Source organism: Pogona vitticeps, chromosome 2 (assembly GCF_051106095.1).
Source record: "Pogona vitticeps strain Pit_001003342236 chromosome 2, PviZW2.1, whole genome shotgun sequence".
NCBI classification, from domain to species: domain Eukaryota; kingdom Metazoa; phylum Chordata; class Lepidosauria; order Squamata; family Agamidae; genus Pogona; species Pogona vitticeps.
In genome coordinates this window covers 251,294,309-251,366,397 of record NC_135784.1, presented here as the reverse complement: position 1 = coordinate 251,366,397, position 72,089 = coordinate 251,294,309, and the positions used below count along the sequence as shown (strand labels likewise).

The following is a 72,089-nucleotide window of genomic DNA, read 5'->3' as shown; positions in this document are numbered from 1 at the left end:
TTTGAGCTCTGTGATAAATGTATGTTGCACTGTAACTTATCAAAATATGCATATTAAAGCTAGCTGGTGGCTAAACATTTTCATGATTTCTTTTTTGCTTCTCAGCATACCAAAAATTAAAATAAAATGAGGTGCACTCTGTATCCTGTTATTCATGTCCACATGTCAAAAAGGTCAAACCATGACCAGATTCCCAGTGGAGACAGCAAAACACTTTCTTCATATTTTCTCCTTGCCCAGCATGTGGCTGTCATGTGTATTGCTGCACACTGGTGCCCTGTCAATGCTTCCCATTTGGGTTCCGAATATCTACACATTTCAGTTTCCCTACATTTTTCATTTCCCCTGAGATCAAGTATGCTTCAGCAAGCATTCCTTCAGTTTGTAAAATATGTAAAGAAAAAAGAAGAAGAAAAGAAAAAGAAAAGAAAAAAGGTACAAAAATATAACTGCATATATGTGTGCATTTCTCCTAACACAGGCGGACCCCTGTATCTGCAGGGGATTGGTCCTGTGATCTACCATGGATGCCTGAAACTGCCAGTGCAAAGGCACCCTATATTCCAACCTATGAGGAGGCAGGACAAAGGCCACAACGGGTCACCCTTGTATGTTGGGGATAGGGCTATGGCTACCTGTGGATATCATGAAACCATGGATACTGATTCTGTGGATAGGTAGGTCCTACTGTACACATGTTTGTCCGTGGTTTTGAGCTGCAATATGGATCAATAACAATCCGAAAAGTGTGGAAGAATGTTCCAGTTTGATTTTAACGGGTCAGAATTTGGCAAGATCATGAAGAAATCAGCATGTGACTTCTCCCTCATGCTTCCCTTGCTCCCACAAGTTGTTGTTTGGGAAGTCTGACAAAGGTCCTTGTCCCACATGCGCAGACAACCAGTTCATACAACATGACAAAAAACGAAGAGGGGGGATATCCAACTTGCAGGCTCAGAGATATAACCCTGTGTCACACATACTAGCAGCTTTTAAAAAAAGTAACTTGTGCTACTGACTGCAATACTTCAAACCCATTACTCATTAATAGTGTTTAAAAGCTTTCCTTGTGGTTGCTCATTACAGTGCCTTGAAAGTAATTTGTTATAGTATTTACTACAATGCTAATTACTTTTCAATTTTGAAAATTACAATTAACTAGGTAATGGTGTGGAAATGAAAAAAAAATTCCTGTCAGCTAAAATACCTTAAAAAGAAAGTTGAACTCACACTCATACAATGATTTTGTTCCCACTTGCTGCATTGTTTCTGAAATTAATGTTCTTATGCCAGCATTACTTCTGGTTTATTACTTCCAAGCTCTGAGTTACAGCCTTCTTGTGTGAGGCAGATCTTGAAAGATTGCTTATGAGAAAAAAGAATATAATGACACGACATGCTAAGCTGATTCCTTACTGAGCAGCAGCAGGCTGGTGCTCTGTGATCCAGAGAATCATCCTACTACTGCTTGATTATGGATGGCTTCAGCATGTCATTATATTAATCCCTTTTAAGAGAAACTTTCCAATCTCTGTCAGGATGTAAGTACTGCTGGTGGTGAGCTGTCTTGCTCTGAACATCTATTTCTGCCCTGAAAATACATTTTCATTCCGTCAGACTTTTTCTCGCTAAGTGCTCAAGTTTTATTTAAAGTTATGTTCTTTTTCTGTGGCAGCTGCTTTCATGTTTTACTCTATTTTTCTATTTTAGGTATTTCATGTAATGCCTCATTTTATATTGTATTATGGTGTAAACTAACATTTTTAAATGGTGCATGGTCAATAGAAGGGCAAAGTAGAAATCTTTATATAATGTTCAAATATTGAAAACTGGATAATAAATTACTGCATATCCTATCTTCTATTACAGCCATATGGATGGGAGAGAAATTAATGGGATGTAGCTTTTAAAAAACAAAATTACCTCCTCTCTTTGAAATCAAAGAGAGAAAAAAATTTCCTGTACCAGATCTGGTGGAAATGAAAGCCTGGCCATGGATTGATGAGGGAAAAATGCAGCTTAAATAAACTCCCCTAAGCCACTCACATCTTGCCTCATGTTCCTACTGTCTCTCAGCTGCCTTATCCTGTATCTGCTATGGGGGTAGCATAGGGCCTGTCTACACTGTGAAATTTGATGCAATCTGTCTGGTGCTTCATGGCAATCTATGTTAACTCTTGATACCTGTCCATGAAGGTAGAACAGAAAGCTATTTTGCATCTGGACGAATTGTCCCCAAAAGATTGCATGCCCTAGCTCTGTGCCAGAAAGATTTGGGCCAGTTCTTAAAGGGGAAGGATGGATCAGTTTAAGTAGAAACACAAGCGGACAATGTCTATTGGCTTTACATGCTGGAGGGCTGATGTGGCCCACAGTGGATCTGGCACAGAACATTAGCTCCTTGGCTGACACTGTTCCCTTATGCTATTATAGCCCGTTCTCTACTTATATTATAATAATCATGTGCTATCAAGTCAATTCTGACTTATGGCAAACCTTGTCGGGGTAGATAATACACAGAGGTGGTTTACCATTCCCTTCTTCTGGGGGATTCTGGGACTGTACAGGAAACCCAGTGGGGAATCGAACTCTCATCTTCTGGCTCCACAGCCTGATATCTGAACCACAGAGAAATCTAGCCAGCTGTACTTGTCTTAACCCTTCTACTAAAGCTTAGATGGAATCGCATATTTCTTACCAGCTTCATTGCTCAAGGCTGCAGAAACAACTGAGAGTAAGGTTATAGATATTAATGTTAAAATATTATTTACCAAACTGCCAAACCACCATATCAAAGGGAAGGGCATGCATACAAGTGTTTTACAGCTCGTGGTCATGTCTCTTCGGAATAAGGAAATAGGCAATTTCATATAAGCTTTAATACAAGGGCTACTTGGATTAATCCTCCTATTAAAGCTTAGATGAAATTGCCTATTTCCTTATTCTGGAGAGATGCTGACCACTAGCTGTACAGCGCTTGTATGCATGACTTTTCTTTTGACCTAGCAATTTAGTAAATAATATTTTATAAGTTGTGTCTTCAACCTTCAGCAATAAAGCTGGTAAGATGGTGTTTGTCAGCCTGTCAATATTTATGTTTGCTTTTGATTATGCCTCCGGGCACTGCATCACATTATCATGGATTTCTCAGAATCCCCAAAATTCTACTCAGTCACTAAGGAAACATGCAGCGCCTACATGCTAATCCCATCTCCTGCGTCATGTGCTAGATATGGAAATGCAAGTGTCTGAAGAGGAACTGCTGCGCCCATGTACCCTCTCCAGGTGGGATGGGATTTTAGTTCATGTGGAGAGACTACCTGAATAGAACAGGCTCTCCCTCTTCAGTCAATCATAGTTCCATGTTCAGCATGACAAGGAATGGTGGCATGACTAGCACACTCTCCTCAACATGTGTGGGCTCCACGTCCCTCCTTAATAATTGAATAGGGTTCTAGTACTCTTGGGTATCCAGATTCACCTGTAAGTAGAAGGAGACACTAAGATAGGTGGTATAGGACACAGGCTTGCAGAGGGAAACTGGAAAGATCTAAGACCTGTATAAACGAAGCAAGGAAGCCACAACCAGGGGTAGGATCTTTTCTACTTCTGCCTCCCTCCCCATCCGAGAGTGACAGCAATTTTTGTTTTTGCTGCTAACTCCTCCAGAGCAGTTTTCTCTTGGGGAAATAGATCACACCATCTATTCAAAACTGAAAATGAATCCTACTTGGTAGATTTGAACAGAGCCAAATATATAGCCGTCCTCTTTCCCCAACTTTGAGTTTCATGTAGATTTTCCCTCCTTAACCAAGGAGTTTCTTTTAATGACAAGCTTTGATGTCTTCAAAAGATAATTCACCTGACATTTTTAATAATACTTAATGAAATTGTTCCCAGTGTGTCTTCATAAAGAAGAAATCTGCAGTGGCTTGTCATTGCCCCCATAATGTAGTGCTTTCTCTAGAATGTAAGATGTAATATTCTTCTCTGCAAGATTTTTATATCTGACAGTTATACATTTTACACTTGAGTCTGCTACTGCCAGGCTCTAACATGATTAGGAAATGTACAAAGAAGAAAAAGAACTGACAAAATCATATGCTATTTTTCCCTGCCTGCATTGAACATCGCCATTTGAAGCACCTAAACTGTTTTTCCCCCAAAAGCCTTTTTGAAACTGCTCAGCAGTTGTCAAAACAGCTCAAGCCTAAACTATCTGAAACAGTGAGTCTAGCTGGGCCAAGCTTTCCTTTTTCTACACCCATGTCAATGGATGGGTTTCTCATCCAGATGGGAACTACTGTGTACAAGAAGAGACCTGAACCTTTCAACCCTACCTCTACATTTCTATCTCCCCAAACTGGCTCCAACCACACTGAAAGTATAAAAAGCAATTTTTAAAAAATTAATGAATGAATTAAAATTGTTGCTCTACCCATCTAGTGGCAAGGCCACTACTCTAGGCAGATTACAATATAGCAAAAAAAACACACACAAAAAAAAAACCCACAGAGTAAAATTCAATAATCATATTAAAACATTAAAAAAAACCAAACGTATAACTAGAGAGGGGGGTATTTGTATTTATAAATGAATACGAACATCTCCATCCCAGGTGCACCAAATGCAGGTCTGCCTTGGAACCGGCCAGTTCACTCATGCACTGCTGCACTGCATGCCTCCCACTCTTCCCACCCATGGCAGAAGTAGCTCCACTGTCTCCCTGCTCTTCTGGCCACTCAACAGCCATGCGGGGAGACTTCTCCTTCTGTGGCCAGCTGAGACTGGAGATGGCGGTGCAGCGGTGTGTGAGTGGACAGGCCGGTTCCAAAGGCCAGAGTCACATTAGGTGTACCTGGGATGGGGATATTCATATTTATTTAGGAATACAAATATCCCCATCTCTAATAATAATAATCCCATGTAGTGGCCCCAGTTAAAATTATGGGCAGGTGCATTTATCTAGAACTAAAAAAAAAAACCTCTTGAGAGTCCCCTGGACTGCAAGGAGAACAAACTTATCCATTCTGAAGGAAATCAACCCTGAGTGCTCACTGGAAGGACAGATCCTGAAGCTGAGGCTCCACTACTTTGGCCATCTCATGAGAAGAGAAGACTCCCTGGAAAGACACTGATGTTGGGAAATTGTGAAGGCAAGAGGAGAAGAGGACAACAGAGGATTAGATGGTTGGACAGTGTCACCCAAGCTACCAACATGAATTTGACCCAACTTCAGGAGGCAGTGGAAGACAGGCGGGCCTGGCGTGCTCTGGTCCATGGGGTCACAAAGAATCGGACACAACTTAACGACTAAACAACAACAACAAAAAAGAAGGTGACCCTCACTGTAATGTGGAGCTTAATGGTCAATTAAAAATCTAGGAGACCCTAATTCAAATTGCTACATGAAGCTCACTTCAGTACTTTTGGACACATTCTATCAGATAGCCATTGTGAGAATACAAAAGGCACCCCAGCTAGAAAAATTGCAAATTATAAATGTGACAAACGAATGTGGTGAGATCCAGATGGCTTCTGGAGCCTGTGGATCTCAGCACAGAAGTGCCCTGTGCAGTCTGCCACATATCCATTAGTAGAAGCCATTCATATCTTTTTCCCTCACCCCTGCCCAATTTGGTATAATTCACAGACAGACTGTCATCTACAACTTAGATGCAACACAATGTTAGTTATTGCAATGTTGGAACAGGCATTGCTAAGGCAGTGTCAGAGATTGTCTTAATTAATAACAGTAACAGTAAAAATTGTGGGAGTTGTGGTAGCAGCAACTGTAGTAACAGCAGTGACCACATCTTACAATAACTCAAAGTATATTTAAAGTGATAAGCTTTATGAATGCCTAGCCCACAAAAACCACTTGGCTTCCCTTTTTGCAGTTTGGGGCTACGAATGTCTTATGCAAGCCAAGAGAACGTCTATGCAAATAGAAGCAGTATGCTTCTTGCTAGGAATTCTTAGCAGTTTTCCTCCGGCTTATGGCGGGCACTGATATGCCCTAAATTACCAAGTGACAACATTTGTTCCACAGCCATCCAGAGTTTAGCAACTCAGAAAAGGACGGGTGTCGCTGTCACCAGTATGTGGAAGCTTTCAAGCTGTCAAGCAATTAAGTGGACCTGAATAATCCTATGTAATTAAGCTCCTTACCGCATAATTATCTTTATTTTAAATGTGTCTTTTGACAAAACATCTGTTCCCTGCTTGAGATTTGAAAAGAGGGACCAACGTGCATGAGGAAAATGGTGCTTGCAAGACCATCCCACGCGGGGCTGGTGTGCTCAGCTCCTTGGTGACAAACGCTGTAATTTGTTCTGTCTTTTGCGTGCAAAAGGCAGGTGCCGCAGCATCCGTGGCCAGCCCTGCTTGACTGCCATCCTCGCTGCAGCTGTCTTTCACATTGTTACCCGGAGCAATAATTGTGTTTGACAATCAAGCTGAGGATCGTTACATGGTCAAGTGGGGTGGGGGGCAAGCACGATGCCGGCAGCGGAGCCATCAAAGGCAACTGTGTATATTTCTACAAGCAAGCACGGGGGTGGGGTGGGGAAGCAGATGAGGCTTGAAAGAAATATTTCCCAAAGCATTTAAAAGAACACAGTGTTGAATATTTTGAATTAACACTGCACTTTGGGGGTAGAAATAGGGGATATTTGGTTCTTCCATTCCACTATACTGGGCAGTTTAATGATACACTATTTTGTTTTGTTGTATTTTTGTCACGTACAGGTCTTATCCCAGTTTCCATTCTGAGGCATAAACATTTAAATGGACTGGTTCAGAAACACTAACAGCTGCTTGGAGCTTTCTCCGACCACTGTCCTATGACTACCGACCTAAAGATGAGGACAATGATTGGTAAAAGGACCTTTCCTGTAATGGCACCCTGGTTATTGAATACCTACTGCAGAGAGGATCAACAGGTAGCTGTTTTTTGTCATTCCAGTTGCAGGCAAATATCCTGGCACTATCCTTCCTTTCAACATAGTTGATTTTCATTTGGTGCTGTGGTGCTTCCCACTAAAATTTCTAATCCTGTTGGAAATTTTCAGTTGGGGTTTCAGTTAGTACACAGGCAAAACAAGTAAAAGAAAAGAAAAGCTTCATCAAAGAATTGGACTTCTAATTTTTAAAAAAAGGATTTCTAAGATTTCCTGAAGAGAAGCAGTTTCCAAAGAAGTGGCTTTGTAAAGGGAACTTTAAATGTCAACACTTGGTAGCTCCTTCATGGCCAAGAGGGAGAAAGAACGGAGGAACATGCCCATCTTTTCCAAGTTGCGACCCCCCCCCCCTTTTATAACAGCTAAGTAACCTGCAATCCCCCCTGCCATGTTTGCGTAAAAGGCACTTTTAATGAGGTAAAGTCACCCCTTCTCAGAAAGTAGAGGCTTCTTTCCCCCCCCAAAAATGCCTGTTTCTCATACATACACATGCACACTAACATTAACATCCTGCTCTGAAAGGTCAAGGAAGAAATTATTTAAAAAGGGCTACAACACATACAAGTGGTGACCCATGACCCAACCCCAGCCTGCCAGAAAATACTTTGTGACCCCCAGATTGGGAAACACTGTCCTGTCTGGAAGAACTTTTGTATATTTTATTTGTTGTATTATCTAAATACAGTTGTTAATAAGGGAAAACAGAGACTCATTTTATTCTTGGTAACATTTCAAAGAAAAGAAGATGTAATATATTCATGCAGCACGGGAAGCTATTATATGACTCTCATAATCGAGCGCATGTTGAGGAGCATCTTTGACTTCCTTCTTCTATCCCAGCTTTTCTCACTCTAGTAAAAAATCTTCTTGACAATGACAGAAGCCAGAAGCAAAACCTCTGTGTGAACGACCAGTTTAAATTGATAGGACAGGATTCTTCTATAACACACATCCAAACAGATCAGTTGTCTTGAAATAAGTATCTAGCTTTTCTTCCTCAACATGGTTGCTTAAGCTCTTTAAAGTAGCCTGAAGTAAACACCATCGTCTCAAAAATTCTCAGGCATAACAGTATCTGAAGTGGGTTTGCAAGGCTACACTGCGTCTTCCAGCAGTCCTAATTGCTGTTATATATCCTGTTTTCACAGCAAACACTGATCCTCCGTGCTTCACAAATCACTGAAACAAACCATTTGGTTGGCAATGTTGGCAGAATTCCTGGCATTTCATTTGTCATGCCAATGTGAACTAATACCGCTATTATGATTATCTTTATATGCACTCAAGCTTTGCTCTATTTATGTCCAGCTAAGCTCTCCTGTAAATGAGGTCAAAACAAGCCCGGAACATTCCCTTAGATTAAATACATTTCTAGATTTTATTTTATGTTATTTATTTTAAATTATATTCCGTTGCTTTACCCTCCAGGAGGGGCTAACAATTCATAATAAATAATGACACAGTAGTTCAGTGAGAAAATTGACACATAGCGTACTTGCATGGCAAAGCCACAGCTTCTGTCAAGGAGACTGACCTAGGATTAATGTTCAAGATATATTTATCTTTCTTCTATCAGGCACACAGAAAAGATGAGGCCTTTTAAAGGGTTCTTTTTTAAAAAAAAGTACTTAAGACAGAAAGCCTGTACTTGCCTTCTGGGAGGCCAATCCCAAGGATTTCAATGGGAGTAGCACTGCAGCCTAACTATATTTCAGCTAGTCATAAGAAATGTAGGGCAGAAAGGTCCCCCTCTTTGTTAGTCTTTAAAGACAAAATGGCTGCCTTTCCCATGCCAAAAAGAACCGAGGCATACAATTCAGAGGGTCAAACTGTGCCCTACAGAGATGTCACACAGTCAACCGCCAATGTTTCTGATCTCCCACATATTAGGTTCCTTCTGTGATTGGTCACAATCACATTTGCATTATGTTTGCTCAGGTACAAAGTTTGGATGGGGTTGCATCCCTGAAGTACCAGCAAGCTTCCATCTCCTCACGATCTGATAAGTACAGCATCTGATTAGACCCAAAGAAAGCAGCACTGGGGAGGAGGAAAACTTTGACTTACTTCTTATTTATTTATTTATTTGTTTGTTTGTTTGTTTTTACCCCTCCTTTCTCCTTGAATGGACCCAAAGCAGCTTCTTCTTCCCCCACCACCACCATTTGCTGCTTTTTTCCCAGAGGGATGAGCCCATAGGAAATTTGCATTCATTATAGATTATTGATTATGATGATGATGTTACGACTGCAGATCTGGAATAGACCCTATAAATCACTGAGTCCTGCCCCTATCAAGGAGGGACACTGGGGAATCAAACTCCCAACCTCTGGCTCCGTAGCCAGATACTAAAATACTAATGAACAATTTAACCACTGAATAGAAATCTGGAAGATGAGTCATGGCAACTGAACTTCTTATTAGGTTGAAATTTTTTGGTACTCATCAGTCTGATATATCCTCCATGTTGGCTTCACTTCCCCCTGGGGGAAAGTGAGTAGCAAAATGTTTCAGTAAGAAAAATGTCCAGTTGCCATGGCTAATCTTTTGATAAACAAAATGTATATTTAATACTGCATATTTTAACAGCTATGAGGATTATATTTGCACAGTACAGTACTGGAAGAATGAAGAAACCTCCAGATGAAGAAATAATTAAAAAGCTATTGGATTGCACAGAAAAGGACAGACTGACATTAAAAATCAAAGGGAAGGAAGATTCAGAATACTATCAAACTAGGAATCTGTTTTATCAATGGGTAGAAGCATGTTGTATAAATTAAGGGCTTTATATGTACTGTAGTTGTATTAACAAATGAATATCAGGTGACACAACATTAAATAAGCATGGATGGACTTTATAAATAATAATATAAATTAAAAAAAGAAGAAGATTGCCAAAACCCTGAAGATGAGCTGCAGCATGGTGGCCAAGATCATACACCAGTTTAATAGGCCAGCTTCCACTCAGAACAGGCCTTGCCATGGTCGACCAAAGAATTTGAGTGCCCGTGCTCAGCGTCATATCCAGAGGTTGGCTTTGGGAAATAGACATATGGGTGCTGCCAGCATTGCTGCCGAGGTTGATGCACACTGCATCAAATTGGTCTCCAGGACTGTTGTCCCAGATGGAAGCCTCTGCTAAAGATGATGCACAAGAAAGCCCGCATATGGTTTGCTGCAGACAAGCAGACTAAGGACATGGATTTCTGGAACCTGTTGTCCGGTAAGACCAAGATAAACTTACCGTATTTGGTTCAGATGGTGTCAAGCGTGTGTGGCAGCAACCAGGTGAGGAGTACAAAGACAAGTGTGTTGTGCCTACAGTCAAGCATGGTGGTGGGATTGTCATGGTCTGGGGCTTCATGAGTCCTGCTGGCACTGGGGAGCTACAGTTCATTGAGGGAACCAGGAATGCAACATGTACTGTGACATAGTGAAGCAGAACATGATTTCCTCCCTTCGGAGACTGGGCCACAGGACAGTATTCCAACATGATAACCACCTCAAACACACTGCCGAAACAACCACTGCCTTGCTAAAGAAGCTGAGGGTAAAGGGGATGGACTGGCCAAGCATGTCTCCAGGCCTAAACCCTATTGAGCATCTTTGGTGCATCCTGAAATGGAAGGTGGAGGTGTGCAAGGTCTCTAACATCCACCAACTCTGTGATGTCATCATGGAGGAGTGGAAGAGGGCTCCAGTGGCAACCTGTGAAGCTCTGGTGAACTCTATGCCCAAGAGGGTTAAGGCAGTGCTGGAAAATAATGGTGACCACACACAATATTGACACTTCGTGCCCAATTTGGACATTGTCACTTAGGGATGTACTCACTTTTGTTGCCAGCGGTTTAGACATTAATGGCTGTGTGTTGTGTTATTTTGAGGGGACAGCACATTTACACTGTTATACATACAAGCTGTATACTTTCTGCTTTACATTGTAGCCAAGTGTCATTTCTTCAGTGTTGTCACATGACAAGATACACAAAAATATTTATGAAATGTGAGGGGGTGTACTCTCTTCTGTGAGATATACTGTATGTGCCGGTATGTATAAATGTAAAAGTGATAGATAGATAGATAGATAGATAGATAGATAGATAGATAGATAGATAGATAGATAGATAGATAGATAGATAGATAGATAGATAGATAGATAGATAGATAGATAGATAGATAGATAGATAGATAGACAGACAGACAGACAGACAGACAGGCAGGCAGGCAGGCAGGCAGGCAGGCAGGCAGGCAGGCAGGCTGGCTGGCTGGCTGGCTGGCTGGCTGGCTGGCTGGCTGGCTGGCTGGCTGGCTGGCTGGCTGGCTGGCTGGCAGAAAGTTGGATGGACGGACAAATAGTGCTAGTCCCTTTTAGGTCTGGATTCCCAATGAAGAAAGTTGAATGAAACTGAAATCTGAGAAGCAAGCTATAGTATTTTACTTTTCAGTTAAGGACAAGTGCCCTTTAAGGTTTTGAGATAAAAGAAATAAAAATGACAGCAGAATTGTCATGAGTGTGTTAGATCTGTACAAGCTTTTAAATATAATTTCCACTTGTCAACATCTATTCAGACATTTTTATTACTGAAGACAGGATCAATTTTGGTAAAGTATATTTTATGAATGTTAGCTATTCTGTGCCCTCTTCTATAAAATAATTTTTCTGCATGAAGAATGTTGCATTTAAAGGGTTTTGAGTGCTGATAAAAGCATGTTGCTTTAGCAGAAAGAATGCCAATTGTACGGTTATGAAGTGATGTTGAGAGAGAGACAGAGATAGAGAGAGGAAAGAGTGTCAGAGATAGAAAAACTTTGTTCAATTACTATCCATTATCATCACGCTACCAGGCAGAGTGACAGACTAGGACTCAGATGACCTGCATTCAAATGCCCACTTGGCCATCGAAACCTGGGCTGGGGGGCAGGGAGTGGAATTGATAAAACCACTCCTTAAATATCTCATTTACCTTAAAAGCTCTATCAGGATCACTATAAACCAGTCCCAATATGATGGCACATAATGTGCATACACATCAGGAAGCATCAAAGATCCACCTAGCCCCATTTCCCTTGGCCTTGACAGATACTAGTAAATGTTGGTGTTAGATTAAGGGCCAAACAAGACTTTAAGGGGAATGCATGTTCCCCTCAGTTAACTTGCTTTCCCTCCTGCAACAGCATTTCCTTAGACATATGCGCCTCAGCCACCAGGTTTGCACATTAAACCCAGGCTCGTTTTCCAATGACTATCATATAACAAAGCACGCTAAAATAAAATATGCATAGGTGATGGAAGTCACATGCTGTAACAAGCAGGTGTCTTTCACCTCTTTGGTTGAACTCCTTTAAAAACACATAAAATATCACACAGTGTACCATAAGATTTTTGGGAACCTCAGAGTTGACATTTCTTGACAATGCTGATATTCACCTCCATGACTTTTAAATGATCTGTGGGAAGGATTGTTTTTGTGACAACCTCAAGAGAGAAGCAGACATGGGCTCCAAATATGCAGATACGCAATGCTACTCTGTGGTGTAAGAGCTATATTAGTTGATCCTGCCTTTCACATTAGCCTTTTTTTCTCCTGGTGGACATGTTAGGAGTTTCTACATGTGCACACACAGACACACAGACACAGACACAGACACAGACACAGACACAGACACAGACACAGACACACACACACACACACACACACACACACACACACACACACCAACAAATAGTGCTTGGGCTCTGGCTGTAGTATCAGGGCCTTGGGAAAAAGCCTCTCCGGCTGGGAGGAACCTTTATGGACGGGGGTGACTGTCAATCTATCCATCACTAACCAATTATTTCCTCTTGCCTCTAAATTCAAAAAGAGTCATGCCTCTCTGCTCAGTGCTTTCTTCCTTCTCTTTCGTCTTTTGGTAGCATCAGTGAGTCTGCTACCATCTGTTGTTGAAAGAAGTCATGTTTGTCAGTTTGCTGGTTGATCTGTTCAATTGTAAGTAATTAATTTTTTTTATTCTTTCTGCTATTAATGTCTCAGAGTGAGTTATAGAGACTGTAAGTGTCATTTAATGATCAAAAGATAAGGTTTGTGAGAATCATCTATATGTTGATGAACTATCAAATGATTAGCAGTTCATTAATATCTACTGTATATGAAATAAGACATAAGACATAAGAAATTTATTTGTCATTGCGCTCACAAGTGGGTGCAACGAAATGAGGTGCTCTTCCCCAAGGTAAAACTGGACAACACTACAAAAAAAAGTTAAAATATACACAACTTTCACCATCCAAATATAGATACCCCGTTTTCTCTCAGCAATTACCGGTAAAATTCCACCAAAAACCTATGGCCCCGCATTTAAACTCAATACTGCACTTGGGTAAAAACTGTACTTGAATCTGCTTGTCCTTGCTTTCAATACCCTGAATCTCCTTCCTGATGGTAATAATTTAAAAAGCTGATGTCCCGGATGAGAGGAGTCTTTCAGTATGTTAGATATCTTCCTCTTACATCTGTTCTTATACAATTCTTCCAAAGAGGGGAGTGAACAGCCAATGATGTTTTGGGCCGTCTTAATCACCCTTGGAATTGCCTTTTTCTCTGCCACTGTGCAGCTCGTGAACCATACACAGAGACAGTAGGATAATATGCTCTCAATCGAACTCCGATAGAAGGTGATTAACAAACTCTCAGTCAATTGTTGCTTTCTAAGAATCCTTAGAAAATACAACCATTGTTGTGCCTTCCTGATTAACGCAGCGGTGTTTGCACTCCAAGTCAGGTCATTTGTTATGATAGTCCCAAGAAACTTACATTCAACCACCTGTTCCACACAAACTCCATCTATATACAGTGGCTGAATGTCTGCTCTTTTTTTCCTATAGTCCACTATGAATTCCTTGGTTTTTTGGATGTTAAATAAAAGATTGTGTTTTTTGCACCAGCGGGATAGCTGTAATACCTCGTCCCGATATGCAGACTCATCATCCCCAGAGATAAGTCCTACTAGTGTAGTATCGTCTGCAAATTTGATAATCCTATTACTGGGATGGTTATTGGTGCAATCCGATGAATAAATGGAGAACAGTAGTGGACTGAGGACACAGCCTTGTGGAGTGCCAGTGCTGAGTATCTTGTCAGTAGAGATGTAGTCATTCAGTTTAACCCTTTGTGGACGATTTGTTAAAAAATCCAAAATCCACAGACAGATAGAATCTGGAAAATCAAGATCTTTAAGTTTGTCTATTAATCTGTGGGGTATAATGGTGTTAATGTAAAACAATAAAGTTGCGGCCTTAGTTTGCCTACTGCCTGCCCCTTAATTTATTGATACCATTGCAGGATCAGGAGGACCAACCTGGTCCTAGTGCCCTCCAGCATTTTGTGTGGGAGGTGGCCATCTCACTCCAATTAATGGGAAGATGGTTCCTGAAGTGTTCCAAGCAGTATTGATATCATTAGTGTAATATTTCTTGGGGAAATGCCAGATGTATCTGGGCACAGTGGGAAGGGCCTGGGCAAACCAGGTAGAGATCCAGGGAATCAAGAAACATATTGAATGTTTGGGTGGAAAATAGTACTCCTGTTTCCATATTAGGAGAGTAACAGCAACCAGTAAGAGAAAGCCAGGTTGTATACATAAGCATCTGACTTGTATTGTTTGAAACAACAACAATACATTTTTACTTTGTGGTATTGGGGATTCATTCAGTTTTCAGGACTTTAAATTGTGTACTATGGAAGCAAATTTGTTACATTTTTAAAGAATTAGCATTTTCTTTAAAATATTTTGTCTGTGATGTATCGTCATGGCTTATATGATGGTAACTGCTTATATTGAGTGCCAAATGAATCATATATTTTCCTTTGGAGGTTGATAATTTGTCTTATTATTGTTGGCTCATGCCTTGGGTCATAAAAGGAGAAGATCTCGCATGGCTGATAGTTCCCTTTGAAAAAGCCAGCTGTCTTTGTTTATTTAGAGCAATGAATGTAATTTGGCTTTAGACAATGTTTTACATTCACTATATCCCTTAATAGATTAGAGCAATGTGATTCCATATTTACTATAGATACCATATGTAGAACTTTGCAGCTGTTTAATTTCTCCTGATATATATAGTTAGATTATATTGGGCCATGTGTATGCTCATTTCCCCTTTTATGTCTCGTCTTCCCCCTCCTTGTCTGTTGAGTGCTATGAAAGTTGGAAAGCACTGGGTAAATATTAAACATTAAGCAGTAATTATGCACTTTTAAATGCAGTTTCTGTTGAGACAGTGATACTAATGTGGTGCATGTTCAAAGCATGGCCAACAAGAACAGAGTAATACCACTTTTTGGCAAAATAAGCCAGCCTTTGGTGGGTCAATCCCTGGGTGGTCCTGGGATATTTAATGCATAGCTTATGGTTTCCAGGCTAGCTGGTTAGCTCAGTGAGTTAAGTATCGATTCCCTATTGTAATAATAATAATTTATTGTCATTGTAAGTATATACACATACAACGAAATTCACAATTGTGCCTCTTGGGAGAAGACCCAGCCTGTGCAGCTTTGGGAAAGCTGCACAGTCCCAGAACTTTCTACAGAAGAAAGAAATAGGAAACCATTTCTGAATGCTCCATACTTCGAAAACCCTAGAAAGGGCTGCCATAAGTCAAAATCAACTTATTTATTTATTTGTTTACAAGGTTTTTTTAGCCACGCCATTACCAGTGGTCTCTGAGTGGCGTACAACAATATTAAAACTTTAAAAACATTAAAACCAATAAAAATAGGCAATATTGTACACAAATATATTTCTTTCCCTTGTCTTAAAGGTACAGTCGAAAAACTGCCATGAGTGGATTTGGCTGGGGGCATTTTCCCAATCGGCCTTTGAAGACAAGGCATTTTTTTTTGTTTTGATAACTGATGTAGCACATCTTTGCTTCTCTAATGGAGGCTAAAAACTTTTTCACTTCCTCTGCTCATCCACCAGGGACCAGAGAAAGTATTTAACTAGCCAATATCCTGAAGTGGTTCTATTAAGCCACTTCATTATATTGCCAATCAAAAAATGAAGGCTTTTGGTTCATTCCTAGAGAACACACACTCTGGGAATAAACCAAAAGAGACTGATCCTGCCCACACCAAAAAAGCTCCTGGCAGGGGCTAGAAAGATGAAGGTAGGATCACTGTGGATGCAGGCTGGTTTGCTCCAGCAAAGATGCTTCTTACTGTCCTCAAGACACAAACTCACCTAGTTTCTCTAGCTGCCACTAGATTTTGCAAACATAGAAGCTAATTCTAGGGGCTCCTGTAAATATTTAAAAATCTCTCCCGTCCTATACTATTTGTAAATGGATTTCCTCAATTAATAAAGAGCTTATTTATTTATTTATTTATTTATTTATTTATTTATTTATTTATTCATTCATTCATTCATTCATTCATTCATTCATTCATTCATTCATTCATTCATTCATTCGTTTTAAACTTACTACCACCAACCAGAGTAGCTGTTCTCTTCAATAATCATAACTACAGTGGGGTCTTGACTTGAGAACTTAATCCGTATTGGAAGGCGGTTCTCAAGTCAAAAAGTCTGTAAGTCAAGTCTCCATTGACCTACAGTGCATTGAAAACCGATTAATCCCGTAACAGGCCGTTTTTGTTCCATTTTAGTTTTTTTCTGGTCTGTAAGTCAAATCTCAGTCTGCAAGTCAAACCTAAATTTTGCGGCCAGAGAAGTCTGTAACTCAAAAAGTCTGTAAGTCAAGTTGTCTGTAAGTCAAGGGTCCACTGTACTGCACTGGGGTAACATGCTCTTCTTTGGCAAAATGTAGCCCAAGGAGAAGGGTGGACACCCACTGCTTGCACCATGAACCACCTATGATATTCTGCCAGTTTAAATACTAAATAAACCTAACAGAAGGAACCACATAATCAGCTCCTTGGAGGAAAAGAAAGATATAGATATAGATATATAGGTGGAAAATGAAGTAACTGTGCAGTAGCCATGCCATTTGAAGTAACTGTGGAGTAGCCATGCTAGTTGGCTTCCAAATTCTGGGATCTACTGTGAAGCAGGAGTGTGGCTAGTTATATATGTCACATGCCACAGAGGGACATGTGTGTTTGTGTATGTGTGTGAGTACATGTGTATATATATCTATATTATGTACATATACATGGGAGATGATGTTCGTATGCTCACACGAACTGAAGGGAGCTTCCATTAAAAGAGTTTTAACATCATTATTATTTACATTTCTGTTCTTTACACTTACTTTTCATGCAAAAAAAATGGGGGCAGAATAACACTCCACTGATATTTACTGAAACAAGAAGCTAGAACACAGGGTTTGTGCCTATTTAAATTTACAAGGATCAGAATATAGTGCTTCACAGAGCTTTACAAGACGGACAGAATACTTTTCTCTCTTCCTTTTTTTAAAAAAAGGAAGAAAAGCTTTTACATTCCCAGCCCTTCATATCCCGCTAATTCAGTGAAAAGCACCTGCCAGTGGACTCGTGACAAATGGGATTACAGAGATGGTTTATTCAGCCATTGTCCTGTGTCTAAGAGGTCTTTCTATAAGCTAAACCCATCACTGCAGTGGGGAGCACTAATTGCCCATTTACTGCAGTAACCTTTGAAACTAGAAAGCATCTCCTACCTGGCTTAATGTTGATGGCTCTCCCCAACCCCCACCAATCTCCTTCTGCCTTAATCACTGTGTGCTTGCAAGGGAAGCAAACCTGGCGATGCAAAGCATTTCCTATTTCTGACAGAGGCCTGGTATTCTTTGAGAGTGTGAACTCCAAAGAATAAGATGGAAGGAATTCTCTCCCTTGCTCCCACCCCCCACCCCGCCGCCACATTATTTCTCCTTGCTGGGAATCAGTTGCAGAGATCATGTTGTGTGCTCAGAGAAAAGGTACCCAGTATGATCCTCACTGTTTCTCTCCATGCACAGCCATACAGAAAAAGTGTAAAGGTGTTACACTCTGTGCAGAGCAAGTAGGGATTTGGGCCAGTATAGCATAGTAGAGAGGAGTGATCTGGGAGTCTTGCTTTTCAAACGTTCCCTTTGTTATTAACTCACGAGATTGCCTCAGGAGAACAACCCAGTCACAAGATAGGAACACATCTGCAGTATGACAACAAAAGCCAAATAGGGAACATAAGAAGTTGCCTTATATTTAATTATGATCATTGATCCATAAAGACAATGCTGAAACAGGACTGGGTCAAGCTTTGTATATTCCCCTGTCATGATCTTGGGTCTTCCCAATATGGTAGGTTGTATCAAGTCCCTGTTTTAATTCTCCCATCCATTAATCATGGAATGATGTTGAGCTACAGCTCCTATTGTCCTTCACTACTGCCTGAAGTTGGGTTGAACTGAGAGGAATTGACATGGTTCCAAATAAGAACCATATCCTTAGCGAGTTTTCCAAATTCATCATATGAAGATGTGTCAGGAAGGATCACCAAAATGCTTGGAAAGTAGATGCAATAATTGCTTACTAAGAAATAATGTGTATACAATATATACACATGCTAGACACACATCTCAACAAACTCAATATAAGCCAAGGCTTCTTAGGGCACTACAAAATATAAACACTATAATAATTGGTTGTTGTGGGGTTTTCGGGCTCTTGGCTGTGTTCTGTAGGTTGTTCTTCCTAACATTTCGCCAGTCTGGTGAAACGTTAGGGAGACTGGCGAAACATTAGGAAGAACAACCTACAGAACACGGCCAAAGAGCCCGAAAAACCCATAACAACCATTAGATCCCGGCGAATACACTATAATAATTGTTATGTACTGTATTTCCCATATATATTTTCCTCCTCAACAGATCCACTTAAAAAACTTCAAAGAGTCTTAATTCATTGCCATGTTGCTCTTGTGATCATCCATTGTCTGAGGTAATGTACACATTGTTGTAATCTGTGAATTACTCCAGTCAACTCCTATAAAGGGTCATTAGCAACTGTAAAAGACCAATGTCCTCAATATAATTAACATTCATGTTATTCTACCATGACATTATTATTCATGACAGAGGTTCTTACATCCTTTACAGCAGTGGTCCCCAACCTTGGGCCTCCAGATGTTCTTAGACTACAACTCCCAGAAGCCTTCAGCACCACCTCTGCTGGCCATGATTCCTGGGAGTTGAAGTCCAAGAACATCTGGAGGCCCAAGGTTGGGGACCACTGCTTTACAGCACAAGCCTCAATACAATATATATATTAAAGTTTCTTTCACCCCACTGTTAAATAACCATTGACTTTCTTAATTACCTACCAACCTTTTAAATTTGTTCTTGTATTTTGATTTTTTCCCTTCATTTTTACCTATTATTTGTATTAAGAACATTCTCAGTCTCAATTTCCTAAACAGCATGAAAAGTCCTCCAGGAGCTTTCTCAACTATCTGTCTTGTGCTGATTTAATTCTCCAAATCACAGTATAAAGAAAGGCTTTCTTATTATTTACATTTGACATTTCAAGGAAAAGAATAATCCAGGAATATTCCATTAAGAACCAACCATCTGTTACAATGTTTCATACAGTATGGTAAAGCCTGCAAGATATTTTGCTGTTCATTATGAAGCCAACAGATGCTAATTTTTAAAGGGAAAAGAGCCACTAGCATGTCCTGCTGTGATTAAACCGAGTATCGCACAGGGAAATCTGGACATTTCTGAGATTGGTGTGCCTAGAGGTTGCCCAGATGTGGCTCTGGTTGGCATTGCATACCAACCCTACATTTCTTCACCGTCATACATTGTGGGCAGCTGAAAAATGAGTTTATCACTGGTAATTTTTTTAAAAAAATGGAGCAGAAACAATGGGCAGGAAACAGGCTTGAGGAAGACTTGTGCTCCTATCAGGTGTGGGAAGGTTTGCAGCTTGTCAAATGAAGTAAAACCTCTCTTATGAGGAAACCAGAAATGAAGCACTAAACAGGAAAAAGAAAGAAGACGAAAAATCACAGAATGTGTCACAAACTATAGTTCAGGGTGCAGCCTCATTTACATGGTGTCATCACAGTGTGGGACTGACTTAATTTTTTTTCTTTTGCAGCAATAGCAGGTTCAGGTCAACTGGAAGACACCTCCACAGTCATCTTGGAGCAGATAAGAGTTATAGCAGTGGTCCCCAACCTTTTTAATGCCAGGGACCAGTTTTGTTGAAGATCATTTTTCCAAGGACCCGGGGTAGGGAATCGTCTCCACCGTCCAAAAAAATATAAAAGAAAAATAAACAGCATGTCCCACACTGGGACTGCAAAAAAACCCCGACAACATAAATCCAAAAACAAAACAACACAGCACAGAAACATAACCCTCCCAGTCCAAATCCACTCTCCAAAACCCACCCAGAACAGTGTTTTTTTAAAAAAAGGAAAAAGCAGCACCTTACCAGTCTGAAGCCTCCCAGACTTCCACTGCCGCAGTCGGGAGGCCTCCAGGAGGCCTTCCACTCCTCCACCGCTGCTCTGGGAGGCCCCCGGGAAGCCTCCTGTGCTTCCACTGCTGCGTGGAAAGCAAGCAGCATGGACGGGCCCAGTGGCTGGAGGCAGGAGCCCAGGAAATTCAAATGGCCTCCCCGCCAGGCTCTGCCTCCAGCCACTGGGTCTGTCCATGCTGCTGGCTTTCCAGGGGCTTTCCAGACTTTGGGAGGCAGAGCCTGCCTGGAAAGCCAGAAGCATGGATGGACCCAGCAGCTGGAGGCAGAGCCTGGTGGGGAGGCCATTTGAATTTCCCGGGCTCCTGCCTCCCACCACTGGGTCCGTCTGCGCTGCTGGCTTTCCAGCTGGGCTCTGCTTCCTGGAGCCCACCTGGAAAGCCAGCAGTGTGGACGTACCCAGCGGGGGAAGGCAGGAGCCCGGGAAATTCAAATAGTCTCCCTGCTGGGCTCTTTTTGTAATGGCTACCACTGTGTCCCTACGGCCCAGCTGATGGCTCCTCACGGACCAGCACCGGGCCATGGACCGGGGGTTGGGGACCCCTGATTTATAGTTTATAATCGTTTTCATTTTATATGTCACATCCTCAGTGGTGGCCACAATGCTATGGAATGGGTTTTCTGTGAATCTATGCCAGGCTCCTTCCCTTTTGGCCTTCAGAAAATGGGTGAAAATTATATTATTTGAAGAGGCCTTTGGAAATCTCATGCCCCTGTGACATCCTCTTGTTTTGTTTCTAAATGTTAACCATCCAGCGTAGTGGGCAGGGTATATATGTAATGAATAAATAAAAATAAATAAAATAAATATTGAGAGAGGGGGTGGCAAGAAAAGATACACAGCAATATATAGTTGGTCTATGCACTATGTTTGTTTCTGATTGAGTGATCTGCTCTCACAGTAAAGTGAGGCTTTATGTGAGATGTAAAAGATAGTAACCCAGTGAAAGATTCATGAGATTGAGATATTTAAACAGAAGAATTAAAAGCACTAAAAATATTCCAATGGGAGGTGTTCTTTATTGCTTGGAAGTCAATTTGGCAGATGTCATTTTTTTTCTCCTCTCAGAAGTCTTCATTTCACCTTTGTTCTGCTCCCCATCCCTCCCACCCCTACACATTGTATTAAATACTTCAGCAACATAAATGGGCCTAATTGGGACAGAAATATTAACCTCCTGATATTTAAAAATGTCAATTTTTATTCTGCAGTGACAGATAATTATCACCATGAATTATATTTGTTAGACACCAGTTTACGTTTCTTGATTGTAGCTACTATTTTCCACACCCATGGTAGCAGTCTAACTTTCAGTTTTATTCTGTGAGATCACGGTTAGTGCAATATTATGAAAGAGTCGATGCAAACAGTATGGCTTACAACTATCCTGAAACGTCTTAAGTGTCCTCCAGAATAAAAGATCCAGACAGCTTTATTCTCTGTCCAGCTGTCATTGTGTATAGGTACCAGTGTAAAACTGACAGAATAAAGAAAGCAATCCCAAATGCACCTTCAATTACCTTAAACAGCAACAACAAAAATCACTGCCCTGTTAGACCACTAAAATGTCTGGAAGGACTGCATTTCTATATGTGGTTATGAGAACAGAAGACCAAAGAAAGGTAGCTGAAGAACTTATAATGCATGACAGCAGATTTCTGTTCTGCAGGAACAGTTGCACTAATAAAAGAAATTACTGGACTGTATGCTTGTATTAATACCATGCAGTACTTGTTTCTCCAGTTAGTGGGAATTCAAGAATATTTGCTATTTAAATCAGATGAAATCCTTAGCTCCTGTGGACTTCTGCTGAATATCGCATGGATCTTTCACAGATAAAGTAAATTACTTGTCAAAAGACATGTGTGGAGACCATTTTATTATTATTATTAGATATGGTTCCTGATGATTCAGTTAGGTCTGTTTCCTCTAAAATTGCCCAGTCCATTTCTGCCCTGGACAAGAACCGCCCCCCGCTAACCAAAAGCAAACAACAAAGCAAATAAAACAATGTTACATATTCTAATGCAAATTCTCTCAAGGTCCCCCTTTCCCCAAGTACTGGAAGAAGAAATGAAGCGAACGTTCATAGAGTACTGTGGTATATTATTATACTACCCAGGATTGTTATTTTCAATTACTAAGATTCTTCCTTTGGGGATAATGAAGAAGCACCAAAAAGAGATAAATAAAATTGTTTCAGGATTATCTGCCACTGAAGAAGAGGCAGCACCCCATGAGTGATGAGCAATTAAGGAGATACATCTAAGATGCAACCTGCCATCTACAGTTTTTAGGCAAAGGTGTTTTTTGGAAACAATTTACTCTTCCTCTTTAAAATATTTTGCCTATTTAACTGGGATGTCTTTCAAGCTTTCCAAAAATATTTTTAATTGATCTAACCAATTCAATCTCCTAAACATTGCTACCTTAGGAAATAGGTATGTGAAAAGTTTTCCTAAACTTATACACAACACCAAATTTCATGATCAGTAGAATCACATGATTCCGTTCTCTCCTACCTAAATCTAATTGGTAATCCCAACTAAATTTGACCTATTGAATCAACTGATAAATGGTTAATCTACACTAAATTCTAGTAATTCATTACACCCCCTTTAGTCGGGAGTCCTGTTGGATTTAAGTTCATGCTTCAGTTATTCCCATGGGCCATGAAAAATATTGAGGGAGAAGAATTGTAATCTTTTGTCAAAATTTCCATCTGCAGTTGTATATCATGTGGGCTAAATAATCTTGCAAAAATTATATCATGTACTACTGCTGAGCAGTTGTATATTTCAGCTTTAGGGTGTAGCATAATACTGCTTGATATTTTCTAATTGTTTATTCATCATGGGTACTTTAGAAGGTGAATCTGCATGACTCAGTAGTATAAAAGAGTTAACCTTCTATGTGAATATTATTATTCACAGTTAAGTTCTGGTTTGATGAATTGTGCCCTTGACTTAACATCAGACTTCCTGCTCCAGCATAAAAACATTAGCCATATTGCAATCAAACCATAAAAGATTGATGTAAATAAGTCTAATTGGAGTAATGACCTTAAATCTGTGCATTTCTTTTTGCACTAATCCCTAACAGAAACATGGAATTCTGATGTGAGCTGGTCTAATTGTCCTAATAATGCCAATAGTTTATGCTTTTAAAGTTAATCTCTTGACTCATGGTTAATCATCCAAGTTGGGTTAAATATTTTATTGATGAGGGCACTGTATTTTAACAATGCATAACAGTGTGAATGTAACATAGCAAAAGTAAATAGCACAAACATTTGCAAAATGCTTGATGTTTCCATTTCTTTCCTTTTTTGGCATGCCATGCAAAACTTCCTAAAGTTAGAGTTATAGTTTCTTATTGTAGTTAATGCAGCCAGCTGCTATAATATATAAAACAATTGATTTATTTTATATATACCATCTGTTCCACTGTTCAGATTGTGAATATAAATGGCAATTCTCACTTTGGACCTGAGGCTCATTACAAATCATTTTCATTGATATTCCATTGATTCTAAGCTTGTATTTTATTATCCTGAGAGGAAAGATGATTTCTGATTCTCACTGTGTTGCTTTCTAAATGGCATTGTTTTACCAGGCATCAGCCTTTTGTTTGAAAAATGTAAATTGAGATTCCAGACAGAAGCTATGAACATTTTTTTCCGCTTGAGTAACTTTGTCATAAATTTCACAGAGCTTAAATGCTTCAATGCAGCTTAAGATTCAGGTTTATTTTTTTACTCTTCAATTCTACAATGTGTTCCTTTGGCTGTATGGTTCACCCAGAAGAGGAGATCTGTTCATGCTCTATTCATGCTTTGCAACATGAAAATGAGAGATGATGAGGAAGTATTGCTTTAATCTTGGTTTTTAATCAATATTTAACCAAAAATTGTAAATTTCTTCATATTTTTGATGCAAAAAATATAGGTTGCAGGAAAGAGATGAAGAATGTATGAGAACCCAGAACTGTCAGATTTATCCATCTCTGCCTAGGAAGTTGAGGTCTTAATTCTTCTCTGCATTTGAATCCCTGTTTTTGTGCCAAATTAGAATTGACACTGCCCCTTCCCTAGAGGGTTTTCATCATTAACTTCTAAATGGCAGGGGGTTCGAATATGGTCCTTTCCTCCTGGAAATAGCAGTGCCTATTGAATTAAGTGAATGCAAACAGAGAAGGATTTCTTTTCAGTTGTTTTTGAAGAATGTACAGCATTTCACACACATCTTCATATTAGGGATGGAAATAGCTTGGATTTGTAAGCTTAGAATCTGAAAGAAAACAGGACTGCATTTTCCCTTGCCTTGTTTCTGCAACATGCCCAACAGGAGACCAGAATCCCACTCAATGAAAATCCCACTTTATTTTCACTATTTGCAAGGCCATCTTAAGCTCTCAGGAAGAACAGCTGTAGGACCAAGGGATGTTCCGGATCCCGTCTCTATGGGATGAACAGAGAAATTCATGGACAGAGTCATTCCCCAGTGTAGTGCCAGAAAGCTCCATCATCATCATTGACCTGCAGTGTGAGTAAATACAAACATCATATAACATGGCATTGATTTATTATACACATTTTTATTTTCCTTTTCTACTGGACAGGATCCGTTTTTGCTAAGCCTGTTCAAAAAGCAACTTTTTAACCCTTTACTTGACTACAAAGTGCCAATCAGTTCTTAGAAGCCTAATTGACATAATGACTGAGGTATTTGGTAGTCTTCTGAGACCTGACCACTAAGAACCGAAAAGGGCATTGCACTATTAACAAAATGTGCCTTTTTAGTACATGTATGGGTCTCATTAACCTAAACAAAATCTGAAAGCCGACCTTGGCTGATCGTTTAAACTGCAGGGCTGAATTAACTCCTTCCCTTTGCCACAGGAAACAAGATGAGATTCTTTCCCTGCAGATATCAATAACACAAGGAGTGCTGGAATAGCAACACTAAATTTGCAATCTTGAAGAGATTTATTTGGGAACAAATCAGATTGGACACAGTGGGTCTTTCTTCTAGGGAAACACACATAGGATTTACCTGTATGACTTTAAATATGACCATACTTAATCAGAATTTCTTTCAGATTAGAACCATAGACTAAAGATTCTAGGGAACAACATATTTCATTTTATTTTTTATTTAAAATATTTTTACTCCACCTTTTTCCTTTAAAAGGATATAAGGTGGCTTGCATCATTTAAAGCTAACAATGGTGAATGTATAAATACAGTACAAAAATGGTCAAACAAATAACATACTGAAAAACATAAACAACACCAAAATACATTCAAAGCAGCAAGGTAAAATCATCAATTTAAAACCCCACTCAGGCAGCCAGCCAGTCACTCAGGGAAAGTCTGCCTGAAGACCAAAGTCTTTGCCTGCTTGTGGAAGGACAATAAAGATGGGATCAGCTTAGCCTCCTATGGGAGGGATTTCCAAAGTCTGGGAACAGTAAAAAAGAAGGCCCTCTCCCGTGTACCTACCAAGTGCACCTGTGAAGATGGTGGGACTGAGAGAAAGGCCTCTCCTGATCTTAACACTCCAATGGGCTCATTGAGATGCAGTCCTTGAGAAAGTTTGGGCCCAAGCTGTTTAGGGCAGTGGTCCTCAACCTTGGGCCTCCAGATGTTATTGAACTACAACTCCAAGAAGCCTTCACCACCACCTCTGCTGGCCAGGATTTCTGGGAATTGAAGTCGAAGAACATCTGGAGGCCCAAGGTTGGGGACCACTGGTTTAGGGCTTCACAGTATATGTTAGAACCACTACTTTGAATTCAGCCCGGAAATGAATCCGGAGCCAGTGGAGCTCCTGTAGCAGGGAGTCTATGTGACCTCTGTGGCCAGCCTCAGTTAGCAATATGGCTGCTGCATTTTGGACCTGCTGAAGTTTCCTGACACTTTCCATAGGAAGCCCCACATAGACTGCATTACAATAATCCAGCCAGGATGTAACGAAGGCATGTGTCACTGTGGGCAGGCCAAATCTCTTCAGGTACAGGTTCACCTGGCATATGTGATGCCAAATATTCTTCTTATAAGAATATGTCAATGTTTTCATTAAATTCTTACCATTTCCCCTAATTTTTCAGACTTCGTTGCATTAGCAAAATGTAAAGCAATCCACATTATGAATTGAATCCAAATCTCTGTGTGTGAAATTGTTGTGGTGCAGGTAGTCCTCTCTGCCTCCTGCTATTTAAAACCAAGCTTAAAATAAAACATTGAAATGAAAAAAATGAAGGAAAAAAATAAAACTGAACATAACTGAATTTAAACAGAATGGTTTACAACAAGAAACAAGAAAATAGAAGATGGAAGGAGAGAAAGATCCTGACAATCATTTTCCACATAATTTTCTTCCCCAAGTCAGCACTGTGATATTAGTCATACTGACAGATGTACATGCATTCATAACAGCAAGTCAGACATACTGTGCAGGATTATTCCCAGGTATTCTGCCTCTCTGATTCTAATTTATAAATAAACACCCACATACACACACTGCATAGTATTATTTCAAACAGAAATCAAAAGCAAAGCATGCTGCTTATATACCGCCCCATAGTGCTTCAAGCATTCTCTGGGTGGTTTACAAGTTGATTATGCAGGCTACACAAATAAGCTTTTGTCTAAATAAACAACAGCTCAGGAAATGATGTGAGATTTGGATAGCCAGTGAATTTAAGTACGTAGTAGACTGATGAACCCAGAAGACCTCAAACTGAACTTGGGTTCAGTTATGGATTTACTGGGTGATCTTTGGCAAATTACTCACTTTCTATCAGTCTGCTATTTGAAATAGTAGTGGCATACTCTTTGGGGCTGATGTGACAAGGGATGAGGCTTATAAATCAATCTGCAAAGGCAAAATACAACAGACAACAGCAAAAGCTTGTTATCTGTATTTGCAGCTTGAATAAATTAGGACTAATGAATTGGATCACTGTCACAGAGGACAAGCATTTGCCATATTTCTTTCTGTTTCAGTCTCTGTGTTTTTTAAATGGGTAATAATATCTCTTTGAATAGTTGTTTTGGTTTGTGTATTAAATACGAAAGGGGGAACTGTGACTTCAGCTATTACGTTTCTTGTAGATTTTCTTGATATTCTCCCTTCCACATCAACAGAAAATAAAGATTTGTCTTTAAGTCTTGTTGGACGTGTATAGACCTGATATAGAAAAGTTACTTTAAAAAGTAATCAGTTACAGTCATAGCACCAAAGGCTTCAAAGTGGTAACGTTTGTCATGACAATTGTTAAAAGTAACTAAATGTTTAGTCCTTATTTTTCAACAAAATCCCTGAAGGCTCTCATTCCTATCTTAGCATTAAGGTTTTATCAAATTAAATTATCCACTAGAACTTAGAAGGCGGCAGTTTTCAGTCATTTGACAGTCCTTGAGATGTGGTAGATGTGAAAGGAAATCAGTCCTGTGTAGACATGCAACAGAAGGAACTGAAGGTTTTCTTAACATAAATTAGCTTCTGTCTTCTGCTCAGACGTCTGTTGAATGTGATGAAAATTTTGGGGGTCTGTAGAGGGCAGTGGTCCCAAACTTGGGGTCCCAGATGTTCATGGTCTATGGCTCCAAGAAATCCTGGCTATTGTTCATGTTGGTTATAGCTTCTGAGATTTGTGGTCAACAAGGATTTGAGGTCCAAATATAAGAAACACTACTTATTGACCTAATATTTTATTGAAGGTGTGTGGGTCCTTTCCCTTTTTGGAGGGCACAGCAATAAATGAGGGTACTCAACAACCAGAAACATTATTCAGGTTACTTTTAAAATATTACTTTTAAAACCATGACTAGAATCCTGTTGTATAGCAACAGGAGTGATGTCACTAGCAGTGGCAGATAGCTACCAATGAAAGAGCTTCAGTTTTGATTTTGGGACATGCTCAGCTCATACTAAATGATACAAAGTTGCATACACTCTGGAAGAAAAAGAGGAACTCTTTAACTAGTGGCAACCTGCCACTGCCAGTGATATCACTTCCATTAAGCAGGTAGAGCTATACAACAGGATACTAGCTGTTGAATTTATTGGTGGTGTTTTGGCCCATTGGATGGAAGAAAGTAATGAACTGAATGTTAATGTACTATAATTATTCAGCTGTTTCCAAGCTGTGGTCAAGCTCCACTACCTGAAGCTGCTGACTTTTCCAGGAGCAGGTTAACTAACCCCTGTTCAATGCTCAATGTGTCCAAGATACATTCTGGTATCACTCAACAGAGTCAACCCAGAAGCTAAGCCCTTTGCTGCATGAACAGCCATTAAACATTATGTGGGAAAGCAGCAAAATATAAGAGGAGAGTACAAAAAAAATGAGTTCTTTTGTAGGGATTATGGAACTAAGGATTTTTCCAATACTGAAAAAAAAGGTGGGGGAGTTGAATATGCTGGGTTAAACACAGAGACACATATTCAAATTTTGTTACCAATAAAAGGGGCAACATAATGCTGTGTACCACCAACAACAAAAAACAATGTTAAGCTTTGAGGAAGAAATGAAAAACTGGATTTTTAAAGCCATGAAAGTCACATTGGCCAAGTTCATTTTTCCCACTGACAACTCTGTGCTTGTGTAAATCGTGGACAAAAGGAAAGGAGATGAAGCAAATGGAACGTTAAGTTCAACCAACATAGCACAACCGATAAACTAATTATCATGTGTGCAAGTACAATTAACCTGAACTTCACCCAAGTGCTGTTGTGGCAGTCTGGATTATCTTTTTAATTACTTGCCTTTCATACAGATCATCTTCCATGGAAATGTAGAGGAAAGGTTATTAAATGAAAACAAAGATAAACTCACTGCAATCTTTTTTGACATGCCATAGTTGTTAATTTTATAGAAGCCGGAAGTGACAATTTTCTTATTCTGTTAAAGTGAAGAGGGTGCAGTCCGTTTCTCATTCCTTCCAAACTATTGGGGAAGTTTGATTTGGACTGCAACTCACATTTTCCTGTATTTTCAGCATTATTATATTTATAATATTGCATTTTGACTTTTGTCCCAGAGAACTGGTGTTAGAAGTATAACATATTCATTTAGCAATTTGTCCTTACCATTGTTGCAGGAAATGATCTGTATGAAATGGAAGTGATTAAAAGAATAATCCAGACATTATTTTTTTTACTCCTAATAACAGCTGGTGACTCCCATTTTGATGATGCTGTGAACCCCCTCTTGGTTTCAATCTGCCCTTGATAGGACCTCTCCAAGGTGCTGAAACTATTTTGAGGTGAGAGTTCGGTATCTTCAATTTGCTCCTGTAAAGTGCAAACTAAAATCCAGAGTGGATTCTTAGCATCCTCAGAAATGGAGGCACCAGCCCCATTTCTCCAGAGACATCACTGCCATCTGGAGGAATGGGAGGAGGAAGACAATCCAACCAGGGCTGACTTCAATAAGATCAAGAAGCCTGTCAGTTGGTGGTGGCAACTAGTGCTAGCGGGAAGCAGCATCATGGCCTGCCCGGTGCCCCTAAAACTATTTTGCCATCTTCAGATGTTGTGCCTCATCACCACTATTGAGTGAAATACGATTGCCAGCCTAGCTGGTTCTTGAACATGGAACAGGAGGAGCTGGACGACCTTGCTTTTTATCCCAGGCAACAACATTTTGCAGGCTACATCCAATGTGCAGTAAAGCAGGTATTTCACAATTCTGAAACAGAAACTACCTCAAAGGAAGATAAAACTTGATAACAGAAACTGTGATTTACTCAATGACTGAAATCCAGTAACAAACAGCAACTAGATTAGGCCCATTGAATCAGTGGGGATTTGGTGAGTCAACTCCTCTGTAGGTTCTACTCATTTAATGGGCTTTGTTGTTGTTTAATCGTTAAGTCGTGTCCAACTCTTTGTGACCCATGGACCAGAGCACCCTAGGCCCTCCTGTCTTCCATTGTCTTCTGGAGTTGGGTCAAATTCATGTTGGTAGATTCGATGACACTGTCCAGCCATCTTGTCCTCTGTCGTTCCCTTCTCCTCTTTCCCAACATTTTTCCAGGGAGTCTCCTCTTCTCATGAGATGGCCAAAGAATTGAAGCCTCAACTTCAGGATTTGTCCTTCCAGTGAGCACTCTGGATTGATTCCCTTCAAAATGGATATGTTTGTTCTCTTTGCAGTCCAGGGAACTCTCAAGAGTCTCCTCCAGCATCACAATTCTTTGGCGGTCAGCCTTCTTTATGGTCCTGCTCTCACTTCCATTCATTGCTACTGAAAAAACCATAGCTTCGACTATGCGGACCTTTGTCGGCAACGTGATGTCTGCTTTTTAAGATGCTATCTAGGTTTGTCATCGCTTTCCTCTCAAGAAGCAGGCATCTTTTAATTTCGTGGCTGCTGTCGCCGTCTGCAGTGATCATGGAGCCCAAGAAAGTACAATCTGTCACTGCCTCCTGTATTTGCCAGGAGATGATGGGACCAGTATCCATGATCTTATTTTTTTTATGTTGAGCTTCTGACAATTTTTTTCACTCTCCTCTTTCACCCTCAGTGAAAGGTTCTTTAATTCCTCCTCACTTTCTGTCATCAGAGTGGTATCATCTGCATATCTGAGGTTGTTGATATTTCTTCTGGCAATCTTAGTTCCAGCTTGGGATTCATCCAGTCCTGCCTTTCGCATGATGTATTCTGCATATAAGTGAAATAAGCAGGGAGACAATATACAATCTTGTCATACTCCTTTCCCAATTTTGAACCAATCAGTTATTCCATATCCAGTTCTAACCATTGCTTTTTGTCCCACATATAGATTCCTTAGGAGACAGATAAGGTGGTGAGGCACCCCCGTTTCTTTAAGAACTTGCTGTAGTTTATTGTGGTCCACACAGTCAAAGGCTTTTGCGTAGTCAGTGAAGCAGAAGAAGATGTTTTTCTGGAACTCTCTGGCTTTCTCCATAATCCAGCGCATGTTAGCATTAATGGGCTTACTCTAGTTCTAATTTACTACTTGATTTCAGACTGTATGTGTAATGTTTCACACTTTTGCACCTGGAGGTGTTACTAGAAGGGAAGAGTACGAATTTGGCTTCTTCCTGCACAATTTTTCTTGACCTTTGTGCCAAATAATTCCTAATGGATAGAAATATCCATCTCTTTTAAGCACAACAGTGCTAAGCTTCAAGTTCTTACTAAAAATAGTTCTAGAGCTCTTTTTAGTTTCTGCTAAATATTTAATTTTTCTAAAGCAATCACCTGCATGTTGTATTACCTGTTAATGCCTGTTAGAACAGGAGGTGATGCATTTCTTTATTCCATCCTTTTGGCTTGCAGGTACTTATATGAGTCAATCTTTAATTCAGATGCATGTATACTTCTTTAAATAAGGATGTGCTTTCACTGCAACTGCAAAAATATTTAGGATGAAAGTTACTTACATTGCCCTCTTATCAAAGTGTTCACTAACTTTTTGGATTATATTATATTATATTGTGGTGGATATCCTTTTTAAGTTAAACTTCATATTATTTTCTGAATAGCACAACTATAAGCATGTTATTTATTAACAGAATTAACAACTAACATTTTATTATGATATTGAGTGCCCTGCTGCACTCCAGAAGCCTACAGTTCTCTAAAGCTTAATTATGTACCAATGCAAAGCCCAGGTATTTGGTCTTCAACAGAGGACAGTTTCTCATTTCTTGTTCCCTTCCCTTGCTTGCTTGTTTTTGACTGATTCCTAATCATGCAGATTTATCACGCCCAACCTCTGTTTTCTCTTACATGCAGTTTCTTCTTTTTCCTTAACTTGAATGAGATTCTGAAGGAACACTTTAATAAAAAAAAATCCATCTACAACCTGAATTATATAATAGAGCTAAGCTGGGTCATTACTGCATTTGAAAAAAAAAATCCCTTTTCCTCTAAGACAATCTTTTCAAAGATGTAAAGATGAGCTCCCTCCACTTTTCATTGTATTCCAGACAGCTTTTGAAAAAAAAGAAGAAGAAAAGTTCAATGGAAACTGGTATTTGGACTGAAACAAAGAAGGCATTCAGCCAGATTTCTAAAGAACAGAGTGACATGGGCAATAAAACAGTACACCTGATGAAAGCAAGTAATGAAGGCAATGAAAGAGTATTTGTAACCAAATTGTCTTTATGGGAAGTCTTTTGTCAATTGCAGATGGGTGGCCATTCTGCAAAGTCAACAAGGGATGTTGCAAATGGAGGGTTGGAGGGCTTGAGATTACAGTTTGTCAATTTGACAAAAATAGCCCACATCACTGCTTTCCTATCACACCTAGATGACAGGTCTTCAACAATTTTCTCACAATCACAAAACCGGTGGCAATAAGACCAGGGTTGTTATATACAAGTAAGCATGATTAGCTACTGCAATGCTGTGGGAAATGATTATACAACCAGCGATGGAAGGGCAAGCCATCAAGTCACGCAATAAACTGGTGTCAATTCTTCCGTAATAATGGCTTTCTTTGTACAAATTCTCCCATGCATATAAGGAACTAGGAAATAATTTTAAGATCTGGGGGTGATGCCCAGGCTCTAGGACAGTAATTCCCAATCTTGGGTCCCCAGATGTTCTTGGACTGCAATGCTCAGAAATTCTGGCCGGCACACCTAGTGGCAAAGGCTTTTGGGATTTTTAGTCCAAGAACATCTGGGCTTCCAAGGTTGGGAACCATTGCTCTAGGAGTTGCACTAAAAACGAAGACTTTTCTATTGTTGCTTAATCTCTAAGATCTCTGGGGATGATGAGAAAAAAAGAGAGATCTTTTTCAAGAACCACAGAAATCATACCACCTTGAGACATGGTTCTTCTCTAAAAAATGTCTGCTCCCAACTTATTTTAAGTTTTTTAAAAATTTGGAAGTAAGTTTGTTTTCATTCACATCCAGTTTCATTGTGATAGGTGGCTGTGGCCCCTGGTCCCCTAAAGTTTGCACTCATGATGTAGATAGATCTGATCATATGAATCTTTACCATCTGCTGCTCACTACCTGCCACATCCATCTGCTACGAATTTTTGGTGCTCTCGTATATATTTGTTTTAAACTATCTACAAAATCTGGTGCTCAGCCTGAAGAAGATGGATTACCATTGAAAGCTATCTGTTTCTTCAGTTTTTAAGTGGTCCAATAAAGCTAGCACCACTGTTGAACTTATATTGTCTTTTTCTAATTTTCCCCAACTATGATTATACATTACAGCCAAAATCTTGTTGCTTTTCGTGTACACCAAAATGTAGCTTTCAGGCCATTCCTCCCTGCTAAATAAATTGTCCCCGTCACGATTCTAAGGTCGCATACACCAAGCCAGCGCACAGGCACACCCACAAGAATCACAGAAGGGATGGTTTGTTTACTGAGGAGGAACAGACCAACAGGTATGATTTGGCTTACAGTAAGCAAGAGGATTTATGCCATTATATTCTTATTCTAATCATGACAATTGTTCCTCGTTTTGTGCATAAATATATAAATTGGCATGCCTCTTTCGCCCTTTTTAAAGACATGCAGTTCCTCCTTGGGAATCGTCCAGAGGAGCCCCTCCCACTCTGTTCTGCAGAAAACCACATTTATTAAACCAAATAATAAAAATATGAACGTAACTATTAATTCAGAAAGATGAAGATTTATTTTCCCACTGCTTATTTTTCTTTTTTAAGGGAAAATTATTATCCAACACAACAGCCTGGCTTCTGGTAAGTGCTTCTTTCTACCTGCTGGTGTTTCTAAATATATATTTTAATGGAGCATAAGGAAATCCATTTTGTGTTTCTAATGTATCCCCTACTGACCCTGACATACACTGCTCAGCATGTTATCTTTCAGGGGATTTATGAAGCAGCCGCAATGGTGCAGCTGAGGAGAAGGGGAATCTCCCATCTCCCACACAATAGATAAGTGCTGTTTTTTACCAGTATTTGATGGAAAGATAATTGGGTGAATTGAGGACAACTTCTTGCCCTCTTGAAATTTGAGGCCTGGCCTGGAGAGATGAAGCTTTCGTGCTTACCATCCAAAAGGGCAGTAGCAGGCTTTCACGCTGGTGTCAGCGAACACTAAAGGAAGTCAGTACCACTAATGTTATGCTTGTCAAACACAAACAAATTTGTTTGGAAGAGAGGGCAGATGCAAAGCCAAAATGAGTACATTAAGGATGACCCCTTTCTGAAGGATGCTCGTGTGCTTGTCTCAGTGAGCGCTTGAAATCTATAATTAATATTAGCTAATACACACCAAGGTTAATTGACGCATCTCCAGACACTTTAACTGCACACAGTTGGTAAATCTCGCAGAATGCTTCAAATGCAGCTCCTATGTAAGTCACACAAAGTCACTGCTGCCTTCTTTCTGAAAAATATAATAATAAAAATAAATGATGCATTGGATTAAAGTGCAAGCGCATATCTGTTCAAAGGATTCAGAGAGGTATCAGGCATGGGATTTTTTTGGTACTTTCTCCCACCAGCACCAGCACCAAGTTTTCGTGGCATACCCACTCCCTCAGGGACATTTAATCAAAATATTTTCATGCATTCCACATCATCTCTGAGGAGTTTTATTCCAGAGATGGCATTTCAGGATAAGGCTGTAAGTTATCAAAAAGACACAGTAAGAGCTCAGAATGATTGTGTCTCATGTACCTTAGGTTTCATACCATTTGGTTACCTCAGGCAAAGCCAGTTATGCCATGTGGCAGGCACTCAAGCTTGATTTTTCACCCTCAAACACATAATGGGGGGTGGGGGAGAGAACAGCAAGGAGCTTTCATTAATTACTAATATTCTATCATTCACTACTGTGTCTCCCCTATTTTGCACTAAGTTGTGACTAGAATTTATTAACATTTTGATCTGCCCTTTCCTAGACCTTGTATTTATACAAAGGGAAACTTTCTGTACAGCAAAATCCCTGGAACATTTACTCAGAAGTGAGTTCTGTATAACCACGGTGAAACTTGCAGCTTTTTGGAACCAATGTTTGGAGGATGACAATTATCACTAGATAAACAATGTTACTTCTGTTTGTAAAAGAGAACCTTAGATATGTGTTTTGTAGAAATTGATTGAAAATCTGGTCATTTTTCATAGTAACCGGTTGTAATCCATTAGTTCAGCCATTCCCATTGGAACCATATGGCCCCCGGGGCGGCCCTGGCAGATTTGAAGGGGGGCAGAAATTTGCTTGTTTGTGTTGTATCCTTGTCTGCACACAGCCAAAGGCTTTCCTCGTTTGACAAGGCTCTCTGGAACCTGAGAAGAGTTCCTTAAAGGGCCATGACTGAAAAAAGGTTGAGAATGGCTGTCTTAGTGGATAGAGACCTCTTTCCTATAGTCATAGATTATAAATCCACAGAGGTTTATGACTCCTTTACATGGACAAACAGTGAGGGACAGTTTATTGTGCTAAGTGTTTATTAATGAGAATCACAGAAACACACCAAACAGAAGCTCTTTATGTGCTTTTCCAAAGGAAGGGAAAGAAAAGGCTTTTTTCATACAAAGATGCAATTGGACTTTTGCTATTGTGGTGGTTAATGTACCTTGATTTTCTGTAATATGATTTTATTTTTAAAAATCTAGTCTCTTCCATGCAGGTCCTTTTAAGGATGTGAAGATGCAGCTGAGTTCATGTGAAGCGGCCTACAGATATTATTTTGCATTTTCCAGCCTTTTATATTGCGACATTTCATTTGGGCAACCTAGCAATCTTGACATAGACAGCACAGCTAGTGACCTGATGTCATCCTTTTCTATGGCATTTTGTCAGTGGCATTTGACACTTCTGGCTGCTAATTTTAATCTATTCAATAATTTTTAGCTAAAACAGTACTGTTCATATATTCAACTGTTTGGCAGGTTTTACTTATTTCCCTTGTGTTTTCCAAGGAGATGGCCCTCTTAATAGCTGAGTTTAGGCTTAGAGCAGGCTTTGTCACCTCTTTAATGGCCTTTCAATAGACTGGGGAGGGTTCTGATTTGATGCACAGCTGAGGAATATGTTATGGTTGGACTTCATGTCCCAACAACCCCCACCACTGGCTATGCTGGCTAAGGCTGGTGGGAGTTAAAATCCAGTTATATTTCAAGAAGACATTCCACAACTCTGTTTTAGTGTTTTAATTCTACTAGAAGATCCCATTCCAGTGGAGGATATGGCTGCCGAACACTGCAGGGTGTATTTACATCCAGCTGTTAGTCAAATTGCTGATTCCCCGGCAATCCTACAGATCCATTGGTTTGCGGGGAAGGAACTGAACTGTGGATGAAGGGAGGTGCGAGAGTAGTATAAATTGTGCACTTTGCTTCTTTTGATGTAAGAAATGCCCTTTCCCTCCTTCCCCCCTCCCCATGAGAAGCTGTTTTGTTTGCTTCCTGCATAGCTCATCTCATTGAAAGGCACCAAACTTGTGGCCTCAGAATCTATCACACAGAAATAACTTATATCTCTATCCCAGAACAGATAAAATTGTAATACTGCTACAGAGATGTTGTAAGTCTTCCAGATGGGAAGCGTGACATAAATGCAAACGTTGTATTATAGTGAATGTCAGGAGGGTTGATCATAAAGGCCTAAAAAGATGAATGAAAATGTTTGCAGTAAATATTGCAACTTGACAAAAAATATATGTGCACCTTTTTTTTTGGTAAAGGTTAGGTGGAGACTCTTATTCAAGGATTGCTGGCATTCTTTCCTTGCCACTGGGCATAATTAAGCACCAGCAATAGCAACAATTGCAATCAGTGAAGGAAAAAGAACAGGCACCTTTGCAAGCTATTGTTGCCAACTATTAAGGTTATCCTTCCCTCCCTCCCTCCTAACTATTGATGGAGCAAGCTGAAGCTAGTGAGATCCTTGATCTGGACTGATCTGTTGGTAAGGCTCCTTCAGCCGCAGAAGACAAATAATACTGAACCAACTACACTTCATAAGCAGTTTCATGATGAAGCCAAAGACCATAGCACAAAATATATTATACTTGGAGCTGTCATACATGCTAGGAACATGTACACTGTATTTGTGTGTCCCCTTCAACTCCAAGAGAGAAGCTACAGGATATCTGCAATATGGTGGGGTGGAGGATGACCTTTTGTTGTGCTTCCCCTTTCTCCCCCTCACATTTGGCTTTTTGGCAAATATGACTCCTAAATAGGGTTGTTGGAGCTGAAGTAAATAAGCAAACTATCTACAGTCAAAGAAGTATTTCTTTGTGTCTAGGGATGGTATCTTCCGGTAGGAATGGATGGTACTCTGAAGGCTCTTCAAAATGGTCATCAGGTTAGGCTTAACGGGGCACCTCCATGATAGATAGATAGATACATGTGCAACAGAGCTGTGCTGAGACTGCCTCCCTCTTTCTAAAGATAGAGTCGGGAGAATGATTAGGTGACCAAGTTATACTGTCACACATTTGCCATTTAGGTTCCTTTCATCCACATCATCCTGAATAATAAAAATCCTACTTGTTTTACCGCTCAAGGTCACACGGAGCCTGTACTGCATTACCGTCTTTGCTTTTTAATACGTATGCCTGTGTGTGTATATATTTACTGTATATGCACACGCAAACACATCTGCACATGTAAACAGATATACATATCTATTATATACAGTTCAAAATAATCAACATCTGCAGAGATTCAGCTCATAATTTTTGTCCGTACACTGCCCTATGTGGGCATTCATGGTAAGAACAAGACATTAAGTGAATCTGACATTCAGTTTACCAGCAGGTTTCACAGTACATGGGCAAAACGTTGCCCGGAATATGTAAAATATTATGATCATTGCCATACCTAACTAATTGCATTTGAAACATGCTGGCCATAAAATTAATTAGCAGTACAGAAAGCATCATGATAACCAGCTATAAATACTAAACACAACTAATTATTTCAGTCATAAACGGGCCGTGCCAAGAAATTTATAATGAAGCAATATGTTGCAAGAAAGGAGAGAGAGGTCTTTTCATGTCTGCACATACAACCTCTGACATCAGGGCTACTCCATTTTGCGATATTGTCAGCAGCGCTAGCAGAGAACAATGCGCACCAAAAATAAAATGAAACCAATCTAGGATTTTTTTTCAGTGCTCTTTAAGGCATCTTGCAATTGTGGTGACAGTCAAAAATGTTCAGTTACTCTGGATCTGCTGAGTACATTTTGAGTTTGATCAACAATTGATTTCTGCAAACAAACAAACAAACAAACAAACAAACAAACAAATAAATCTGACATTACAATGAATAGCCTTCTTTCGATTTTCCTCATCCACTGAAGCATTCAGTGAATGCAGCAGGCATAATAGGCTGAGGTAAACAATGTCAGGTTCTGTTATATCAGGAACTCTTTTTAAACCAGGCAGACAAGCTATCATTGGTGCCTAAAACCCTGTAAATTGCAGTTGAGACTGGAAATGAGTTTGCTTCCTAACAAGTGTTTTGATGACATTCTCAAGAATAGAAGAAGATACTTTATTGACTGTTCTGGTTGATGTACATTTGGTTATGAAACAGTTGTATTAATGAGTATATATAAACATTCTGTGTGGGGCAATAATAGAATCAGCACGTCACTGAACCAAGTGGCATTGAGCTGAATGCTCACAAAGATATCCTGAGATTATGAATAAAAGATATGGATGGACAGTCTAAGTTGCTTCTACCTGGCCTGAGCTAGACTGGTGTGTTACCTCAGCTGGGAATATCAGGAAAGAGGCTGCTTGTCACAGAACTAATATATTCTTGAACAATGGCAGTGAATCCCCAGGTTATGGCGGTTAATTAAGCTAAGCAAGTCGTGATGCTAACCATATCACTAACATGTTGTTTTGAAAACATGGCAGTAGGGATATGAATAATGTTTCAAAATTATTCCTTAATGATACAGGGTGTCCTAACACACTGTAGAGAAACCATTGACCCTTGGAGAGACTTATCTTTTCCAGTACAAGAACTAGACACATTTTTTAAAAAAAAATAATTCAAGTTTTCCACAATTTGCCCAAAATGTCTCTGGGTCAAACTGGAGCCTTTTCCCTTTGTGAAGCAATAGATCAAAATGATGTCGGAAACTTCGCAATTTGCTTAATTTGTGCAATTTGTGCAAAAATTGCTTTCTAACATGCAAGAACCTTCTCAAACACCAGGAGAGGATAGCTTGCTGCTGTGTGAGCAAAGGAGGGGGGAAAGGTACTTTCTTATTCTTGCACAAGAACAACAAAAATGACACTTTAAATCCCTAGCTGGGGGAAATCAGGATTGCATCTGTATGCTGGTAGAGCTGGGTTTAATCTTTTATCTTCCCCTCCATGCTGTTTTCTGGCCCTGAGTAGTACTAATATGCTTTATGGCAGAGCTGGATACTTGCATATTTCCCTCCCAATATCCTACAGGCCATCAATTTGAGATCAGCTATGGACTCAAGTCCAAAATAAAATTTAAAAAAAAATCAGATTTAAAATTACTAGTTGTATGTAACATCTGTGTGTGCATGTTGCTTAAGATTTTGATTACTCAGGAATTATATGTATATGTCATTTTTATTTGGTAGAAGGAATTGCCTTTTACTGCCATGAGTGCCATAATCTCTGCTGCTAAAATTGCTATAGCTATAAGAACTAAATAGTGTAAGTTTAATTAAAGAAGACCAAATACTCCTTTGGCCAGGTTCTCTATCAGCAATGTTTTGCTTCATGTTAACTTCCTACTGTCTCTGATGTTATGCGCAGCTGTTCACTGAAATCCTAGTCCTTCTTCAGCCAAAAAAAAAAAAAGGATTCAGTTCTTCATCACACACACACACACACACACACACACACACACACACACACAAAACCACACAACTGTATGAATGTGGGATATTGCGCTTCTGTATCCATGATTCAAAACATCAGTATTTTGTCTGATATTGCTGAACAATATGTGCCCACATTGCCAGCAGGCAAAAAGAATGGCAAGCTTGAAATTGCAACGGATAGCCCAAATATTGATGACAACAAGGGCAGCAGTCAAGATGGTCTACAGCAGGCTTGTCCAACCTGCGGCCCGAGGGCCGCATGCGGCCCAGGTCAGCTCGTAATGCGGCCCAGTGCAATTTTTTATTTTTAAAGAAATTCCAAAGTTTCAAGTTACACTGCCGACGCTTGCGGCCGGGGCACGTCACAAGAGTAGAGGGGGAGAGAGGGAAGGAAGGAGTGGGAGGGGAGGGGACAGGGGGGCTGTGTGACTGCATTGTGCCATCCCCGTAAATAGGTGGACCCCCTCCCAGCCCCATAAAGCCGCCAGAGTTGAAGCTGGCAGCCTCTGCTATCTGAGATCGCAGCTGCCGGTAAGCGCGCTTGGAGCGGGGCTATGGAGGACGGCTAGGGCTGCTCCCCATGCAGCACAAACCAAATTTATGTGCGGCCCAAACCAAATTTTCATCTTCTAATGTGGCCCAGGGAAGGTGAAAGGTTGGACACCCCTGGTCTACAGGATACATTCTTGTGCTTGCTACCATTCACAAAGAGAGACCAAACAGGGGAAATCCCAGGAAATATGACACAAATAACTGACACATACAACAGAGGCTTGCTGACATGGAATCATCTTCAGAAAACAGCAAAAAGCAGTAAGGAAAAGAACCCCACTTTCACAGCGACATTCTAGAAACCTCCATTGACCCAGAATGATGTGGTTACTAGGCTTGTTTTTATTATGCTAATTTGTTCCAGCTTAATTGCTCTCTGGTTATTTTCAAACTTTAATAAAAGAGGTCAGGCCTGGATTCAAAGAATTGAAGTGGAACGTGATGAGAACATCTCAAGAGGTGCCACCTAATGTAAAAAAAGCCTGCTAGACATTTTCTGATTCTTTCTGTGAAGCTTGTTCTTGGCCTCTCATGAGGGATGTGAACATTTTTTGCAACATGACAGGCTCTGAAGATACCAAGAAATCCTTTTGAGAAACTGTTGACTCCTGCATGATGTCTCATGAATAGCAAAAGAATAAGCAGCGCCATTTTTGCTTCTGCCACTTGAACAAAATGTCTCTGCACAAAAGGATTGCCTCATTGATCAAAAGGATGCAGACAAACTAAGTAATGCTTCTAATATTGAAAATCCTGCAACAAGGCAGCTGGTCTCATGGTTTTGTGCAGTTTTCACAAGTTGTGCAACTTGTGTGATTTGTACAGTTTATGCAATCTGTTAAAAATTACGTAGATGCAGGAATTCCCATGGATTCCATCTGAAAATGTCTTTCTAAATTACGTAAATGGAGGAATTCCCATGGATTCCATCTGAAAATGTCTTTCTCTCACACAAGTACAGAGGGGGGAAATGGGATGCATGACAACAATGTGAGTGAGGAGTCAGATCTCTACCTATCACTAACAATGATGGGTATTTGGTGGAAGAGACAAGATTTTTTCCAGTTGTGGTACTCAAATATGGCATTGCCTTTCAACAAGCGTTATCCCCCCCATTACACACTTTAAACAAGTTTTGGGGAGTTGTTTCAGCTGTGACAGGCTTCAAAAATTATCTAGGATTTGCTATGATCTACTGTCACTTATTTGCTGACATGGTTTTATGATCATGTTCTGTTGCTGCAGCTTGGTTACTGCTACATGAATACAAACGCTAAGCTTAATATGTTGACTGTTCCGTCACTGTCAATGGATCACAGACTATAAGCATTGTTAAGGCAGATGATGGCATTTATATATTTGCTGGGGAATGCATCACCATCATCTGAAAACTGCAGAGCTGGAAGGTACCCTATGGATCATAAAGTCCAGCCTCTGTCAAGGAGGCACAGTGGGGAATCGAACTCCCAACCTCTGGCTCTGCAGCCAAATATCTAAACCACTGAGCTATCCAGCAGTGCAGATGTTCCAGACAGATAAATAAGTAGTCAACCATCTTCCCAAAGAGCTTTAAAAAGATATACAGTGGTGCCCCGCATAGCGAGGTTAATCCGTTCCGGATTAACCCTCGCTATGCGGAATCATCGCTAAATGGGTAGGGAAAAGGTATTGAAACGCATTAAACTTAGTTTAATGCGTTCCAATACCTTGCTTACTTACCCGTTCAGCGAGGATTCCTCTTGCCGGCAGCCATTTCCGCGCCCTCGCTAAGCGAGGGCAGGGCGTGAAAACGGCTGCCGGCAGCCATTTCCGGGCTTCCGGTGGCCATTTTGGAGCCACCGAACAGCTGTTCGGTGGCTCCAAAATGGCCGCCGCAGTACCCGATCTTCGCAATGCGGGTTTTCCCCATTGCGAAGATCGGGTATGTTTCCGTATAGCGATCCAAAAAAAGGGATCGCTATGCGGAAACATCGCTATACGGTGCACTCACTAAGCGAGGCACCACTGTATCTTTGAACTAAAACTCCCAGAAATTTTTAAGCCAGCATGTCCAACGACTTTATGCCTGCAGGATATTAGGAAGTGTATTCCTGAAAAGTAAATTTTCAGAGCTTTGAATAACTCTCATACGCCAATAAACTAACATAAGCCAATAAACATTTGTTTTAGTTTGGCAAAGAGAGAGTTCACCAAACCACTATTTTTTTGCATTGCAAGCTGTTTCTTGACTTTTGGGTACAAATCTAAAGCTATCAGTTTGGAAAGAATTTAGACCACTGAAACCATCATACACAGAACTAATTGTCATTACACTTTGGCATGAAACTGAATGACTTTGATATAGAAAGTCACAATTTTAGTATGATATTAAGTGTCTGAATTTTCTAAAAGGATTTGCACTCACTAATCTCAAAACAGTGAATCAGTATTATGTCAGAGTGGGAGAATGCCATTGAACCTGGCCCCTATCACAAATGCTTTAAGGTTTTCTAGAAGATAATTAGATATAATTTTATATCTCAATAAGCAATTTTATTTTCTTCTCAACATAATCCTTTTATAAACATGGAACATTTGGGCTTTCTCTTCTCTCACTTCTTAGCTATTCTGTTCATTCTATTAGACTATGCTAGTATATCTTGCCCACTTTGTTACTTTCCTAGCCATTTGTGAGGGGGGGGGAATCAATTATTCTTTCTACAGTTTTTAAAATCCTAGTGGCTTTCATATATCCACAAGAATAAAGAATTAAAGTTATTAATCAGATATTTAGTCTATTTTGGGGGAAACTGTCCCTAACTTCCATTTTTTTTATAAATATAAAAATGGTGAAGAAGTCCCATTTCCTCAGGTGGAAATATGACAATAGTGATGTGTTTTTTTACATTTCTTAGGCTACAAATTCCATAATTTTCAATTCTGGGAGTTGTACATGACAGTCTTATACCAGAATGTGACTCATCTACTCCAACATTGGAGGCATTCAAGAGAAATTTAAACAACCAACTGGCAGATATCATTTGGTGTGTGTTCCTGCACTGATCAGGCCTTGGACTTGATGGCCTTATATGCCCCTTCCAGCTTTATAATTCTATGATTCTATAAAAGGTCTCAACTCATAGCTTGTGTGGTGGACCTTCACCTAGTTCCACCCCAACTTTCTGTTCCTGTCCCAGTTCTAGCTATGAATATTATTTTTTAACAGGAAGCTGGGCAGAGCTGGGCCTCAAATCTTTCCAGAAGAAGCTTTTTTATCCCCCAGGTGAGTCACGTTTAGGTATGTGAAAAATGTCTGCCGGGTAAAATTCCCAGGATAGAGAATTATTGGATTGGTTGTTCAAGAAATCAAAAAAACCCTTCTCTCTACGAGACAATACCATTACCCTGTAATTAGAAGCAGAACCCTCTGAAGTGAAAGTAGACACCTGATTGTACTAGCATTAGTTCCAATGTAGGTCTAAATTAGAAGCCAGCCTGTTCATTGAGTTATAAGGAGGAATCAGTGAATAGTGATTCCAAAAAGAATAGTTGTGTTGGTCTGTTTTGGGCAAAATGGGCAAAGAGCATTGTGACAATGTAAAGATTAACTAGTTTTATTTGTGCAAAGATTTGGTGGATTGCATTTGAAAAAAAAATCAACTATGCAAACTCTTATATTAAATACAACTTCAGTTTTTTCAGTTGCTGCAAATTGTTGGAGATAAATGTTTATTCCTAGATTTCTCCCTGCCTGACCTTTGACCTCTCACCTTTTTGATTCTCCTGTCCAGTTAAGCAGACAACTTCCATTGTCTTTATAACATAACTCTCAACCCATCTGGTGATAGTTATTCTAATTCAAAAATTGCACCAGTGCTGTTGTTGCTTCATGTCAGACTGTCAGTCGAAAGCCAAGCACACCCAGCTTTAAATGATAGACAAGTTGACAGCCTTCTTACCTCAAGCGGAATAAATAATTCTATCATGGAAAATATTTTTAATTTCATAATTTACACAACATTCTGCTCCTCGCTTTTGGCCTGCTGGTTTACTGCCTTTTTACCAGCTCCTTATTAGTTTTTGATCCATCATTTATTCTGTTGTTGTTCCTGCATATATTTGTTAACTTCATTACTGCTGCTAATTACTCTTGTTGCTTTGTTATCCACCAAGAGTCATGTTTCAAAGAAGAGGATATAAATACCTCACATAAATGAATTAAAAAACAAATGAACACACATACACATACAAATTCTCCTTAAATTTTTCCTGCAGATGTTTAGTGTCTGTTTTATACTCAGAGAAACCTCAAATTATTATGAATATGTGCATACTATAAATAAGATTGTATACATTAAGAAGGACAATTTAAACTGATTTTTAAAAAACCTTTCCTTAGATCAGACACTACTTTCTCCCTGATTTCAGATGGAAACAGTAACAAAATTGTAGAAGAAAAACTGGATCATTTCAGAATGACCTTCAGTGGGATGAATTTCATTTCCAAAGCCAAATGGTGCCCATCAGTATTTGGCTGAATCTGATATACGTGGCATATAAAGCTTTTGATGCATTATTTTTAATGGGCAGGAAGGAGGAAATGGTAGCATTCCTTTAGTTTTCAACAACAGTTGAGGAAGCTCCAGTTGTCCATTTCTCAGTCTTTTAAGCACTCACATCCTTAAACAGAATGTAATTATTGAGGAAATTAACTTTATAGCTACAGAGTGTGGTGTCATGATAATTTAGAGGAATAGGAAAGGATGTTTTCTTTACAATCTTTTTTTTAAAATCTCTTTCTTTTTGGTTTGCACTTAATGGCATTCATTAAAACTGATAACAGAAATTGCTTCTCTTTTTAAATTTCTTACTGAGTCACAGTTTAGTTGAGTTAACTTTCCTTGGAACAATATATTAGTGTCATGCTCAATTGACTTTCCTCATAAAGGAAATGAAAGTCCATTATCTGCACCAATAGAAACAATATAAATATACATATTTCTGTCCTTTTGTTAAAATAATTGTAAACCCTAACCAAATCTGTCACAGACCACCACTATATTGTGATTCACTGCTGGCTGCTGAAGTCAAATTTTCTCTTCTAGAGAGAGCAATGTTTACCTTTAGAATTCAGGGCAGGTTAACAGAGAAAAAGACTGGAGCTTTCATAGTCAGCCGCTCAGCTGTTTCTCATTTCCTTTCCACATGCCTTTCCCTGGAACTGCCTGCAGCAAGAAAATATATTGACTTTCCAGAGAACTTGGTGTTCAGACTTTGAAATTGTGCTCCCTATCTTTTAATCATTGGATACTGAAAGTGGATGAAAAAAAGGAGGGAAGGAATGAACAGATCATCACATTCAGCTATGCTTCTTCCCTTTGTTCTTGTCCCCTCGTGGTTTTTAATTTCAGAACAACCTCTTCTATCGCTACAACATAAGAGCATAACACTTTAAACCATTTCCAGTGGTTAGCAACAGGAATTCTCATTACTTAATTTGTTTCTCATCAGAAAAAAAATGCCTCCTGCATTCTTCAAATAGACATGCAAATTTCACTGCTCATGGGACCTTCCTGTTGCCTGTACAGCCATCACACGGTTGTTCTTATAATGGCTGGATAGCTCAGTGGTTTATGTATCTGGCTACAGAGCCAGAAGTAGGAAGTTTGATTCCCCATTACGTCTCCTATGTGCAGAGCCAGCATGTATGGCCTTGGGCAAGCTGCCCTGGGATGCCCCCAGAAGAAGGGAATGATAGACCACTTCTGTGTATTCTCTACCTTGAAAACTCTGAAAAGGGTTGCCATGTTGGAATCAACTGGAGGGCACACAACACCAACATAGGGAACCAGTGACCTTCAAAATGTTGTTATGACTCCTAATCCCATAATCCCCAATCACTACCCTTACTGTTGAGGTCATGGGAACTGGAGTCAAACAACCGTAGAAGGATACAAGTTTCCCATTATTCCCATATGGTAGGATTTAGGATATGCAGTAATCCAATGTTTGCTGTTTATCTTAACACTGCTGCTGAATAGGTTTGTTCGGGGTTTTTTTGTTGTTGTAGAAAACCTTTATAGAATAACTTTATTGGAGGAATACTAAGACTACAATCCTTTACCCAGTGGCTAGGAAGTAAGCCTCATGAAATTCAATAAGACTTAATTCTGAATATTCATTTATACTAAATTTTACCAGTTTTGACATTTTCCAAAAAGGCATGCAAAGCATAGCTCAGTTCTGCATGTGTAACAACTTTCTTGGCATTAAACCATGGGTTCTGCTCCACCCAGTAGGATCCTGGTCTCCAAACTAGGGCTCATGTTACATGAGGTACCAAAGTTCTTGTTCCATGCAAAACGTATTTAGTCTACAGGCAAGATCTCATATTTCATACAATCTAGATACCAGAGCTCCTCTTCTATGTAACTTCTTTCCTGGCTGTAAACCAGAGCTCCAATTCTAGGCAAAGCCTTCTGTTATCTGTTTCCGTTTCATGCAAACAGCTCTACAAAACTGTGTAGAAACCGAGGAAGTGCAGAGCATAGAACATGGAATTCATTTACTGGAAGTTTGGGCGCTTCTTTGTGAGTGCCTAGCTAGTTATTTATTTATTATTTATTTATTTATTAGATTTTTTTTACCCCGCCCCCCTAGACACTCGGGGCAGCTTACAAATGTCATAAAATATTATAAAATACAATAAAACAACATAATCATTAAACAATTAAATCAATAATATGGTGTGTTCAAGATGAGGAATGATAGAACAAAAGACAGAATTCAAGGATTGACAGAAGGGAAGGCCTGCCCAAAGAGCCAAGTCTTTAAATGGCTCTTAAAAACACCCAGCGAAGGTGTGGTTTTTTTGCTAGATGGTGTAGAAGACACAGGCCAGCATCAGTTACTCAAGGACAATTCACACCTTCAGTTGGCCTTCTGTTAAAGAACACTTCAAAGAATGGAGCCCTCAATGCCTATTTTTTTTAATCAGGGGACATATCAAAGCAACACTAAAAGGTATCTAACCCTACCACTTTAAATCTTGACTTGAAAAGCCAGTCTGCTTTCTTCCCTAGACCCATGCAAATTTTGGGTGTGGTAAACGAAGAGAATGAAATTATGCTTTTGTTTTGGTGAAACATGAACGAGGATTAAGATGTTGTTTGCAACAGGAATGTAATAGCTCATTTATTGTATAGAAGGGATTAAGAAACCCAGTTAGATAGCCTGGCCTGCCTCTCAGGAGAAAATACATTGCTCATTCACTGTTTCTCTATGCCCAGGAAGGTATCAGTATGACTGAGAAGGAGGGGAGTTTGTCTGTTTGCTGTCCTATGATGCTGTACTTGAAAAGAATGTACATTCTGTGCATATCCCAGGACTGTGCTGCTACTCTGCTGAGATATGCCTATTAATTAGTCTAGCTCAGCCTTAGTTGTTTTCTAGTGTGTTGCTCTCAACTTGCCTGAGACTGTTTCTGTATCTTGCTGCAAGTATATTTTTCCCTTCTGTAACATTTTGGAACTTTTATTCTCTTTAGTAAAATTCAAAAATCTTTTCAAGCAGTCTGGATTTTTTGCTGAGAGATTTTGTGGTACTAAGCTACTGGGACCAAGCTACTGGGATGTTCGTGTTTGTAAGTGGGTGTGGCGGTAGATCTCTCCTTGGAAGAAGGCAATGTGTTTCTCAGTGTCTAGCCCTGTAGATATCGTTTTGAACTCCCTGCAGCCACCATCAGAACTGAGTGTCTGGAAGTAATACAGTCTTTGCCAGGCTCCATATCTGCATCATCACTGACTTTTACCTGGGCTCACCCAACCAGGAAGAAATAAGAGCAGTGTGGTAGGGTGACTATAAAGGGGGGGGTGGCTAGACTTGCTACCATCACAAAAACCTTCTACATCTTTCTTGTGTATATGTATGTGTGTGTTTGCATGAACATTGATTTCCAGCTTGTGTAACTGCAAGCTGAAGATTGCACAATGCATTGTGCTTGTGCAGCTGTTATGCCTTGCATCCCCTAATAGAATTCTGCATCTTATAAGGCCCACACATTCAAATGCACACAAAAGAAATATTGAGAACAATATGACATTGTAATATGGCTGTGCATGCTTGGAGTCAGAGCTAGGTTTTGTTTGTTGAAAACCTGTGAAAGGAAAACATTCATTATACAGATTCTGATCATATCGCAAGATCTCCAGTATTCTGTACATGCAGTTGTGGAATGAAACAAATCAACAGTTATCTTATGTTCAGTGTTAGTGGATTGTTTTGCTTTTGTGCATCTTGAGTTGTTTCTCCAATTCTAGGTTACTGTAGTTTGAAACAAATAATAAGAATAACCAAGCTTTGCAAAAAGGCAGTGTGCAGAATACGCAATAGCAAACACTGTGACAACCCCAACATTGTATTTCATAACAACAGAGTGAAAAATGACATTTTACATTGCATATTCCCTTTCAGGGAATCAGTCAAAGATCAAGAATAACACAGTAGTGCACCCTGAAGGTATGAGTACAGCTTACTTTCACAGCCATTGAAAAAGAGTGAGGGTGGAATCTAAATATACATAAAAATGAATATCCTCCTTCTAATATTTAGCAGTGATGATGAAAATTCACTATTGTAGTCCAAAACCAAAAGATTTTATTTCACGTATTGAGAATTTTTAGCTGCCTAACAGATGGAAAGGTGAAATCTAATTATCAGAGTTCTGCCTCTACTCCCACCTCCAACAATGGAGTGCATACAGAGATTCTTTGGCTATGAAAGGCAATTATTATCATTGCATGAGAATGCAGTGATGTTATGCATCAGAATAAATCAACATTTTACAAGGAAATTCTAAAAATGGGGCAGTACAAACAAAAAATTGTAACTTTTGAAGTGCACTTTGAATCAGCACTACAGTTGGCCCAGAGGTAGCAGACAGCCTGCTCTTACTCTGGGCCAAATTTGTGGGAGTTTGGGCAAAGGGTTTTCATGTTATGATTTTTTTAAAAAGTAAAACTCTACCACCCATGCAGAAACAAGCAACCATTCCCATATTTAAAACAGATCAAATAAATTAGAAAGACCCATCTTGCTTATCTTGAAAGAGAATGGTTGGTCCCACATACTTTTTTATTTGGAAGGAATCCAGACTGCAGATGCTGAAATATTGATCCTCAAAAAAAGGCATTTCAAAAGGAAAAAATTATCTTTATTACACAGGTCTATCAGTAAGAGTGTTCCAAAGAAGATACAATGTTTTATGTGCAGAAGACTGTAGAGCAATGAAAGGTCATGGAGACAAAGTCTAAAGGCAGGTTTTCTCTGAAATTTTTTAAAAAATGTGAGCTTGCTTTAAAGAAAGTAATGAAGTGACAATCCTCCAGAAAGGGACATTTTGCCCAGTGTCCCCAGGGAATTAGCATACAATTTTGTAAGGCATATTCAAAGTATTTCTGCATTACAAAAGCACAGAACAGTTGTGTTTGTTCCGGCCCTGAGTGCTTTCAGTAAAGATTTCTGAAACCAAGCTCCCAACACAAGTCTCCAAAGGGTAGATATGCTTTAGGCAATCAGAATTTTTGACACTGCCAGTCAGGAGCCAATTAGCTGACTCTCAGGAGGAGAGGTTTTTAACTGCTTCCTGGCTGAATAGGCATTACAAATGGACTTGGTGTCTGGTTGTAAAAATATCTTAAAATATATTTTTAAAAATAGAAAATAATTTCAGAAGCTCATTTGTTCAGAAGCGCATTCCTGTTTTTTGTTTGTTTGTTTGTTTGTTTGTTTGTTTTGCTTGCATGTTTGATTTTTGGCTGGAGATGGTCTTACTTGATGTTAGGAGAGCTTTGGTGCCTATATCTTATCATAGTTTCAATCATTCCACCTGCCTTGTCACTGTGCAATTGTTTGGTAATTAAGAAAAAAACTTTCAAAGATGTTATGTGCCATCCAATGTGCGGTGGTGACAACATGAGTTAATGAACTTCAAAATGTTATATCATTAACAGCTCTGCTCAGATCTTGCTAACCACCAACATCCCATGTGTGCTTGTTCTCTCTTCCTACTGCCCCCACTTCCAAGAAAATTTATCTTTTCCAGTAAATTCTGCTCAGGTGTTACAAACTAACAACTGCGGCTTCCTTTACTGAGACATTCTGTTTCATCTTAAGACTTCATGCCTTCATACTCCCCCCACCACCAAGAAACACTTTTCCCAGCAATATTGTCTTTTCTGGTCAGTTCTGTATTCTCATTATATGAGCATGATAGGATAGTCTCAATTAACACATTTTTAATCTGGGGAGGTTCAATCTTGACTTGATTGAACACCCTTATTTCTGACTTTTTGTCTGTCTCTGGTATCTGTAAGACGTCCTCCAGCACCATATTTAAAATTAGCTGTTTTTTGTGTTGTTTTTTTAAACATGCACACAACATTTTCGTAGAGTTTTTGATCTTTTACCTGAGAGGCTAAAGAGTTTCTTCAGTCAGAATGTTGACAACACCAGTTGTAGCAGTCAAGATTGTCTACAGGATGCCCTCTTGCACTCATTACCATTCAGGCTTATTGAAAATAGTCCTGATGATTGGCTTGTATTTGGGTGAGAAGTAGTTAACTGATGAAGAAAGGATTCATCAGAAATCTGGGATTTTTTCTTAGGCAGGTTAAGAGTAACTTCTTCAACACTAGCTGGAAATGCAGAGCTTGAAAAAAAGCTGTTTTTTCAGGGACTGCAGCAACTCCCTTCCCTGTCTTCTGACTTCCAGACTGCCTAATATTGGCTTGGTGAATCTGGAAAATGGCTTCCTTCAGGCTCTCGAACAAAAGGACAGTGCAATGAAGAAGTAAGATTACACCACATCCAAAGCTCTTCCAAACTGTGTTAAACTGCAGCCTTAACTAGTCAAGACTTCCAAGGGAAGGCTGAGCCAACACTAGGCCAGCTGAAACTGTGCTGAATCTAGTCCCCCTCCCCCCAGCCTAGAGATGATAGGAATTACTTAGGACTATTGTTACCTTGGCGTAACCTTGTATGAGTATAGTAATTATATCTCTGGCTGGAGGTATGGATTGTCTCCTCTGTCTCTTGCCCCCCTTCTTCACCTCTTTCTGGCTCTTCTGCCAGCAGATTTTAGGCAGCAGAGCACTTCTGCAGGCAGAGTCTTCTTCGAGTGGTTCTCCGGGATCAGCAAGCAGAAGGGGTTTCTGCCAGTCCAAGGCTTTTTTTTTTTGCTCCCATAAGAGAATTTCTCCCAGCAGAAAAGGCTTTGCCCATCGCCTGCCCTCTATAGCCTTTACATCTTTGAGTTAAGATTGGTGTAATAGCTGTTTAGTCATAAACTAAATTCCAAAATCCATACTGGGTCATGTCTTTATTAGGCCCAAAAAAAAAAAAAGTGTGCAACATGCTTTTGAGCTCAACATTGTCCTCGTCAGGCAAGTTCCTGAAAATTCCTGGGAGAGCGTTTGAAAGCTTTCATTGCAGTGCAAAAACACCTTTTGGGCCGTGAAAGGTATCTTTGGCATTTAGTGGCGTTTCTTGCCCGTGATCTCTAGAGTGTACAGAACCATGGCACAGCTTGCAGCAATTGCCACCTGAGAGAATGTGGAGCCCTGCAATCTGAACAAAAGTAGCAATCCTGGCACCCGAAGCCCCTCCAACATATTGTGCCTCTTTTCCAGATGGTCCTGAATTTGCAGCTAAGCACAAAATAGCTAGATTTGGAACACATGTAGATAATAGCCTAATTGTGTCAAAATGGCATTGGGGGGGAATAGGAGGGAGTAAGGTAGGTGCTACAGGGGGCCAAACTGAAGGGTCCCAAAATTTATAAGGTAAAAGAAATGCTGAACAGAAAATGCCTGAGAGCAGACTTCTGGTTGGAACCGGTGCCAAACCGAATCCGTTGTTCTGCTGTGGTCACAAACATTGCTGACTATGAGCCCACACGGCTGACGGAGAAATTCCAGAAATAACATGGCATCAAAGTCGTTTTGTATTAGCAGCTTTCCATGACTCTGGTCCAGTTTTGCATTAGCATGTGTCTCCACTGAGCTTGCCAAAAACCTGTTAATGTGGCTGCTTGTTTTGTTTTGGACTAACTGCTTGATATATTGCGCCGTAGGAAAATGTTACGGCTCGTCTGTTCTTTTGTTCTTTACAATACTTTACAATCTGTGATTCCTTGTTAAGCTTCAATAAAATGTAGGAAATTAACGATATTGATCTGCTTTTGCCATTGGAAACTTCCATTTATTTTCTTGTTGTTGGTTTTTGCCCGTTCCATCTTTATTAGGGTGGATATCACAGAACTCAACCACTAAGGCAGCGATGAGTTGAAATTCAGATCCAGGTGGAAATCCGTGTGTATTTATTTGATTATGTAATTTATTTACACCCTATCTTTCTCCCTTATGAGACTTGGGTGGCTTAGAGTAGATATTTGGGGTGGGAGTTGATGGGAGAAAAGAGTTCTGGAGCAGAATGCACTGCAATACCAAAGCAGTAATAAATAAAGTATGCAATTTATAAACACTGAAATTGTTTAAAACCAATTTAAACCATCTAAAGACAACAAAACAAGAGCCATCAGTATAAGGTCCTGTCAATGGCCAGAGAACTGTGGCTGAAAACTGAAAGACTTTGCACAACTATTTCAGCTTCTTAATGGATTTTTCCCCCATGGTAAGAAAAACATGGAAGAAATGGCAAGGAAAGCACGGGTAGATTTCAAACGAAAGACAACATTGCCTAGAAAATGTTATGACATTCCTTTAGTAAGATAAAGTTAATGCAGAATTAAGATCTCAGGTTGAATCAACCTCAACATTACACCTTTACCTTTTATTTTATACATTACAAATGGTCAGGGTCATGTCACATATTACAGGAACTTCATATTTCCTGCTAATACAATGTTGTCCCTCTGGTATGCAACTCCTTCAAAGCTCCATGCCCTATTAATCAGATTTGCAAATTAAGTCTGTGTTTTCATGTTGTGATCAATCACAAAATAAGAACAAGCTAATTTGCAGCATGGGCAAAGAGGAAAGCTCCTGTTAGGATAAAGATACTGTATGACTTTTATATTCCATTTTAAATGATGTGCTAAGTGTGCCATCTAGTTTGATCCCTAAACTTCAACAAGATTGTGGTATTCTATACTTATTCCAGTATGAGGAAAAAATAGAGGGCAAAGTCACACATGACAGGGACAGATATGAGAAGACTGGGTAGCTCAGTCAGTTAGGTTAGGTAGTGGGCTGCACTTTGGAATTTGATTCCCTCTGTGCATAACAGGAAAAGAGGTGACCTGTGTAGGCTTGGGCAAGCTACACAGTCTCAGGGCACTCCCAGGGGAAGGGAATAGTAAGGCACTTCGGAGTACTCTGTATGTAGAAAACTCTGGAAAGGGTCATTGTCGGGCCTTCTCGGCAGTGGCCCCTCACCTTTGGAACAGTCTGCCCACAGATATCTGTCTGGCTCCCTCACTGGGTGTTTTTAAGAGCAGACTTAAGACCTGGCTGTTTAGGCAGGCTTTCCCTCCTGTCATCACTTGATTTTTTTCCTTTTCCCCATCTTGAACTATGTTACTATTGTTATTTTTTTATTTTATTATATTATTTTTATTCCATTTTTAATTGTTAGCCGCCCAGAGTAGACTTCGGTCTACATGGGTGGGGTATAAATTTCATAAATAAATAAAAATTGTAAGCCAGAACTGACTTGACAACATGTAATTAAATTAATGAGACACAGATCTATGAACTTAAATCCAGATCAGTCATTCTCATACAGAAAACCACAATTTTAACAGAATAAAAGTGTGTATGGGGGAAGGATACAGATATTTGCTTTCATCCCTTGGTTTACCAATGACAAGCTTAACAACTTCCCTGCTGGGGCAAATAGCTCCCCTGGCCCTTGCCCCAATATCAGTAACTCTTCAATCTTTAAATATTTGTAATATATTACATATATAATATATATGTCATTGCACATATATATAACATACTGTATATGTAATATACAGTATGTAATATACAGTATTGCTGACTCTATACAGTCAGCAAAAACAAGACCTGGAGCTGACTGCGGTTCTGATCATCAGCTTCTCATAGCAAAATTCAAGCTTAGACTGAAGAGAGTAGGAAAAACCACTGGGCCACTCAGGTATAATCTAAACCAAATCCCTTATGAATACACAGTGGAAGTAAAGAACAGATTTAAGGAACTAGATTTGGTGGAGAGAGTGCCTGAAGAACTTTGGATAGAGGCTCGTAACATTGTCCAGGAGGCAGCAACGAAAACCATCCCAAAGAAAAGGAAATGCAAGAAAGCAAAGTGGCTGTCCAACGAGGCCTTAGAAATAGCAGAGAGGAGAAGGGAAGCAAAATGCAAGGGAGATAGAGAAAGTTACAGAAAATTGAATGCAGACTTCCAAAGAATAGCAAGGAGAGACAAGAGGGCCTTCTTAAATGAAGAATGCAAAGAAATAGCGGAAGATAACAGAAAAGGAAAGACCAGAGATCTCTTCAGGAAAATTGGAGATATTAGAGGAACATTTTGCGCAAAGATGAACATGATAAAAGACAAAAATGGGAGGGACCTAACAGAAGCAGAAGACGTCAAGAAGAGGTGGCAAGAATACACAGAGGAATTATATCAGAAAGATTTGGATATCCCGTACAACCCAGACAATGTAGTTGCTGACCTTGAGCCAGACATCCTGGAGAGCGAAGTCAAGTGGGCCTTAGAAAGCCTGGCTAACAACAAGGCCAGTGGAGGTGATGGCATTCCAGTTGAACTATTTAAAATCTTGAAAGATGATGCTGTTAACGTGCTACATTCAATATGCCAGCAAGTTTGGAAAACTCAACAGTGGCCAGAGGATTGGAAAAGATCAGTCTACATCCCAATCCCAAAGAAAGGCAGTGCCAAAGAATGCTCCAACTACCGTACAATTGCACTCATTTCACACGCTAGCAAGGTTATGCTCAAAATCCTGCAAGGTAGGCTTCAGCAGTATGTGGACCGAGAACTCCCAGAAGTACAAGCTGGATTCCGAAGAGGCAGAGGAACTTGAGACCAAATTGCTAACTTGCGCTGGATTATGGAGAAAGCCAGAGAGTTCCAGAAAAATATCTACTTCTGCTTCATTGACTATGCGAAAGCCTTTGACTGTGTGGACCACAGCAAACTATGGCAAGTTCTTAAAGAAATGGGAGTGCCTGACCACCTTATCCATCTCCTGAGAAACCTATATGTGGGACAGGAAGCAACAGTTAGAACTGGTCATGGAACAACTGAGTGGTTCAAAATTGGGAAAGGAGTACGGCAAGGCTGTATATTGTTCCCCAGCTTATTTAATTTATATGCAGAATACATCATGCGGAAGGCTGGACTGGAAGAAACCGAAGCCGGAATTAAGATTGCCGGAAGAAATATCAACAACCTCCGATATGCAGATGATACCACTCTGATGGCAGAAAGTGAGGAGGAATTAAAGAACCTTGTAATGAGAGTGAAAGAGGAGAGTGCAAAAAACGGTCTGAAACTCAACATCAAAAAAACTAAGATCATGGCCACTGGTCCCATCACCTCCTGGGAAATAGAAGGGGAAGATATGGAGGCAGTGTCAAATTTTATCTTCCTGGGCTCCATGATCACTGCAGATGGAGACCGCAGCCCTGAAATTAAAAGATGCCTTCTTCTTGGGAGGAAAGCGATGACAAATCTTGACAGCATCTTGAAAAGCAGAGACATCACCTTGCCAACAAAAGTCCGAATAGTCAAAGCTATGGTTTTTCCTGTCGTGATGTATGGAAGTGAGAGCTGGACCATAAAGAAAGCAGACCGCCGAAGAATTGATGCCTTTGAATTGTGGTGCTGGAGGAGGCTCTTGAGAATCCCCTGGACTGCAAGGAGAACAAACCTATCAGTTCTAAAGGAAATCAACCCTGAGTGCTCACTGGAAGGACAGATCCTGAAGCTGAGGCTCCAGTACTTTGGCCATCTCATGAGAAGAAAAGAGTCCTTGGAAAAAACCTTGATGTTAGGAAGGTGTGATGGCAAGAGGAGAAGGGGACGACCGAGGATGAGATGGCTGGACAGTGTCTGCGAAGCAACCAACATGAACCTGACACAACTCCGGGAGGCAGTAGAAGACAGGAGGGCCTGGCGTGCTCTGGTCCATGGGGTCACGAAGAGTCGGACACGACTAAACGACTAAACACACACATATGTAATACATCCACATTACCCCCTCGACCTTTGGTGTCTCCTAGTCATTTTGTTTGCTATGGCACCACATCCTCTTTTTATTTTTGGACACGGTGACTACCATCTTGAACATACTTCCCTCTGGGAAGGGGAGTGAAATCTCACTGAACTCTGTGGGGTTCATTTCACTTCTCAGCAGACATCCGTAGGGATGCTTCGTAGTATGGCTTCTCTGCTGAAATTCATGAGAAATGGACATAATAAATCATATTCTCCTTCATGACCAGCGCCATTCAATGGGCTTTCTTTCACTCCCCTTCCTTTTTTTAAAAAAAAATTTTTTTGAGTATGATTGCTCACTAAAGGGAATCATAGAGTACGCCAGCACTAACAGTTGCCAAGCACACAGGTGCTGGAAAGAAAAACGTTTTAAGTAGTTTTTCTTTTCGGCTTTCAGCTCAGTTAATGTTGCAGGCCTTGCCAGAACAGGAAATCTGCGCCTTTCCCAAGGGATATTTTGCACTCCATGTGCCAGTCCAGATAATGTCAATATTATTGTTCTGAATTAGTAAAAGATGATGAAAAGTGACTTGAACAAATGCCATTAATATATATATTTAAATACTTATACTTACATAAAACTTTATGTAGTGTGTTGATTAGCCAGTCACTTCAAGTAAGCATTTCTGAGAATTCCTTTGAGACAAGAAGGCATGAAAAAGAGTTCCTCTTAAAAAAGAAAAAAACAAGGGGAAAAAAACACTTATGAGGATATAGAACAAGGTGTGCTTATCCACATCTCAGAGTTTATTTAAAGAGTGTGGACATGGTATTTGACCTCTGTTTCTAGCCAAGTTTATCATCTATCAAGTGAGTGATTTGAAATGCCTATGCAGTCTACTGGAAATATATACAATGTGGGTGGGTAAATATAGAAAATGACTTACTGTGTAGTTGTAACTTAAAGATGTGCTATCTGGAGAGAGTTATGACCTGGCAGAAGTCTTTACAGCTGGCAGCAATCCACATAAGCAGAAATGTCCATGTGGCATCAGAAACCTTTTCTACTCACTGATCTTAGGGATCTGCCAGTGAATGTGCTCTACAGGGAAAGATTTTCCAGAAGAATCTTCAAGGAAGGCATAAACAAGAAGTGAGGTGGGGAAGCGACCAAGATCCAAGTCTCTTTGAGCCCAAGGCCAGTTAGGAGCATAACCCTAAACCAAGAAGTTTGAAGGGTCATCTGTACTGACACTTGGCCCCCCTGAAGGTGTCCCAAACATGGTCTGTGGTAATATATCTGTGAAGATTCTCAGTCACCCAGGTGGGGTTATCTGGAAGTTGATTCATGGCAACTGGACTTCTTATTAGGTTGAACCATTTTGCTACTCATCCAAGTAGCTTCTTCAGTCTGAGGAGAGTTGGTAGGAGATCCCTGATACACATTGGTTTCACTTCCCCCTGGCCTGAACAGGCTCATTAGAGGCCATTTCAAACCCACAAACACACTAAGTCAGGGACTTCTCCACCGAAAAGACCGAACACCAAAACACAACAGGAGCAATATAGTATATGTGGTCCAATGCAAAAAGAAGTGTTTGGAGCTCTACACTGGAGAAACCAAACAGCCATTAAACAGGAGAATACCCCAGCACAGGAGGGGCAACGGCTCAGGACCACAATCAGCAGTGTTCTTTCATTTGAAGGACAAAGGACACTTACTTGATGACAAAGATGTACTCATTTTGAACTGAGAAGGCAGGTGGTTTGAGAGAGGGATCAGGGAGTCCATACTGTATATATGCATATAAAAAATCCCTCACTCAACAGGGGTGGAGGATTTAGATACAATATTTTTCCTATTTATCATGTTGCCCTTTCATCCTTCTGCAGAAAGATCAGGACCACACCCACCAGAAAGACCACTATTAATGACTGTTAACAACCCATGACAATGGGAGGAGAAGGATTGCAGAGGTGGGATTTTCACTCCCCCCCCCCCTGCATCCTTTGTCCATCTAATGAGCCTATTCAGACCAGGGGAAAGTGAAACCAACTTGGAGGATATATCAGGGGTCTCCTACCAACTCTCCTCAAACTGAAGAAGCTACTTGGATGAATAGCAAAATGTTTCAACCTAACAAGAAAGAAGTCCAGTTCCCATGACTCAATTTCCAGATGGTCTGTGGTGTTGATGGTATATTTTCAAACCATGTTGATATCAGATACGTTCATATGCAGGTTTGTTCCATCTGCTTTCTACATTAATGTATGCATGTGTAGACACCTGGTCACAAAATTCCACGTACAAATGTGTATTTAAATATGTATCTGTAAATCATTTTTAATTTAAACAGATGTACTTCTACAAGTAAACATGGATCCTCATAAATATATTTTATCCCAAAATATGCATGTCAAAATATGTTATGGTCATTTTCTTTGTTCTTTTTTTGAGATAAAAACTATATCACAAGATACAAAGAAGTGTGAAATCTCAAATATAATTATGGTTCAGTTCAAACCTTAGTCTTAGAAGTGGAGATCAAAGCTTTTCATACTAGAATTTACCAAGACTGAATTTTGCAGGCTTTCCTACTTCTTCCTCCCCCTATGCTGTCTGAAAAGGCCAAAAATACCTTTACTCTAGCACACCATGGTAAGTTACCATACTGTGTTGACTTGTCAGTAAGGGAACATTGTTATTTCAGCCAAGAACCTGGCATGAGAAGAATCCCACAGAAGCTGCTTATCTTTGAGGATAATCCAGACAGAGAAGTTACTCCACCCAGACTTCGAAAGAACTTCAGGTTGACAACACTGGAAAGAAGCAATGGATGCTGGCAAACTGTCCCTCCACTCCTGCCCTTCCAGAAAACCTACTGTGCCATAAAGCTTTTATATAGCCAATCGGTGTGGCCACTGGAAGCATTCATGTTGAAATTCAGGCAGAAGGGGAATGCAGAAATATGGGTCTGTATAACCGCACATGCTTAGAGCAGAAAGTATCGAGGTTTTGTTCATATTTCACTGACAAGTGCCCAAGGAAATAGGCTGGGGGATTTAGTATTTCCTGGAGCTGGCGTCCAGGCAGTTTTATAGCAGCCTTGCTGTTCAGGGGGTGCTCTTTAAGGGGGTCAACAAAATGTTCATTTTTTTATTATGCTTCCTTTAAAACTTTCTATCACCTCTTCAATGAAGGCATAAGGTAGAAGTGTGTGCGTGTGTTTTTTTTCCTTTTGCCATCTGCTTCAATGTAATGTGTCATGATCAGGAAAAAGTATAACAGTTGTTTAAGCTGACCTCTGTCATGGTTTTAGAACATTTACTTTAATTAAAATCCTAATTAAATTGATAGTTGTACTCTGGCAGCTTTTGTTGATTTGCCTGTCTTTAGGCACAATAGATTTTAAATTCATTATCTTATGAACTGATAGTGCAGCAATATAATGGCCAAAATCCAGTAAATCATACTAGAATAGGCCCATTGAATCAGTGGGGATGTAGCGAGTCATCTCCTCTGTAAATTCCATTAATTCAAATTAGCCTACTGTAGTGGCGACTTACTGTACTAAAGTAAATCACTGATAGAGTAGGCCCATTTGAATTAATGGAACTTATGGAGGAGTTCTTTCACCAAATCCCCATTGATGCAATGGGCCTACTTTAGTGCCATTTGCTGTATCAAGCTCCAGAATCTTGGCCATTATGTTTCTTCTTTGTTACCAGCACATTGTCTTGTTTAAAATGTAGGTTTTCTATTTAAACTTTATACCAGAAAGTAGAGATGGGGGTATTCATATATAAATATGAACATAACCCTTGTTATGTTCACACAGCTGAACATAACGAGGGTCCAGCCCCATGGGGATGGATGGTCCACTCACCGATCTGCCATGGGCGCGGGTGCCTCAGAGCCTTCCAATGGCTCCAGAGATTGCGTTCAGCAAGCCACTCTTCAACCTAGCAGAGAGGATTGTCATTCCCACCTCCAGGAGGTACAGTGGTGCCTCGCATAACGAGCGCACCGTTTAATGATGAATCCGCATACTGATGCGGATTTTGCGATCGCTAATGCGATCGCATACCGATGTTTCTTTGCATAGCGAGGGGGGAACAGCTGTTCGGCGGTGGCTGGCCCAAAATGGCCGCTGGAACACCCAAAATGGCCACCAGAACCACCCAAAATGGCCACCTGAACACCCAAAATGATCGCCGGAACACCCAAAATGGCCACCGGAACACCCAAAATGGCCGCTAGAACACCCAAAATGGCCGCCGGAACATGGGGAAACATTGCAGAACGGTGAGTTTTGGGCCCATTTGGAATGCATTAAACGATGTTTAATGCATTCCAATGGGTTTTTTTGATCCGTATAGCGATGTTTCCACTATGCGGGGCACCACTGTATTCGTATTCAAACGTAAATATCCCCGTCTCTGCTAGATAGCATATTTAAAGCATGGGTGTGTGTAGAATGGATCATTCTCCAGAAATTATTTTGGTTTTATCCTTAGTAGCACCAAGAAATCATAATAAAGATGTGTGAAATGTTTTCCTATTATTTTAAGGGACCAAAAAAAGTTGTAATCAATAGACTAGGAGTGTGTGCCAGTTTCGGAAAAAGTTGCCTAAATGAGAGGAAGGAAGGATATTGTACACTACTAGAGCAGATGAAGGGTGGTTCAAGAAGCCCCCACTCACACTCTGATTGGTGAGGATATCCCTAAACAAAACACTGCATTTTCCTCCAGTGTTCTGGACATTTTAAATGAATGATCAAAGAAATACGTGGTGCCAGGTGCTGTAGCAAAAAAGGGAAACTTGAAAGTAGAAGGAAATTGAGAACTGATGCCACGAAGAAAGCCAAAACCTCTCCTGGATATGCCAGTTCCTGAGTCTTGGAAGGGTTCAGGTTGACCTCATTGGGCTTCTTATTCTCTGTCCACCTCACCAAGCAGTCTTTTCACACCCAGACCTGACAAGATAGGCTGATTGTGTTCTAGAGTTTTCTTGCTTTTCCTGTTAGGTAACTATGCTTATGTCTTTGCTACAGTTAGGAGTGAGTGTGGGGTAGAATAATGACCCTTTTTGTATGGGTTTTGATAGGAAAGGTCAAAGTATCACTAGAGACTTTCTCTTCCTCCTCACCAGCACCATTTTTTGCTTTCTTTTCTTTATTAATGTCTGGCCTTGATTTACAGAACATTTTTTCCATTGCTGTGACTGTGTATGTTACAAAGATGATGCATGCCAAGCATGCAGCACACTGATTTAGGCTAGGGGGTAAGTGGGCAACACTTGGGCAACCAGATGAGAATGCTAGGGGGATATCTTCCACATGACTTCCCAGAGCATGGTTCCCTTGAGTGGGAGCAGAAGGAAGAAAAGAGGTTGGTAGGAACCTTTGCTACAATCTGAAGGTTTACCACATTCTGGAAGTTGATGGCACAGCGTAGCCCTTCCATCCCAAACATAGCCCTTTATTTTCTACATTTTCAAGCTCTTTTCCCCCTATCCAGAAAGATATGGATACATAAAAATAGCTGCAGAATCCCAAGACCGTATTAGTTCAGTCACCTCCAAATCAGCTTGGGGCAGATTGGTCCCAATTTGTACACAACATCAAATTGCATGTTATTCACATACACCTGAGACAGACACAATCAACACTTTAATCCTACAACTCTGTTTGGTTGCCTATAATGCTCCAAGTAGCTGAAAAAAAATCAGTAACCTATAAGGCATGAAATCTTCACTGGATGATGGCTCTAATTTTGTTCCTATTCACCTATGGAGTATTGTTCTATGTGTCAGTTTGAATCCAGAATCATTGTTTGGACAGCAGCATGTTTCCTTAAGAATACAGATGTTGTCCAGGGCCATAGCTGGCCCTACCATGTAGTATCAGGCAGAAGATGCTGAGGCAGCAAGCAAGGTGATGAAGGATTGTGTCATACTATCTGTACTGCGTCCAGTAAGTTACACTGCTGTCTTATGGGATGCTGTACCTCTTTCCAGTTTCAAAGAAAGATTGACCTACCAGTGTATTTAAGGGCTTTGAAAATGGAAAGGCAGAATTAACCATCTGGCCCTTTGCCTCCGGCAATAAGATGTCTTCAGCCAACCTGGAGCATGGCTCCTGTAAATGAAGAACAAAATCCAAAGTCTGGGCACAGGCATGCACTGAGACCACATGCTTCCAACCTTCCTGCTACTAACACCTCAAACCTCACAGAGCTTGTAAGACTCCAAAGTCTTTTCAAGGATATCCTAGGAAGAGTCCACTAAACCTTCAAATGTGCAAAACCACACATGCAACTTAATGAATCCATGGAGTGGATTCTGAACAAAGTGGGGGATGGTTCTTGATGTAAAGATGGATTTATATCTTTAGTAATCCGATCAAACCAAAATGGTGGCCCTAATCCTGTCGCTCAGCAGGACTTTGGCCTGTATCAAATATTTTAAAAACTTTATTATTGAACTATTTTAGCATGTTTTTAAAGAATGTAAAATTATATTAAAATGTTTCAGCTGTTTCAGATCCTTATAATTTGTGTGCATCCCTGCTCAGGTATTGCAAATGTTTAAAATAAATGTAAAGGCAGTGGGAATATGGTAGCTCCAGCCCTTTCCATCATCATTTTTCTTTGTCTGATGCAGGTGGGGGATGATGGTTTGAAGAGGAGAATTTTTACTGTCCATGCGATTTTCCACAAACCCACCTTTCTAAGCAAAACACATGCATTATGCCTGAATAGTGTGCGTGCCTACCCAGTTTTAACATTCTTCATCTTTATATAGTTAAAGATCCAGCATTTAATGTAGAGGTATTCATCTTGGAGTGCCTTATTTTCATCTTCAGCAGAAGGCTTTATCCCTTCTCAGCCAAGAGTGGTCCATTCACACCCATTAGTGCCCTTGGATGAGGAGGCACACGATCAATCCACAGCAAAAGTTGCATCCACCTTGTTGAATGAAGCCAAAGGTATTGATTTAGGCAAACATCTGACTTTATTTATTTATTTATTTATTTATTTATTTATTTATTTATTTATTTATTTATTTATTTATTTATTTATTTATTTATTTATTCCCCTATCATAGCTGATCTCTAAGAAGCTCAAGGCAGCGGATGAAATTTTCTCAACAGTTCAGCTCTGGGAAACAGGTTACTCTGGGAAATGGTTATCTAGGAAATGATGTGGCTGAGAAGGGGATTTGAACTGGGGCCCTTCCATTCTAGCCTGCTCCCATCACAATTTTCCCTTGCTGGGTTTGCGCAATAATAACAGTTACATGGAATAACTTAATTTTTTTAAAAAAACAAACAAACTACGTTTTGTTTAGAATTGCTTAAAGTACTGTGAACAAAATAGGCACCATCTAGAACGATAAGAGACACTGGGTTTTTGATGGATTAAAGCACCATTAAAGCACAATCTGCCTTCAAGGATGGAAGCAGATTGTTTTGTTGTTTTATTATAACAAATTGGCTTTTACTTACAGACACTTTACACCTATGGGTTCATTGCATGCATTTTGTATCATGAACAGCACAATGCATTACATCCCTTTATAAAGGCCCTATTTATCTTATTCAGATATACCTGCATTCAATATTACTTCCATTTTCTGTTCTGTCTATAATATGACTATTTTTCTTCTGCTGCTAGGAATAAGGAAATAGGGGAGGAATTTCTAATTTCACTTTGTTGGTGTATAAACGTGCCATTTCATAGAACTCACTGTTTTTCTTTGTTGTAACGTCTTTCTCTCTGTTTTAGCCTGAGGCTCAACTTTTTATTTGATCAGTATAGTTTATATTATATTCCAGGCACCATTTCCCCCCCAAGAGAAAAACAGGATTTCAAATTTGCTATTCATGATTCCTAAGGCGAACTGAAAGGGCACCAGCTGAATTAATGTTTCCTTTACTGTTTTCAAGGCTTATTGGTTTTATTTCCATTAGCATAGAGGTATTCATTCCATCTTTAATGCAGGCCCTGCCATATGATTGGTGTTTTTTTCTGCAACAATATAACTTCTGCTAAGCATAAAATTACTAAGTCTGATTATTAAGTAACCGACAAATAATTAGTTTAAATGGCTCACAAAGAGAAATTATATAACACACATCTACTTCTATTTGCTGAGTTTAAAAGCTTAGCCTTAGCAATTCAGGGCATATGGATTTCCAGACATTTTACTACAGGAGCTGAATGCCCTTTCATTTGGATTTTAGCATAATATATGCAAATAGTTCTTTGGAGAGACTGATTATGGAGCATCAGAGAAACCCGTCCTGTAAAAAAAAAAATTCCATGCATTTAAGTTAAGGCTGCTCTGTGATTGGATAAATTTTAGCTGACGAGTTTCCATGTGTATTTTGATCTGATTAATTGATTAATCTCTCAACTGAATTTACAGAAAAATTGAATTTTGTTCACAACAAATTTTCTGCAGCAAAAAGCACTGTTTCTGTCTTTTTAAGGGATGTGAATGTATGTCATATTGTCACAGGAGAAGCATGCTGTCCTATGTGCCAGAAAAGGAGGAAATGTTTCTTCCATTGCTGTGCTTTGCTTGTTCAACCCATTTGATCTGTGGTTTTCACAACATGCACAGTATCTGTGGTTAGAGATTTACACAGGCTGCCATGATAAGCATCTATATACTTCAAAGAACAGCATTGTCTCAAGATCACCTCAGTATTAAGAATACTAAAAAAAAATCTGCTGCATCATACCGTATATTACTAATGAAATCTGCCTTTCTGCTACACAATGTAACTTGTTTTATTCTGTTCATCCATTTCTCTGTTAATAATACCCCAGGAGTATTTGGAGGAGCCAGTGCCTCTGTGAACTTGGCCTTCTGTTGTATAGCCTACTAAAGTGATAACCACAACATTTTGTTTTCTTCTGTGAATATCAGTGTGACTAACATGAGTGTCCATTCCTATGGCTTCAGTCATTGAAATTCTATTGAATGTCAATTGACAATACTAAAAAAAATGCTGACTGTTTTCCCTATGGCATTACAAAATGTATAGCCTTACTTTGGAACACACTTACTGTATAACACTGAGTGAAAATGCTGCTGTAGCCAGGATAGTGCTACATAATTGGATTCCTTTGGTGGTGAGGGACCTTTTCTTTTATATCAGATAGTGGGGATTCTTATTTTTATATTCATACCTTTTCAACCCATATTTTTAAGGCACTATATTTATCGTCTGCTCTGAGTGTCTTACATTTTTTAGTACTGTCCAACTTAGATATTCTGCTTTTCTATCCAGATAGCATATTTGCTGTACATTCTATCAATTCATAGTGGACATATCAACAGATTATGGCTATGTGCAAGACTGCACTGCTAGGTGAGGAGCAGCGTAAAATAAAAATTCACTTCCATTTCATTTCATTTTATATGTAACCGTCCAGGGTAATTCCTAAGAGGAAATTAAACCCAATTTTATTTTTTAAAATTCTATCATTCAGTTCTTTTGCTGAAATTGATTGTGACCGTCTCCAGACCATACCAGCAAGTATTGTGCCACTGGCAAGTATGAGGGCTATGGTACATTGGCAGAGCCCACCATGGACCCTATCCTGGGCTCTTTCTAAGCCAAAACAAAAGAAAAAGTTTTTTGCAATTCCCAGGCATGCTGTCTATCTACAACACACAACACCCCAAAACTGAGTCAAATTCCAGAGCAGTGTGTGAGGTGGAAGAAAAAAGGGCTGGAATAGTGTGGAAAGAAAGCATGGCTGCCCCCAGGGACTAGTCAACGTGTTTGTCTTGAAAATTGCATTCTTGTAATTGTATTGCATTCTTAATTAGTCCTGTTGAGGTACAGAGTTGGAGCATCTTTCTCATCTTTTGAGGCCTAACATGTTGCATTATACCCATGATGGAGAGGTATGTGTCTCCTCCAGTATGTAAATAGATTGCTGCTAGGTACAGTTTATGAACCAATGGTGCCTTTTCCCATGGCAGGGATGGACTGCAGAATCGGTTAGATTTCACAGCCTGACTGGAGCTTTGAGGAGGTAGAGTGACTATTGATTCCTGAAGGGGATGGATGCACCTTAGAACATTTGTTCAACTTTCCTTGCAGCCATGAGATCAGTACTGCATCCCAGTGTCTACAAGGCTCAGTTTAGTGTCACAATTAGTGGGACATCATCATCATCGTCGTCGTCGTCGTCGTCGTAGTAGTAGTAGTAGTAGTAGTTGTTATTCTGGGATTTAACATTGCAGCTGGAAGGTTTTTTTTTCCTGCTTTGCTCCAGTTTGCTCCGGTCCAGGATCCTCTTGTGTGGATAATTGTACTGCATGATTCTGTCCTGATCTGTGTACATTGTGAGTACATCTCATTAGATGATGTTTCACACACACACACACACACACACACACACACACACACACACACACACACACACACACACACATTCGCCGTGGGCTGGTAAGACAAACAGGGAAACAAGGACCAAGTGAAGTAAAATGGGGATAAGATGAAGAAGACAGGCAGAAGGAAAAGTAATCTGTTTTGGGAGAGAGACATCAGAGAACAGTTGTGAATGTGTGTGAATAGGCAGTATTGGAACAACCCAGTGCATCCCAGTATGCCAGGCAAGAAATATTCTCCCCATATGCGGATGCAAGTACTGGAAAGATCTATTAAAATCTGCAGATAAAAATACTAGAATGACCCCAGGCAACCCCAGAATGACCTGTAACATTGCTTTTGGGAACAAACTTATAAAGCAAACTGAACACCTTGTGGTAACAGTGTTATTAAAATGTTGTACTGTACATGAATACTATGACATTAAGTCTAGGTGAATAATACATAGACTTAAGGTATTCATTAAGGTATAATGCCTTCATTGAATATTTCCACTGAAACTTATGGCTTCTGTAAAAATTGGCAAATCGTAATTTCTTCCCTTCATCCTGCAGTGCCCCCTGAACTCAGACTATTCAGGAGGATTAGAAACGGCAAAGAAACTGATTTTGGGTGTCACCGCAGCCTGCAGCAGTGGGGGAAAGGGGCAAGTCCCCATTCCACCCACTTTAGATGCCAAAGCACACCAACAGATTTTGTTGTACACATTAAAATCTAGTGAGAAGGGCATTCAGCAGTTGCAGCACCATGATAAAAGAATGCCGATTTCTCCTGTCCCAGTACCGTTTGAATAGATGACCTTCATAGATTTTGGGAAAGTTTCTTTTTTTGGACCACAGCTCTAAAATCGCCTAGCCATCAGGTCAGTGGGGGATTCTGGGAGTCATACTCCCCCCCAAATAACTCCTCCCCCCAAGCACTGGACTGTTTTGTTGTATATGTTGGAGTTCTCTTTGGTTAACATGGGTCAAGACCTATGAAATAATAACACAAAGGCAACTAGTGAACCAAACGATGATATTTTGAACCATTTGTCTTATTAAGCTCTTTAAGCAATACCAAACCATCTGATCACTTTCATAGATGCAAACAGAGAAAAAAGACTAGCACCTTTCATCACCTCAAAATATGCTCAGACTAATGAGTAACTGGTATGTAGGTAGTGCTGTAGAAATAATTACCACTTCCAAAGCAAAGCAGCACAAGTTAAAGTATTTTTTGTGCCTGAATTGGTGTCACTTTTCTGTGTATCTTCACATCCCAGTAAAATAAATGTATGAAAAATTCTGACATGAAGATAGTATTAGCTTGTGTGTGCCTGTTTTAAATTCCTTTTTTTTTCCCATGGCCTCAAAACATTTGCCATGTCTTGTATATGCTGAACAGAAATCCATACACATCAGCAGAAAATTACCATCAGGTTCCCCTTGCTTAATAGAAGGGGTGGAGGTAGGGGAAAGCCATAGTCCCTTATCTGATAAAGTGGAGACCCATCAAATTGCAGCTACCATCCTGCTTTTACTGACACATATACATGGGTGTTAAAAGAATCTGATTTCAATTGTTCAGGGTAGAGTTTTCCTTATTGTTTGAAGGACAAAGTAAAGAAACTCTCAAAACTAGTTTCAGTATAGTTAGATTAACAAGCAGTTAGTGTATATGAAAAACACTTATATGCATATGAAAAACTTGGGACCCAATCCATAGCAGAAGCAGCAGCAATAGCAGCACAGGGACCTGCCTTATATCAGCTAAAATCCTTTTGCTTAGTGTAGTAAGTTGCAACTAGAATAAGCTCATTGAATCAGTGGGGATTTGGCAAGTCAGTTCCTCCATATGTTCCATTCATTCATTTGGCATACTGGAGTTGTAACTTGTGTGAAGCAAAAGGATTTCAGTGACCGTGTCTGTAACGGGCAGATATAACATAACATGTCCGTCACAGCTGGACAGTGAGTCATCAGCCTATGGTGTGACGCAGGGTGGATCTTAAGGGGAGGAGCGAGTATAAAAAGGGGGGTGAAGCATCTTTTTTGTTAAAACCTCCACTCTTCCTTCACGCAGTGAGGGACAATAAAAGGTACTTTCAAGAACGATGATCAATAAACTTTTCAAAGTCTTATCCTTGCACATCAATCAAATTAAGAGGAACTGAGCGAGGATGAAGCTATTATAAACAGAATACATAGTCCTCCAACGATATATCTAGCTGCAGAGGACATTAAATAATTCTATCAAATGATTTGCAAAAATACAAATAATTCAATTTAGCCTTTTGGTAATGATGGACGAATTTTGGAAGAAATTATGACTGCCATGTCTTACCTTAGAAAATCTGTAATTTGTGAGTCTTATTTGAAGTTGTCAACAATTGCATGTCGTTTCTCCCCATATCCCCTGTAGGTGCATGTGGCAGGAAGAGATCAGCGGGGTGTGTGTGTGTGTGCAGAAGAAGTTTATGGGGACTAGTTTGCCTATTATAGATGTCTCATTGAGGAAGATCTGTTAAGCTTCTACAGAACTTCGGGGCTCCTCAGCACAGAGTCTGAAAACCACTGGCTTTGAGAGCTTGTGTATTTCTAGCTGTCTGTTCAGTTCCCATTGACGGGGCTGTAGTGTTTTAGAGATGGATGGATTAAAGCCACTATTTAGAAGGAGGGCAGAAACTATTGTGTAATTGGAGACAAACTAAGGCCAAATGAAGGAGAAATCTTTGCTTATCACTTAGTGAAGATGCAAGTCTTGTAGATAAGCGTTTCTCATTGTATAATGGCTGGCTTGTAAAATATGTGCCCAGTTGTATCTAACAGCAATACAGTGTTTATCAGGGGATGTCAGATTTAGATTAAGTTGTTGAAATGATAAGGTTAAGGTCGTATACAAGGATGCGGACAGCTGGAGATCTATGCAGAGGCAACATACCAGTGCCCAATGGAACAGAGTGTAAGAAAGTGTTTTAGCATTGATTTTATTACCTTTTTAAAATAATAATTTATTTAATTCTTTTTTAATATTTGTATACCTACTCTTTTTAGCTTTTAAATATTGTCTTTTTAATACTATATGCTACCTTGGATTCTTTTTAAGGAGAAAGGCAGGATATCAATTAAAAAAATTAAAAAGTGTGTAGCAGGCTGCAAATTTAGTCTTCTGGTGTTAAAAAAAGCCTGGCTAGTAAATTATTGCTTTAAGACTCGTTATCTCTTGTAAGGTTCACAATTCAGCAGGTAGACCTCACACTGCCATTATTTAATTTCTATCAAGTTTTAGAAAATATAATGAAACAAAAGTGGCCTGATTTTTCATGTTTCTGCATTCATTAACCAGGATTACAGTGTTTTAATTCATGAAAGGAGGTGACAGGAAAAAAGAAAGGAGGACATGAGAGAAATTAATGGTGTGTACATGGCAGATTAATTAAATATAAGAATTTTTGGAAATGTATAGCTCATTTCCTTAAAACAAACTGTGAATCACAGCTTATCAAGGAAATCACAGAATCAGAGAGTAAGGATCAAGAGGTTGCCTCATATATTCCTCTGCTGCTAAACAGGACAGCCCAGTTAAGACAAAAGATCAAACTGGGTCTGTGATGTCTTTTGGAATCAATGATTGGCAAACTCTGTGAGTCTGGGTTATTAGTGCTTGGGATCTTGCATGATCCCACACAAATCATAAATGTTTTGAAAAGCTGGTTTCCATGGGAAGGTTAAGCATTTACTGAGCTGTCTCCTTCGAGGTGATAAGAGAATGGGAAGGGTGTAATTGTGGCAAGATTGTGGTCAATGAATCATACTTCACTTGTGAAAAAAGATGGAAGGTAAAATAATGCTTTCAGATGCTTTTAAATTGTTGAGTTTACTTTTTTTTTAAATGCTGCCTTGAGTCCCCACTAGAGGAGAAATGTGGGATTAGAATAAAATAAAATAAAATGAGTAAGGTACAAGTTTGAAGACTATGTTGTTGTTGTTCTTTAGTCGTGTCCGACTTTTCGTGACCCCATGGACCAGAGCACTCCAGGCCCTCCTATCTTCTTGAGGACTATAGCCTTTGCTTTGTCAGATATACTGGTTTCAGTTGTTGTCCAGAATTCAGTGGTGTACTGTACTTCAAAAGTGGAAGTCACTTGTATTAGAAAACATGGGAGGGAAAGTTCCCCTGTAGCTCCATAGACCCTAGAAATCTCTCAGAGATGGCCAGGAAGCCCTCCTAGGCAGATTTTTAGCAGTGTAGAAAGTTACAGGGGAGGGGGAAGGAGGGAAACAGATTGTGGTGCTATGGCCCATCAGCACCACATCTAGCTCTTAACTGGGAAAGTCGGGACACAAGTAGGAAACAGGAGAGATACCTCCCATTCCCCACTCATCCATTGTGAGGGGCCTTTAGCTAATGCCGTATATACAAGCAAGTCCTTATTGGCATTATTGAATTCTGCTGCACTAATAAGCCCTGCCTCTCAAGGGGAACGAAAGGCAATGTGTTAAGGGTGGATGATTTTCCAATAATACTTAATATTATTCTGGAACAACTTCTGAACTGAGATTGACATCCTTTGTTGCCTTTCTTCATTGTGCTACTCCTAAAATACTGTTTGAGTGACATCTCCAGTGTAAATTGGTATTTTATGCATATACTTTTGATTTAAAAGAAGAAACACTGTTTTTACCA

At 39.8% G+C, this 72,089-nt stretch overlaps 1 long non-coding RNA gene across 2 annotated transcripts; it reads right to left on the bottom strand.

Moving 5' to 3' along the window:
* Positions 1–21,195: 21,195 nt before the first annotated feature.
* Positions 21,196–54,763, bottom strand: LOC140704207 (uncharacterized). 2 transcript variants are annotated; one of them, XR_013542111.1, is made up of 3 exons: positions 45,898–54,763; positions 34,684–34,797; positions 21,196–24,972 (listed from the first exon to the last, which is right to left on the bottom strand). It is a non-coding gene; the product is annotated as an uncharacterized LOC140704207 (long non-coding RNA). The 2 variants fall into 2 exon arrangements; XR_013542110.1 differs by lacking the exon at positions 21,196–24,972 and having other exon boundaries at positions 26,275–34,797.
* Positions 54,764–72,089: the final 17,326 nt, after the last annotated feature.